This window comes from Brassica rapa, chromosome A02 (assembly GCF_000309985.2).
Source record: "Brassica rapa cultivar Chiifu-401-42 chromosome A02, CAAS_Brap_v3.01, whole genome shotgun sequence".
NCBI classification, from domain to species: domain Eukaryota; kingdom Viridiplantae; phylum Streptophyta; class Magnoliopsida; order Brassicales; family Brassicaceae; genus Brassica; species Brassica rapa.
This window is the reverse complement of record NC_024796.2, coordinates 17,668,735-17,730,819: the sequence shown is the minus strand read 5'-3', so window position 1 is coordinate 17,730,819 and position 62,085 is coordinate 17,668,735. Positions and strand designations below refer to the sequence as shown.

Below are 62,085 nucleotides of genomic sequence, written 5' to 3'. Positions count from 1 at the left end.
TATAAGAAGATGAAGGTTTGTGTTTCTCAACCGTAGCCTTATCTGGCATCCTCACATCCACCACTAGCTTGTCTACGACATTAGCTTCCATATCCATCAAGTCAGCACCAAGCAAATCATCCTCATGATCGTCCGCCACCAGCAAAGCGTCTTTCGACCCGTCCTCCATGCATGGTTCCATTATTTCCATGTCATTTAAAGCTCCTATTATCGGAGCATCACCTGGTAGCACTGTCTCCTTCGGAGAGAAAGTTAGTAACCGAGGAGAGACTCGAGCCCTTTTGGTAACATTATCATCCGGAACCTGACAGGAAGGCGTTACAATCTGACTTGCTATCCTCTTCCCACTGCTCTGGTGTTCTCCTTGTATCATTGTATCGGCTGCCTGCTTACTACACGATTCCCCAGCATGTCCCAGCTGTGGTCGATGAGCATACGACTCACTTTGTCCCACATTAGAAGCGTTACGCATCTCCATCCTTTCCTTAATCCTCCACGACTGTGATTTTTTCTAATCATAAGGAGCATAACGAGAGTCATGGCGTGCAGCTATCGATTTGAGCTTCCTGTCATTATTGTCTTGTCTCCTCCCAAACCTATCATCCTGAAAACGGTGTGCAGCTCTATCATTCATGAAACCTCCCTCAGTTCTTCGTTCTCTCATAGGTGATCTGCTGCGTCGGCCATTCTTATCGTTATCCAACCTTTTGTTTCTTTCATACCTTCCATATTGTCCGTACGGTTCTTGATCTCGCAGCGAGGACTTCCGAGATGCATCATCCTTTGGGAGTTGAACTCGTGAGAAGACACCAGGTCTCTCTCCCTGATTCTCCAAGATAGGAGCTTTTGATGCACAATAAGCCATCTCATGAGTCAACATCCCACAGGCTTTGCAATGCTTAAATAGCTTGTCATAATGGATCTGAATCGATGCTTCATCTCCTTCCGGCGATGCAACTTTCCTATGGAACGTAAGCGGCTTCCTAGAGTCAATATGAATGAGCATATGACCGGCCGTGAGTTCAACCGTATCGATGTGACCAAGCCTACGTCCAATGTTCTCGAGATTTTTGATCATCCACAGATGCAAAGGAATGCCTGTGATCTCAACCCAAAAGGGGATGATCCAAGGGTAATCATCGTGTACCACCGGTTCCCACCGAACAAGCACAAACATGAAAAAATTGTAATGGAATGGTCCCTGACGAAGGACGGATTGGAGATCCTCTTCAGTAGTGAAATTTAAAAGAAACTTCCCATTACCAAGATCATTGGCTGTGATCTTGTCCTGCATCTCCCACTGCGCCGGCATGGTCTGGATCAATTTTTTCACAGTTTGCTTCTTAGGGTTTAGAACTTTTCCAATCAAAGAAAGCTTGAAGTCGCAGATGGTGTGAGAATCTTCTTGATCTGTCAGTTAGATAGGTTCAGTGTTAGAACATGTTTACTGCAAGGTTCTTATCAAGTCTCTAACAATTCAAATACTCCCTCCGTTTTTCAATATAAGTCGTCTTAGAATTGTGCACATAAATTAGAAATTATTAGTTTTTTATATTTTCTAAACAAAAACATCATTAATTATTTACCTAACTACAAATCAACCAATAATAAAATAGAAAATATATTATCTTTGGTCATATAACATTAAGTGTTAATAAATGTTTACATAGAAAACCGAAAATGTCATATAATTTAGAACATAAAAATTTCTCTAAAATGACTTATATAAAAAAACGGAGGGAGTATAAAAAATAATTAAAAGTATGAAAGAGAACTAAGATATGTCTCTTATTTAAGAGATGAAAGAGCATGATTATTGGAGGGTTCTTATCGGCTCTTAACTTTTTAGTTAAAAATTAAGAGACGGTTTCTTATATACCGCTAACCCCCCCCCCCCCCCCCCCAATAATCATGATCTAAGAGACATCTCTTAACTTAATCTTGCATCTTTCCTCCACTTGGCAACTTCTGATTAGTTTAGCTATTTAAATTTTATTAAAATTTAGTTATCTATTTATAATATACTAAAATAATAATATTTTTTTTTAAGAACTCTATTTTAAGAATCCATGCGATAAACATGCTCTTAATTGTTATCGGGGATCAAAGACTTATTTTCACTGTTTTATAATATCTTAAGCTAAAAATAACAAATTCTTGTTATTTGATAACTTAGGCCTGTCAACCAATTTTGTATTTTGATGATTATTTGCTTGTTGTAGCGCTCATATTTATAATATGGAAAATGAAATAAATATGCACATACAGAAAAGTAGGACCAACAAAAAAAAAAACAGGTGATGTGAGTTGCCAACCATAATTATTTTTCTCTCATTTATCCACTATCTTAAAACGATTAAAATGTGGTCTAAACATTCTAGAAAATTATCAAAATCATTCAAAACATAAAAGTAAGATTTCAAACAGAATAGAAGAATAAACTAGACAGAATAGTGAATAACAAGAGAAAAAAAGTTCTAGAAAAAATTGATAAGGATAAATATTATTATCTTTAGTTTATTATTCAAAACATATTAAATATTTATACAACTTGCAATACAAAAAATATTTAATATCCAGATAACAACAAGTTTCAAGATAACAGACAAAAGTCTTCAGTTCCCATAGCATATATTTTTTTTTTCTTGTCAACAATCTCCCTCAAACTTAAACACATGAACATGACAAGTTTGGAGACAATGATAATCTCCTCATTAAAAATTATAGTAAGAAAAATCTACTGGACCAAAACCTCGATAAGTAAAAATAGTGGAGCCTCCAATGTTAAGGGAATCAGCTGCTTGGTAAAAGATCAATAAGCCTAAACCGTGAGGATATGGACTTAATTGTCTTCATTCTTACTGCCTTGGTAAAAACATCTACAATTTGATTTTCACTTCCTGTATAACATGGCAAGAACAACCATTTGTCTTACATTGTGACAATTAACTTTAATGTGCTTTTTACTTTCATGGAACACAGAGTTTGAAGCAATATGAATAGATGCTTGATTATCACAATCCATATCAATTCATTTATCAACTTCCTCGTTTCCCTATATTCAGCTTCATCACGTCAACAAGAGACCACCTTCTACTTCTTACTCTTCTAAGTGACCAAGTTACCTCCAATACATATACAATAGCATGTGGTCGATCTTCTGTCCACTCTATCACTTGCTTAATCAGCATCATAGTAACCAACTACCTTTGGACTCCCATTGCATCTCATCCAAATACATTGACCAGAGGATCCATTCAAGTATCATAAAATCTTGTCCACCATATTCCAATGGTGCAACTTTGGAGCTTGCATATGTTGACTAACTTGATTTACAGCAAAGCAAATATATGGTCTTGTGATCGTTAAGTAGATAAGTTTTCCAGCCATCCTTTTATACAGCTTATCATCTTCAAATTTTTGATTATCTTTAATCTCTACCTTAAGTAAAACCTTGTATGTATCTCCGAGAGGTGTTTTTGAAGATTTTCAGCAAAGCAAATATATTGTCTTGTGATCGTTAAGTAGATAAGTTTTCCAGCCATCCTTTTATACAGCTTATCATCTTCAAATTTTTGATTATCTTTAATCTTTACCTTAAGTAAAACCTTGTATGTATCTCCGAGAGGTGTTTTTGAAGATTTTCCTCCAAGTTTCTTTGCATCTTTTAACAAATCAAGTGTGTACTGCCTTTGGACTAAAATAATCATTCTTTTGATGTACAAATCTCAATCTCGAGGAAGTACTAAAGTTCACCCAAGTCTTTGCTGTCAAACACATATTTAAAAAAGTCTTTAGTAGATTGAATACCAACCTTGTCACTTCATGTTTTGATGATATCATCAACATAAACAAGTAGAACAATGATACACGAGGGACCAGATAATGTAAAGAGAGTATGATCAAGATCAGACTTCCTAAAGCCACATCTATTCAAGGTTGTGCTCAGTTTATTGTACAATGTTCTTGATGATTGCTTAAGACCATAAATTTCCTTCTTCAATAGAACATTGACTTTCTTCATAAGATGTTCAAGGTCAGGTGGAGGGTGCATATATACTTCATCTTCAATTCAAGTTCACCTCGCAAGAAGGCATTCTTCACATTTATTTTCAACAAGTCCAACTGAAGGTTAACAGCAAGAGATAAGACAATTCGGATAGTATGAAGTTTAGCCACATGAGCAAAAGTATCAATGTAGTCTTCTCCATATGTATGAGTGTACCCTCTTGCAACCAGCCTAGTCTTGCGCCTCTCTACCTTTCCATTTTCCAAATACTTGATAGTGAACACCCACTTGCTTGTTACTACCTTCTTGCCTTTTGGAAGCTCAACTTCACACCAAGTGTCATTGACCACCGTAGCATTTGTTTCATTCCCAACAGAGTCTCTCCACTCTTCTTGCTCCCTTGCTTCCTCATAGGACATTGCATTGTTGTTGAAGTATACTTTGGTGTTTACCTGCGGAGATGGTTTCTTCACCCTTCTATTCCTCCTTAATGGTTGAACGTCTTCTTGCATTCCATTTTGATCATGGATAGCTGAATCGTGGATAGATTCTTTGTGGAAAGCTTCTTCTTGGATAGCTTCTTCGTGGACAGTTTATTCATGTATATCTTCTTTGGGGATAGCTTCTTTGTGGACATGTGCTTCAGATTTAGGTTCATTTCCCCCGTCATGATCAAGATGAAATGGTTATACAACAGTATCTTCAGTCACTTGAGAGGGATTAGATGTTCCTCCCCCTCTTTTTTGATCCTGGTATAAATGGATCCCAATTCTCACCAATATAATCCAAAGATTAGTAGTGGCTTTGTCTGATTCTTGAGATAGATCTTTCAAGTCATCCCAACTCTTCTCCTCATAGTAACCTTTTACTTCCATAAATTTAACATCCCTCGGCACAAGAACCATTCTTGTTACATGATTATATCATTTATAGCACTTATGCGTTGGAGAGTAGCTAATGAACATAACTTTAGTGCTCTTTGCTTCAAATTTGCTTCTTTGTTCTCCTGGTATTAACACAAAACAAGAACATCCAAACACATGTAGGTAATCTAAAGATGATTTTTTTTTTGTTAAATAATTTAAATGGAGACAAATCATTAACAATTTTGGTTGGTATCCTGTTGATAAGATAGCAAGCAGACATAACATCATCACTCCAGAATCTCTTTGGTACGTAGGTGTGAAACATTGTTGATCATGCTACTTTCATTAGGTGTTATTTTTCCTCTCAGCTACACCATTTTGTTGAGGAGTATAAGGATAACTTGTTTGATGAATGATTCCATGTTGAATTAGATGTTTCGTGAAAGCATGAATTGTGTATTCTCCACCATTATCCCGAGAATTTTCAGCTTGGCATTGAAATGGTTGGAGACATGGGTCTGGAAATTTTTGAATGCTTCAAGCACTCTGTCCTTATACTTAATCAGTGGTACGCAAGGGTATTTTGACTTCTCATCAATGAATGTGCTAAAGTATTTATGATTTTCTCTGGACACGCAAGGAGCAGTGTATATAACAGAATAATCAAAACACTTATCATAGCTAGTACTAGACCTTGGAAAGACTGTTCTGCAATTCTTCCTGAAATGCACACCTCACAATCATCATTCTCAAGCACCGTACATACCATGTAACATCATGTTTAAAGCTCTAGCATGAGGATAACCTAATCTAGCATGCTGATATACTATAGATTTCACCAGTGTTTAGCCATAATATAAGTAATTTTAGAGTCTTTATATTATATGTTTGGAGTATATTTTAGAGTCTTTTCATGTACATTCATGTTTTGGAGCAATATAGAGATTACAGAGCATTTTAGAGCTTATGGATAAAGAAACTCGTACTTGTTCAAGAAATCAGAAGTCAGAGCCGAGATTTAAAAGAAGCGTCGATCGACACCTCTTCCTTGTGTCGCTCGACACCCATAAGAGTAGACGGACCAAATTTATTCATGACCGACTCAAGCCTAGATGTCCCACATATTACAAGATTTACCCTGGCCGACTTTATACCTAATATATATAGTTTTTAAGCCATTGTTTAGGAAGACACACTATGCAATGCTAGACCCTTTCAACGATTCCATCGGCTCCGAGAGTTTTTCCTTCAGAGAATCTATACCAATATAGATTACCTCTTTTCAAGAACTACCACTGGCGACAATATGGAGAAATTAACCAGGATTTTCCCTTGGATTATTTGGTATATTTGGAAAGCCTGAAATTAAAAATTGTATAATGGATGTTATTTCTCATCTATGGATGCAATCGATCTGGAGACACGAGAATGCAATGCATGGTTCTTGGCCAAAGAGGAGATCGAACCAGGAGAAAGCACTATAGAATGTATACCAAGCATCCCTCCTGAAGTACCTACATTCATATGTCGGGTGAAAGTGTCATGGAAGAATGATGATACCACAAGTGGTTAAGGATGGATCTTACAGCTTCAAGACGGAACAATAGATCTTCTCGGGCTTCAAGGCTGCCATAAACAAATCTCGCCATTACATACTGAACTAAAAAAAATGGATTGGTATATGAAATGTTTATCTCGACACCAGCGGTATTGCGACTATTTTGTTACTGACTCCCAAGAGTTAGTAAAAATGATAGCTACACCTGAAGACTGGCAAGCTTTTGCAGCCGAACTTAATGAGTTTAAAAGTCTATGGGCGTCCTATCAAGACAAACAAGTAGTCTATAAGGAAAGATCCAGTAACACCCAAGCAAATTTTCTTGCAAGACATGCTCAAACAAGAAAGCGTGTTTTCTTATATGTTAACACGTCGGTGCCACACTGGATTGACACTAGCAACTCGACCTTTGCCGATTCGTATTAAGATTAATTTTTTTATTTTCATCGTGATAAAAAAAAGGGCATACACGCTTTAGAAGACATATTTATTTAGTAGCTTTAGTTTGGAGAGGAGATCAAAGACTCCTTCAGATATTTGTATTGGAACTCAAGTATCTCTTACTCTTTTTTTTCAATTCATTAAGTTTATCTTTATGCTTTTTTAATTATGTCTGACAGTCTGAGTAATTATCTTGTTAGATTTAGAGTTTTATTAGGGTTTTGATGAATTATTGATACATAGAACTGCTAGGGTGATTTAATTGGATCCTTTAAAGAATTGATCTAACTGCTTGTGTTCTAAAGTTGCTAACTATAACCCTGAAATTAGGATAATAGACAATCACAAGAGTGAATTCATTGCATGAAACTAATTCTGCTTAGCTAGGTTGTTAGGCGCACACGAGAGCTGGTTTAATTACCTAGTGAACATATCGATCAGATTGTTAATGCTTGTTTAAAGAAGTATCGATTAACACTATGTAGTATCGATCGACACTTGCTCCTTATTTGCTACTTGTTTATTCTATTTACTACTTATTTAATTATTTGCCTAGCTTAATCTTGATTTTTATAGTTTACTGTGTGCCTATGCTCCATGTGGATTTCATCCCCAAGTATTGCAATTGATCTCTTATTTGAGAAAAAAAGTTAGGTCTAGGGTAATTTGAGCTTGCATCACAAGCCATAAAGTGCAATCACCCACAGCTACTACTCAAAGCAAGTAGAGAGAGAGAGGGTTCAAAAGACTTAGTCATGTAAAGATAGTATAGATCACCTTTACTGCTTCCTTTTCCAATTACTTATCATGTCTTAAGTTCTTAAAATCTACATCACCAGGTCGAAAAGTCACTTGACACTTTAAATCCACAGCGGCTTTCTTCACAGAGATCAAGTTAGATGTAAACTGAGGAATATAAAAGGTAGGAGATTCCCCTTCAAACAATTTAAGGTTTATTACCCCTTCAATAGGAATCCTATCTCCATTTGCTATCACAACATACCATGACGCAGTCTTGACATTACTAATCAGGTTCTTATCAGAAATCACGTGATGACTAGTTTCTCAATCTACTATGATAGATTTAGAGGTAAGCGAATGTATACCAGACTTCTACGAAGAGATATTTGCATTAAAAACAGTCAAAAATATATCCTAATCTTTCCTAATAGCAGGACCATCAGCAAAGGATGAATCATACTTGCTTGTCGCTGCACTTCCTTTTTTTTGATCACATATGAATGCAGAACACAAGGATTTTCCTTCAATTATTTGTTGATCAATCTTCTTTGACTTGATGTCTTTCTTTCATGTCGTTTATTGGAGAGAAATCTATAAACATATTTAAGATTTTCCCATAAATCTTTTGCGGTTACACAATGAGCAAAAGCTTCCAAAATATATGGAGACAAAGAGCTTTGAATTAACCCAAGTTCTTGTAGATCATCTTGCACCCACTTATCTTCATGTATCAGACCAATCACATGACTATCTTCTTGAGCTATCATCTTTGAAGCTTAATCTATGATGACATGATTACGCCAAAGTCCATGACTTTCTGAGGTTGCCATAGCACACCTTGACCAAAAATAGTAGTTAACTCTTTTAAGAATTGCCAGAAAGAGAGAATGGCTCTCTATCTTCAAATTAAATTAATAGAAACATAGTTTTGCGGAAGAAACTGTTCGGGTCAAAATCGGTCACAGTGGAATCAATGCCTGAAACTCTTCGGAAAATAATTCTAAACTCTTCTCGGAAAAGTGATTTTCGTAAAGAATCCTTTACGAGAAAATTCACGATAAAACTCTTAAAAAAAGCCTCAATCGAGCCACCAAACACCGATTGTCCGAGAACATCGGACAAGTGTTGGAGTCAAAACCAGTCACGACGAAGTTAACATCCAAATGTCCTTAAAAATCAGCATTGATGTTTTTACGAAAAGTAATTTTTGTAAAGAAATCTCTACGAGAAACTTTGCGGTAAAATCTTGCACTAATCCCGGTTGATCGATCAAAACTAAACACCGATAGTTTGAGAACACGTTCGCAAAACATCAGAACAAGGTCGCTACATAGCGACAGAACCAACACGTTCGGTCGCTACCTAGCGACCAAACTACCTAGCGACCAAACCGACACGTTCGGTCGCTACGTAGCGACCGAACCAGCACGTTCGGTCCCTCCCTACGTAGGCACCGAACTGTCTCGAACGTTGATTAACGGGTACGTCCCAAATCTGTGTGATCTCGTCTATTCCTTATCACTGGCTCCTCCTGTGTGCCACGGCCATATCACTTCCCACATGTTTCCGATCAGAGTTATCGTTGAAACTTTGCGATAAAAACCGCGAGAACTTGTTTTTATCAAAAAGAAAATCTTAACAAACGTTTCATGTCGAAAGACGGCCCAACAAGGTCTAAAACATGATTAGAAGTCCACTTACGATTCTTTAAGAATGAGCTCATAGATACTATGACGGTTTATGTTTTTTATATTATTTTATAAAAAAATTATAAAAGATAAGTTTCTGTAGAAAAATGTTAAGTTTCCGCGGATAAATATGAAGATCAGCAAAAATAGAATATCTCTATTTTTTGCTTAAGACGGCTTAAGGGCAGAAGGGGAAAAGCTTAAACCGACCTTGGAAGAGTATATAAGGAGTCCTAGGCGAGAGGCACAAGATGAGAACTTTTTCAGGGCAAACTTAGCACTTAGAGCAATTAGGCAACTTTTCGTTTTTGTTATTTCGAGCTGCGACTCAACTAGGTTTTACAGTCTTAGGTTGTTAGAACTAGGAATCTCGCCTACAGCTCTCATAGCCGAGGCTTCTACCTTGTTGTAACGCTTACTCGCGAATTCGGAATAAAACTCCTTTTGCTTTCTTTTACGATTTCTTATTTTCGTTTGTATTTTCTTGTGTATTCTGATTGTTTGGCATGTGGTTTAGCAGATATCTGGAACCTCTAGAAAATTAAGATTTTTTTAATTTTTCTTATTTAAACGGAAAACGACAGTGTGAATTTCGATTCCCACATAAACAATGAATTAAGAGAACAAAACTCTGATATCATATAAGATTTTGAACGTAAGAGAATAAACTTGACAGAGTAGTGAAGAACAAGAGAAAGAAAGTTATTGAAAAATTTGATAGAGAGAGAATAATTATTCTCTTTAGTTTATTGTTCATAACATATTATATATTTATAAAACTTGCAATATTAAAAAATATTCGACATGCAGAAAACAACAAGTTCCAAGATAACAAATGCAGAAGTCTTCTGTTTCTGGAGCATGTATTTATTTCTTCTTGTCAACAATAAAATGGTTTGATTTTGTTCACATGAAAAAAAAAAGGTAAGAAATATTCCTATTTTCTAGAAGATTTTTTTCATGTTGAATATACTCGAAGAGAAATTTTTTCATGCTGAATATACTCGACGAGATTTTTTTTTCATGCTAAATATGGTTTGAATTGGAGGAAGTTTCATTTTATTTTCGCCGACCTCGTTCTTAACAGACATTCAATACAATTTTAGATTATAGATCTAATTTCAGATAGTATTTTAAAAGAGATGTGCGATATGTCTCTAAAATTATCTCTCATTTTCCCGCAGCCATGCTGATCACAAATGCAGATCTTCTACGGCGACAAAAATATGAATAATATAAAAATTTAGATATTGTGGTAGACCTATGCACATTTGTTTGATATCATAAAGGTAAATCATATATGAAAAATGATTTTTTTGGTAGACCCACATATGTTTGATATAAGGTTGATTACATATTACACATGCAACGATGGTGATGTTATTAGCATGTATAACGCTGAAAACCTAATTAAAGCTCTGATGTAACGATCCATTATTGCGACATCGATTCAAACCACTATGCCGATATTATATAAAAGATTTTATTACACCACTATTAGTATATACAAACACGATCCTACTATTGGATATTAAACATTTCCTGCTTTTAATAATTTTACTTGTCCTGATCAATCTGATTGTTTTAATAATTTTGAAATACATTTTGGTTCACCGTTTTCTCTCATATATTGCATTTCGATGCTCTTCCATTCAAAATGTTTCAAGGTTTAGAACATTTTACTACTTTATAGGTTTAGTCTACGATTCGATTCGTAATTCTCTATATATAGAAATATATAACATTTTCATGTCGACAACGAGGGACTTTTTTTTTGGCATCAAAACATAACTTTAATTAAGATCGATAGGGTTAGCTTCATGGGCTAGCCAATTAGGGACTTGTCTGTCTACAAAGATAAAGCTTTACTCACGTGAACGGGTTCCTTTTGTAAGGAGATCCGCACGGATATTTGCTAATCTAAGAAACAAAAAGATATCAAAACCCAAAAAAGTTGTTTCAAGGTAGAAATTTCATCAATCCATGTGCTAAGGCTGGCCAGTCTTCCTTTCTTCGGATAATGTTAACCAATTGTTGACAGTCCGACTTGAAGCTCCCATGTTGATACCTGCGGCAGCTTACTTCTGTCATCGCCCACAACAGTCCTCTGCCTCTGCTTGAAGTGGATTTGTCGCTTTTACAAAACATTTCTGACCAATCAGTTTTATCTTGTCTGTCTTTATTAGCACAAATCCCAAACCCGTCCAATCGGTTGTATCAGACCATGACGCATCTACTTGACATGTTATGGGTCTTGTTTGACTCACACGGTTCGTTTTTTGAGCTTGACCTATGGTTTCCGGTTCCTCCATCGCTTCTCCTACCTGGGCCAGCTTCCATGCTTCAGCTTCTTTACGCGCCAATTGCAGGGTGTCCATGGCGGATATGTCCTTTGCATTGAAGCACTTTTCTTTTCTGACCTTCCATATATACCATGGTAGCCAAGGGAACATTGTGATGTCCTCTATATGGTTGTTTCCATCCGCCATTTGATGAAACAAGGACTCAAAGTTAATGTACAGAGAGGAACACAAGAACAAAGACCCAGAGAGAACATAATATTAGATAGCGCCCAGCACCAAAGTGCAGGTGGACACTCAAATAAAATATGATTTACATCTTCCTTGTTTATTCCACAGCGTTGGCACAAAGCGTCGGTTCCACAGTGGCATTCGACAAGTTTGCTTGCTGAAACTACATATCCAGATAGAGCTTGTCATAGGAAATGTTTGATCTTTCTTGATGTCTTCAATTTCCACAACTTTTGTTTCAGGGCTTTTATACTTGGTTCCAACAGAGGCTCTGCCGTACGGCTTCGTCTTTGTTCAACAGCAATGTCATAGCCTGATCGTACCGTATAGTATCCACATTATGAGTGTTTCCAGCAGTATCCACCTCCTCTACCTGTTTTGCTTAAATTGATCTTGGTGATACTCATTAGATCCCCTGCACCAATCACTTCGTAAATCAAGTCCACCTTCCACTCTTTCCTATCAAAGTAGATATGGTGGTGGACACGAAGGTCTGGATCAGTAATATGTTAGCGTTGTGCAGCTGGACGGGGAGGCGAGTCTGGGATCCAAACGTCTTCCCATACCATCGTCTCAGCCCCGTCTCTATCATCCTCTATAGGCCATCACTTAGAACTTGTTTTGCTGCCATCAAGATGTTCTAACCATAGGAAGGATTTTAGACTTTTCCGGTTCTCATCAGACAAAAGTGGCGATAATACTTCCCTTTCAACACACATGCCAGAAACAAGTTTGGGCCAGATCAATTTTAATGGACGTTACAATCTTAGAACCGAAGAGAACTGGAGACTTTGATTTATTCAATTGTTGTCATGAGGCTTCCCCGTATACGTAGATGATTCACATCAATTCCACGCATTGAGGTGTTTCTTCTCTACAAAAGAACATGCCATCGTAGTTCGCGAATAAGAGATGAGAGATGGTTGGGTTTCCTCTAGCGATAATACTCAAATTAACCTTTGAGCACATTTTACTCTCTCAAATAAAATGTTCAGTTGTAGGGATCGAATCCATAAGAAGCGAGGACACACAGTAAGCTCAAAGCAGTCAATGATTAAGCTAAGCAATATATTTAAAAGCAGTAAATCAAACAGAAAAAGCAGAATTGATTGGTTGGTTTTAAGTAATGAGAATATAGCTAGATCTAGAGTTCATGCAATCATGATTATAGAGATATAGAATGCTTAAGGTATGTATGTGATATTCTAGAACTAGAATTCTAAAGTATAGATATCCAGCTTTCGCATGTGAGTAATAAATTTTCTAAGTCCAGTATTCCAGCTTTCGCATGTGAAGCCAGAATGAGTGTCGATCGTTGCTACCTTTCTAGCATCGATCGACACTTCCTTAAACCCGTTTTAAAGTCATATCCGATAGGTTCATTAAACTTCCTAGACTAGCTGTTGTATGTACTTAGCAACCTAGCTCAAAAGAATAAATTTAGGTGAAGAACCTACAGTTGTAGTTGTCTACAATCCTAAGATATAGTTCTAGTTAGATACTCTAGAGCACAAGCATTAATAGCAATTCTAATGATTGATATCTTTATCACATTAGCAATTATATAGTTTTGGCTAATCCTTCATAACCCTAATTAACCCTATATGTAACAAAGAGAACTACTTTGACATAGCAAAGCAGAACATAGCAATAGTCTGAATAAAATGCATAGAATAAGGTTAAAAAATCAATGGAGTTCATATACAAAGCTCTGAACGAATTTTCTCTCCAAATCTACTTAAAACCCTAAAACTGTTTGCTGTGAATAATAGAAAATAAGAAAGCGTGTGTTGCCTAATACAATGGCAGAGCACATAAATATTAGGTACAAGTCTTGTAATTATGTAGATCTTTGCGCTTAACTCGGCCTTGAACAAGTCTTGTAATTATGTGGATAAGTATTACTGCATGTGTTATTGGATTTTCATTGTAATTTCCCTTCCAAATGGACGTCCTACACGATTCTGTCTTTGGAACGCTCATACGCATATTTGGAATAAAAATCTCTTGTTTTTAAATTTTGTTTTTTCTATCGTTACAGCACCTTTTTGTCCTTGGCTATGTATAAAACCCAGACCCCCGTAAAAAGGTTTGCTTTCTTCGTTACAAATTGTTGACGGTGTGAATTTTGGTTCCACATTGCCTATTCTCCATAGAAGTTTAGGACACCCTAACCTTATGATTAGTTTTACCGTATCAGATATCCAAAGCAGCAGAGACAAGAAAAAGGTGACATGGTGAGAGACAAATGCTGACGTGGCGAACAAGGGAGAGGTCGACGGCAAAAAGAAACCTGACGACCGCCGGAAACGATAAAAGTGAGGTAACAAAGCTTGGCTAAGAGGACGGGACAGAGAAACGAAATAATGATTCTCCCTAATCTGTAAAACCTACTTTTTTCCTCCATTTTCGACAAGCTGACATGTTAGTCTAGATATCTGGTTTTCCTGAGTTAGATACGAATATTAATTGGTTTATTATCTGTAAGAGCTGACTTGGGTAATGGCCCTAAATTCAAAAGTATACTTTCCATGTTCACTCCTAATATCTTGAAGTGAAAATTTAATCACTAGAACCAAACGAAATATCCATAAATGCATATTATACAAACTCGAACATTCCCAAACATGTTGGAAATATATTACAAAGCCAAACCCATCGACTACATTATTTTTCTTTCAAAGTCGAATAAGTTGTTTTCCAACTCGATCCCTTCCATTTAGTTCATCTTATTAGGCCATAGACCTTATATCGGTAGAAAACGAGTTCCTTAGAGGGTATGAAGCTCGCATCGCAATACCACAGAAGCCTCTAGGATCAGCAGTGTTGCGAGCCATCTTCATGTAGCCAGCCTCTCCCCAAGTGTTGCCCCACGAGTTTCTCACGATCCAATAGTCACGTCCTTTCTCTGTCCCATACCCGACTACAACAACTCCATGGTTTAGGTTTGTTCCGCACGTTCCATCAAAAACTCCCTTTCAGGTAAGGAAAAAATATTCAATGCATATAATAACACAATTATCTTGCGCTAAACCACTTTTTAAAAGAAACGCGAAGAATTCTCACCGACTCGTAAAGCTGAAACTCCCGGCTGCTGGAATCGATAACTGCAGTTACAGGCTGGTGAGCAACCGCTTTCCTAAGAGCATGTTCGTCGTTTGCAAGCAAATTCTCATACCCATCAATCATAACATTCTTGTTGTTTGCCTACAAAAATAGTTTTTTTTTTTTTAACATCTACTAAAATAGTTTTAACAATAAAATATTTGAATATTGACGTTTCATGTTGTTTACGTAAGTGATATTATCATTTATATATATGCGATTGTAACTATGCCGACCTTAAGGCTGGCGTCACAGACTCCATTAACAGCCTTGTAAGGATAATCGCTGTTGGTACGAAGACCCCCATTTTCAACTATGAACTCATAGGCAGTTTCGACTTTTCCTCCTCCGCAACCATTATTTTCTTTGTTGCAATTGATCAAATCCTGCTCGGACAAAGTAACTAACTCTCCTGTAACGATCTTGTTCAAGCTTTCCACTGCCCCCACAGTCGAGAAAGCCCAACAACTTCCTTCAAAAATAAAAACAAAGCATGCAAGAATGAAACTTCTATACATTTTGACTAGGATATCGGTAATGTTAATGGTTACTAGTGAGTGTCGATTCTTGTTTGTCACTAACACTAACGTTTCCGCATGTGGCGTGGCCCAACCGTGAGAGTGACACATCCAGAAATGATAAGAAATCTTAAAATATAGAAGATAAACTTATTTAAATAAATATATAATTTTCAATCAAACGGATTTATCAAACATAGAATTAAGAGAAAATATATGTTTTAATTAAAAGGACATAACTGATACTAATAAAAAAATATAAAGGAAAAATATGTTTCAGTATTGACAGATGAATCGTAGACGACAAATAAATTTTTTGTCCTTTACATGTGACTATCTTAAAGCTGTTGTGTAAGAAACATACATCTAGTCCAATAAACTACAAACCAAATGTCCAATAAACATGTAAATTGAATTGTGTCAACTTCCTTCATAAATATGTTTTTTTGTAACTTTAACTTCCTTCATAAATAAGAAAGCGAGTATAGAAAAAACAAGAATCAATACTACTAAAGTAATTTTTATTTACTTACAAATAGTATATGTTAGACTATTACATTTAACTAGTTTTCATGTTATTTCTACTTATACTTATTAAATATACATCATGCCTAAAATTAAGAAACTAAATAACTAATCTATTACTTTTTGAAACTAATGAATTCAATTTATATTAAAACTAAATTTAAATAACTAATCAATTATTTTACTAATTAATAATTTAATATAGTAAATAATGATTTATGCCTACTATTTAGTACATATACAATTGTACATTAATCCGAAACAAATTCTTCAAAATCTTCACCAAATACATTAAAATACAATTCTTATAGTTAGAGTATTAAAACTATATATATATATATATATTATAGAATAAATATTAATATTTAGCTACTGTTAATATTTAGTGGTATGATGGAACATGTATTATTGATATTTTTTTATGAGCATAGTTCACAGATTATTCCAACAAAGATGTGAAATATTTATCAAATATAAAACTAACAGAACAAAACATAAAAATCACTTTAAGTTAGGCTTGGGCGTTGTTCATGTACCAAGATACGGGTTGGGTACTTTGAATTTTGGTTTTAATTTATATCACATCGTAGATCTCATTCTGGTAAATTTGTAAATGTGGATTGAGTTCAGATATAACACATTAGTTATAGTTCTAATTTGTATCACATCCTAAAAAGCATAAAAAAAAAACAATATATCATTCAGATTTAGGCTATATTGGTTTGGTTCTGATATATTTTAGGTTAGATCCAAAATTTAAAATCAAACATAAGAAATAAATACTTATTAATATAGAACTGGATATTTAAGGTACTTATTTAAAATTTAAATACTTATTTTTAGATATCATTTCTAAATAAATATAAAATTGAATATCTGAAGTAATTTTTAAATATTTATATTTGTGATTATATGGACATCGGATCGGTTTTTCGGGTTTTCCGGTTTTTGGATTACCCATTCGAGTTTGGCTAATAAATAATTCGGATTCAGATATGTTCCGTACTACAAGACCCATTATGGTATTTACGACCGGGTATAGATCAGGTTTTCGGGTTTGTGTTATGTTCAGACTTTGGGTTACGGATTTTTTGTACATGCCTACTTTAAATAAAGAGAAAATATGATTATATAAAGCTTTCACAAAAAATTATAATGCGCTTTGAATGCGTGGATCAAAATCTAGTATCTTTATATATAAAGGAGAGTTGTCTCTCTCATTAGGCTATCCAGCTCATCAAAGAGATATGGGCAAATTGCACCACGTGTCACAATACTAGAATCCTGCAATTAATCTCTCTAAAACTTTTAAAGCTTCTCTTAAAAAGAATGTGATCTGGGCTTTTATTATAATAGCTAGAGTAAACCCATACATTGAGCCTATTAGACACCCATTAGGTTTGTCTCCCGTCTTCCTCGATGATGAGATTTCACCAAAATTATGAACGCCGTCTAGCTCTTTGTAACGTATCACCTTCCATAACTTTGTTCATTACTCTTGAGTTTTCTTTGATTACTCCACTCAGCCCACTTGCATTCATTCAACTGCTTCGTTTTCCACCATAACCACCGGCTGAAGCCTCCACTATAAACGTCGTACCTTTCTGCGATGTTTAGTTCAACTCAAACAAGATCCAGAATAATACTCTTTCCTAGCAATCGATTTCAATGGCGGGTTATCCCCGATTGATTGATTAGATCTTTCTTATCACTGATGCTTGATTCACCTCCCTTGTGATTATAAATCCTCACTTTTCAGTAAGGCGAATTCGAGTGTAGGTATTCCTTGGGTGAGGTTTCAAGACATTGCGGTCCGTTCGGTTTGGAATATGAAGACTTGAAGTTCTGGTCGTGTTCTGACGACGCTTTAACAAATACCTAGGCCGACTCTCCGAGTTCTTATTCTACGGTGGTAGATTTTAGATTTTCAATTAATTGGGCGTTTATAGGCGTAGGTTTCTAATAAGCAATGCAAGCGAGTAAAATATGATAGGCTCAAGCGACGATTATTGAAGTTTTTTCAAGCACCATGGATGATGTTCAGTTCTAGAACTGGAACTAGGATTGCAGTGGTGGTTTGACAAAAAAAAAGGATTACGGTGGTGATTTCGTCGGAAATGAGATAGTCGAGATCTTTAGATTAGCTTTTTTTTTTTTTTACACGTGTAGATCACTAAAATTGTTATTGGGCTGTAATCTTAATTTGGGCTTCCTCTTTGTATTGTAATATTTATATGCCAGTTTGGGTTTAATGAAATGGTATGGTTGCCGAAAGAAAAAAAATATATATATTATGGAAGCCCAAGATATATTAATGAAAAGCCTCGCTTAATGAAAGGCTTTCGTCGACGACGACTCGCTTGTGGCGTCCATCTGTTCCTCTGAACCACCCCGACGACCCGGTGGTGTAACCGTCAGCAGATGCATTCATTCAAAGGAATTAATGCTGCCTTAAACACCAATGATCCATTTCGCCCACTAGGTTTTATTCAATGCACCCTCTACGTGCTCAATCTCTAGCTCTTGCTCCTTCGATTATCTCTAATTTGATTTTATAAATATTCAATCAAAGAATTCAATCACTCGAACAGCCTCTTTACTATTTTGTTTGTGAGTCACAAAGACAGTAACTAGCGATGAAAACTTCTCAACCTCTTGCTTTTAGACTTGAATCCGGCCATTGTTCTCAGAACGCATAACTTCAAATGGTGGTGAGTTAAAGGGCCTCTAGATACTCATAACTGATGAAAAGGTAGGTTTTGTTTTTATCTTCTCCACTCTCTTACCATCACTCTATTGTAATCTTCTTGACCTGTAATATAATAAAATACCAAAGAAGATACTCCACAATAGTCATAAAAGAACACCAAAGATACTGCCCAAGATTCATAATCTGTCTGATAATAGTTTTTAAAAACATGAATGAACTCTAATCATGAATTCAGGAAGCAATTTTGTTTTTATATCATATGATGGTTGACAAAGACGAGGGTTACGAGTAAAGATCCATTCTTTTTAAAATACCTAGAAACTTCTAGATTGTTGAGAAACAAAGTCATCATTTCTCCTAAAGGATCAAAAGATTAGAATTTGACACAATGCTGAGAATACAAACCTGATAGAAGAACAAGACTGAAGTGACGAATTTTTTTTACGAGCAGTATCCCAAAGACCAATATTTGACAGTTTTGCCATTGACTACATCATTTGCATAGATATTGTCGAACACTGCTGGAACATATATAGTCCTGTAATAACAAGGACAACATTCACCAACAAAAGCCAGTAAAAAGACAGTTCACTAGAGAGAGAGAGATGGATATAGTTGGGGAAGTGTTGCATGAGTACTTGAGTAGGAGATAAGAAGACAAGTTTAGCCCACAACTCCATCGCAAACAGTGACGCACTTTATAGCTGTGTTGTTGCTGATACTGCTGCCGCAGCCAAAGAAGCTGACATTTGATTGAAATATGAGAATGGTACTTTGAGTTAGCTTCGATTTCACTTTTTGTACACATGGTTAAGTATAGAAGGAAACTGAGACTTAGATGAAAAGCTGCAAAATTTTAAATTTTTTTAAAAAAGAGAACTTTAATTTCAGAAGCAAAACTATTTGAATGCATAGACTTTATTTTATCTTAATTGTAATATCATAATAAATCAATTTAAAAAAAAAACGTTATTTCATCTTCTTTGAACAACCGACTTAATTTATTTTATTTTTTTTTTAAATTCTTATATAACAATTTCTTCAATATGACATATAATACTCAAAGGTCCAGCATTTTTCAGAAATATGAGTCGATACACACTCTTTATGGTACGGCCCATAAAAATTAAATAAACTCCATAAACATAATGTCCTAACTCAATTGTTTTCATTCTTATTAACAAAAGCAACAACTCAACTCAACCAGAAGTCCACAAACTAACGTCAAAACCTCAACGATATACGACGCCCAGCTACCTAAATTTGGGGGGCCATAATTCAACATAAATTTTAAAAACACCACTTGCTTGGCAAGCAAAACCATTCTACTTATACAACAAAGTACAAATGACATCATAGTCAGTTGTAAATTCATGTAAAAATAAAACATACAAACCCGGCGCGTAGCGCCGGAATACCACTAGTATTCTTATATGAGAGAGTTTCCAAAATCTATTAATAGGTTAGTGTGCCACATGTTTATTTTTAAGTGGTAAAGTTATTTTGTAAGCTTAAAATTCTATTATTTAATAATTAAACTACTTTAAAATGCTAATATATAAGGGTTAAAAACCCATTTATAGAAAACCAATGAGTAATGATGCTCTACAGATTGTTAGATTGAATTTTAAAATCACAACACTTACTGCAATCGCCTTGATATTTGATTTCAGTCACTGCGCCTTTTTTCCTCCAGTCAACGGACTTGGGCAGAACATCACCAACACTAGTCTTGTATCGGTCGCTGCTAGTCATGATAAAGTGGTTCTTGGGTGGTCCTGGATCAGCTCCGTGACAAACTTCTTTGTACTCACGTAGAGATAAATCAGCAAACCGGGTCAAACCAAGCCGATAACTAAGATTCTCAGCGTTTCGGTTAGTAATGAAACGTAGGTTGTCCTTGAAAATCGTTAAACGCCGTTCCTTCTCAGCAACGGAATTGTATGCTTTCGCATGTTTGACGATCCATGAATCGAAGATCAGCTCAGCCTCACCGTCGAAGATGCTCTGGCGACGACCAGGACCCGCGGTCACGTGGTGATTATCGTCGTAGGACACGACGGACATGTCCATGGCAGTGACACAAGATATGATGACCATTGCTACTAAGAGGATCAGAATGGCTGATTTAGCACTACGCATTCTCATTTTTATGATTAAACTGATGAAAACGTTGATTTGCGTTTTTTTTACTTCTGTGTTGTGTAAATTTGGCTAGCTTATGGCAGTATTTATAGTACTTCTAGCTCAGATTACAATTGTCCTTTGGAGTGAACAAATGGGCAAACCTACTCTTGTAAACATTTGCATGAGGGCCCCAATAAAAACTTCTTTTTTTAACTGGCTTAAGGCCCCAGTAACATCTTTCCGAGATTCTGAAACAAGAAATTGTTTGATAATATTGTATATAAAATTTTACTTTTACGCTTAATATTTACTTAGAAAATCAGTTAAACTGTTTTACATCTTAACAATTAAAAATGATAAATAATTAAGACGTTTATGGATTATAATTTTCATTCAAATTTTTCACATAACCAAAAGACCAGACCTAAAAATCTAGACTAGTCTCTTATATAATATGAAAACTATAGTTTGCAGTAAACATGCGTGATTATTTTTATTTTATATGGGTTAATTTTTTAGTTATATGGATAAATGATTAATTATTATGTACTAAATCTGCTCTTATATATATTGACAAAAGAAATTGCTCTTATATATGAGGGATTTGCCAAAAAAGACTAAAATCTTGATTTTAAATACAAAAGTATACCTCAAATTCAAGCAAATGGAAAAGTAACCTAAAAAGATAGTAAAATCACAATGATTTTTTTATGACGAAACAAAAAATCTGTAATAACTTTTACGATTATAACCATGTGAAATCTTCTCATGTATTTAATCTTAAAAATAATTTATAAAAAACATTTTGATGGAAAATAAATTGAAAACATGTAGATATACTAAAAATTAAATAATATAATATAGATGAGTGAATATAGGTGTAAGTCATGATTGGTTTAAGGTTCGGTAACATATGTTGTAGTATTATTTTTATTTTAAGGTTATATTTTAGAATTTTAATTCTTTTAAGAAAAATAAAGCTGTATGATGCTCCTTTGATGCAGTCTGAACAAGACTCTGGTTTAGTCCCAGGGATGTACATGCTAATGATGAAGATTCTATTGCGAATTTGGCGATTGACTAGTTGTCGAATCCATTGCTAGTCTGTAAACTGGAAGCAAGAGAAGATCGTAACTACGATTGGGTGTGAAGTATCCTTTGAAGCAGAATTGTGCAGAACCAGCATCTAAGCCAATAAGGAAAGAGCAAAAGATTAAAAATAAGGTTTTGAGCTTCATTCTTTCAAGATCTGAACCAAGGCATGGCTTCCTTTTTATCTTGGCCAACAAAAAAGGGCTAGTGTTTAGATGTCTGATGTGTATCCACAAACTCCATAAGCTATTTATTTCTTCAAAATGTAATGACAAATTCTTGACTACAATATTTTTATTTTTTCTAATTATACAAGGGTATCATGGCTCCACAAACTCCATAATTCTAGAAAAAATTATTTTTTGATATAATACGACTTTGTAACATAAAAATGTACAACAATCTCAAAATTTTAACTCCTATAAAAATGTACAACAATCTCAACAATCCAAAAAATATGAAGCGCGAGTCAAAATCTAGTTACATTCTTATACGAAAACAACTAAAACCCTTGATGTATTCAACAAACTATAACTATATTGATGTGAGATTTTCTTCAAGATGAGAAGAGGATTCAAGTAAAAGAGTAAAAATTAATAATAATCCTTCTGATATATTTACAAAGCCATTACAAGAAAAAATTCAAGCATTGTTTAAATTTGCTGAACAAGAATATATATTTTTACATAAATATAAATATAAGATTGGTATATAAACATTAGTTATAGAAAACTGAATATAAAATATATTTCAAATATAATTTAATGTATAAAATATAGTTTAACATATAAATATTTTCAAACAATTCAACTAATAGCTATAATCAATAAATAAATAAAATAAGTAATAATAAAAAATTAATAGCAAATAAAATATATAATACTTAAAATATGTCTACACATCTGCATAAACTGCATGAATACATATACGTGAGAAGGAAGAAGAATAACGAAGGAGTCGCGGGAAACAAATGACGTGGCTAATTCAAATGAGGTTTGATTTGAAGAAACACTCTTGCTCATTTGGAGGGTTTGCAGTTGTGTCAGTTGAGTCTATTAAATAATGAGTCAAGTGTTCGCTTTGTTTCTTAGCTTTGTATAGTGAGTTGAGTCGTTAGACTTGAGGAGAATTCTATTGGGTTAAGCCATCGATTCTCTATACAAAGTGTAATACATTGTTTCGATTGGTTCAATAAAGCGATTGAAGTGTTTGTGAAAAACAAAACTGCGTAATATCCGCGTATAAGATATTATGTGTTCGAACTAAATAAATCCACATACAACACAATATAATATAAACTAGGTGTTTTGCTTGCACATGTGGCATAATTCTTTTATAAAATATTTATTAGTAAATGTACAACTAATTTAAGGATCAACTTTTTAAAAACTCAAACATTAAATTTATGCCCTATTATGTGTTCGAACTAAATAAATCCACATACAACACTATATAATATAAACTAAGTATTTTTCCCGCACATGTTGACATAATTCTTTTATAATATATTTTATTTATTAATAAATGTACAATTAATTTAAATATCAAATTTTTTTAATCAAATATTAAATTTATACTATTTTATGAATCTTTCAATTTCTTAATCTAAAAACATTATTTTTGGATAACAATATTAATATATTTATTTTAAAATATGTTTTTATATTTAACCAGATTTTATTAAATTAATTTATAATCAGTTATCTAATTAAATAAACAAATATATAGTTGTTGATACAAAGTGATGTTAATAAACTAAATTCTTGGAATTACCAATACCTACAAAATCTAAAAATAAATCAAAAGCACAGGAATGTTCAACTACACCCAACTTTACATATCATATTAATCAAAGTAAATAAAATAATTGATATAAGTATAATTATATTGTGAAATACCTTGTATAATAACTGAATAAACACTCAAACAGACCAAACATGTTGACTAACAAAACCTTAATATCTAACGTATAAGATAAGTGTATTATCTATCTATTATTATATTCATTTCTAAATATTCTAATAGAGAATAATATGCTATAGTCATATATTTTTCCATTTAAAATAGAAACTGCTATTTTCTTTTAAATATAAAAATAAATAATATTTATTTATTATAAAATCATAATTTCTTATTTTCAAAATGGTCTTTTAACTTCCAAACTTTAATAATTATAAGGAAAACAAATAATTTTGGAACATACAGTTTTTATAAAAGTAGAATCATATTTTAATAGTTTTTAAAAAAAAATTTAACAAAGTTATAATTCTCTGAAATTCTTGAAAACATAAAAGTAAATACAGATAATTTAATTAATGTTTTGTAAATATTATCTTCTGCCTCCAGGTGTTGTAAAATCACGAATAACAAATAAATATAAATCAAATTTATTGTTATTGCTTATATACCTATTTTTAGAATTTTAATACTAAAATAAATTTAGTAATTTAGAAAAAAATATGTCATGACTTATTACGTTTACAAAATATAGAAATCAATTTTTGTTATTTTGTAAAATATATTTTAATATTTTAGTATAATGATAAATATAATTATTATATGTATATATACTACTAATTATAAAAATCAGTGAATAAGAAAGAAAGATGCCATATGAAACACAAAATAAATACATGAATTATCTTTTCCTTTTATTCAAACACATTTTTCCATTTTCTTTTTAGATAACTTTTATAATATTAATTTGTAATCAATTAAATAGTGAATTATACTTTAATTAGTCTAGTTAAGTTGTTATTTAAAATAATCAAATTCACTGCTCAAATAATAACATGAATTTTTCAAAATTTTACTCACGTTCTTCTACTTTTTATAAACTTTTTTTTTAGGCGGTCAATAAAAAAATTGACTTCTATATGAATTTGAAATTGCAAAAAATAATTGCTCTCTCTCTCTTCTTATATGTTAATTGTTTTGTATTTGATGTTTTGCATATAAATTGACCCAGTAAAATATTAACCTGCTACATAAGAATGAGAGAATAAAACTCTTGATGCTGTGATGGGGGCTCTGTTCTCCTTTTACCAAGGAATAAGAGATAGGTGAAAGCGGGCTCGTAGAAGTAGAGCAAAAACGAGTCTTACAGGTTTTTAAAATCCTCATAAGAGAAAAAAACATTGAGTAAGTTTCATTTAATTCTCGAAAGAACAGACTTTGGCTAAACAGGTGAAAATCCAGAGATCATTTTCATTCCATGCAGACTGGGGACCACAAAAATATTACTCAACGCTGTGCTGGTCTGGGCTTGGAGCTTCCGAACGGAGACCGTCGTTCTTCACCACTTCGCCAAGCATCACCACCACTCGGGCGGTCACTGCCTCTAGGACCAGGGACCCAACGGTCTCCTCCTTCAGCGGGAGGAGGTCCAGCTCTTTCCCTGCCACCGGTCCACCTGTCAGATTTCTGAGACGGTCCTCTGTTGCTTCCCCAGTGGTCATCTGCTGGAGGTGGTCCACGGTTGGCCCAGCGGTCAGCTTCTGCAGCTGGTGTTGGTGCTGCTGGGCCTGAGGCCTCAGCTGTCTGACGCTTGAACCTAGGAACATATTTACCAGCACCTGATGCTGGTGGCCCAGCAGCAGTAGCAACTGCAGGTTCTGCAGGGCGAGCAGGTGGTGCATCAGTTCCCTTCAACACCTCTTCCCGCCTCTTCTTTTCTTTCTCCTCAAGCTCTCTTTCTCTCTGCCTTTGCTTTTCAGCGATTTCATCCATCTTTGCTTTGTGTTCAGCTTCTTGCTTCTTGCGTTTCTCGGCTTCTATATATAAGAAGAGTTAAACCCGAAACAAGGGAGCTTCTATTAGATAACTCCAGTATCAATGTAAAATGATGTGTATTTATCGAAACATATCTCACTCACCTTCAAGCTTGCGAGCTTCCTCTTCTTCCTGCAGCTTTCTTATCCTTTCTTCTTCACTTGTCAAATAATACATCTGCTTCCTCTTGATGTCCCTTTCTTGCTTCCTTGCTCGAATGATTTGGCTTATGCGCTCTTCTCTCTCCGTCCTTATTCTGTCAAACTCTGCTTGTCGACGACTAATCACTTCCCCTTGGAATGTTTCCTGGACACACAAAGATTTGATTTTGAGTAGCTTGGAAACAAATAGTTAAATATACGAAGAAAAGAAACAAGAGAGTATTGAAATGAATCAAAGTGATGTAATTTCAGACATGCCAAAACTGACCTTAAACTCCAACATTCTGGACAACCTGTTCTTCTCCTTCAAGTCACTCTCATGACGCTCTCTACTGAGTTCAACTTCACGCTGAAAAAGAGAAGAGAGATTAAGGACTTCGTATACTTTCAACGCAGAGCCAAGTTGTACGAGAAGAAAAGCTACTGTAATAGTAACATTTTACCTGTTGCTCGCGTTCATAAAACTCTCTTTCCTCAACCAGTCTTCGCTGATATGCAGCTTCAATCAGTGGAGCAGCCTCTTCTCTCTTTGCTCGTTCCAAATAATCCATAGTTTTGGCAAGTTTCTGGAGTTTTTTCTCCATTTCCTGCCTTTCCTTGAGCTGCTCAGTTAAGGCCCTCTCCATCACAGTTTGCTTTGTCACCTTCTCCTACATTTAGTAGTATAAGTCGAGCCATATTAGTAATTGCAAACCAGTGATGAGCTACAATATATCTAACATATTCTGTTGGTAAACTTACTCCATCTAAAAGCGTCTTCTTCTTTCCCTTTTTCATGCGTTTCTCTGTGTCCTCCAGCAATGCCTGAGCTTCTTCAAGTTCCTTCTCCTCTATCTCCCTCAGGATTCTTTGTTTCCTTCTCTCCTGAAGCTCTGCTGCAAGCCTCTTTTGTTCTGCCTCCTCAGTTAGCCTCTGAAGCTTAAGCCGTTTCTGTTCCTCTTCCCGTTCCTTCAAAAACAAACATCAAATCAAGGAATTATCTTTAAGCAGTACAGCGTCATATCAATGGATAAGTATAAAAACCACAATGGAGAAATAGCCTTACCATTTCTAGTTGCTGGCGCTCTTGATCCTCCTTCCTCTTTTCAATGATTGATTTCCGAGCAAGCAGTCTTTTATGCTCCTTCTCAACAGTATCCGCTAGATTTGGTAATATGCCACCTAGCTTTGATGCTTTACTTGGAACAGGATACAGCATAGCTCTTACTTTGCTCAAACACTCAGCAAAAACAGCCAGATGATCCTTCAGTCCATCAGACTCGATACCCTAATAGGAAAAGTACATTTGATTGAATAAAATAAGTATATACCAAAGAGTCAAAAATGAAGAGCTATATCATTCAATGATGGGCATGATGTAAGAAATTTTGAACAAAAAGATCAACAGAAGCTTACCAAATTTCCAAAAATTACAACACCCTTCATGTGATCAACTTTCATGGCCACAAAACTGTTCTTCACAGCATCAACAGAAATCTTCTCTACCACTGAGAATTCGAAGAAGGGTACCAACTGAGATAAACTCTCAATTTTTATAGTCTGATAAATCTTAGACACCTGGAAAAATAAAAAGAGATGTATGAGTTTTGACTACAAAGAAAGAAACTCAAAATGGTTGAATGAATATTAACCCCCCACCTCCACACACACACACAAAGTAGAGAACAAAGAACACTCATTACCTGTTGAAGTAGCCTCAGAGTAGCGAGTTTCTCCAAAGAAGGAACATATTGGGAGAGTTGCACTTCAGGTAAAGAAGGAGCTGACGACAGCTTCCCACCAGATTTGGAAATTTTTTCGAGCAAAGGCTGAATCTTGGAGCCAAGATCAAGTGGGTGAAACTCATGCTCCAAAACATGGAAGAGATCTTTGACCTCCTGAGATGCACAGCTCAAAACACCTCTTGAAACCTAGAAACATGAAAATTAGATGCCAGTAAGGCGGCGATACATATTCCAAACCATAGTAAGAGAATATCAACAGTGTGATGTGGCTGCTAGAGGCTCACCAGCTCTGACAGAAGAGCTGACCTTGAAAGCTGTAAAAGAAATGCACGGGATTAGAAATAACAAATCAGAAAATAAAGGGTGGAATATATACATCAATAAAGTAACATCAGAGCGTATGTTACCATATCTCTGCCCTCAAATTTAGGTTCAAGATTGAATCCTATGAGGTTGGCCATCCTCAAATTGCGTTCTTTCTCATTTTCAAGTTCCATGTGAGATGCACTCTGAGACCTATCAAACGGTGGAACAGATAATGCAGCCAAGACAACAGATGATGCTATTAGCTGCAAATCCTTTTGGCTTAAGTTCTTGTTGAAATTTTTCTGAAGACTAAACAGCTTGAACCATGCATAAGCATGGTACAGATGGCTAGAAGAAATCCAGAAGATCTCGGTCAATTTGGAATAGTAGACCATCAACAAAGATGACTTGGGCGTCTTTTTGACCATGCACATCAATCCATATATATCTTCAACAGAACGAAAAGCTTCCTGGACAACAAATGAACCACTATTACTTATTTCCAGTAAACGGAAGAGAGAGCAGCATCAGAAAAAATTACAAGTGGAAAGAAAAGACACCTGCCAAAGTCCAAGCTCAGTAGCAACTTTCAACTGATCAAATCTTGTGTCCAGGTAGAGCTGCAAGCTCTCTGGGGCTGACAAGTCAGGCCTGTCTCTTTGGTCTCTGTATTTGTTCAGGTTTGCCAAATGGTTTCTAATAATTTCGCAAAGCCTACGGAACTCTGTTGTTCGCTTGTACTGCTTACAGAACTGAAAGGCTTTATGTGCTGTCATCTACACAATGAACAAATCTTAATCAACTAAAGATGAGAGGAAAGGTTAATCAGCATAACCTAGGCCCAAAAAAGAAAAAAAACAAACCGCATAGAGTGCTTCCAACTTTGAGTTGTTGCGCAATATCTCAAGCACAGTTCTGTAAGTCTCCCAAAGAAACTTGAACCAGGGGGTGACCAGCTCACGGTCAGATCTATCTTTCCCCTTCTCCCCACTGACAATACTGAGCTGCAAATCTTCAGGCTTTCTGTCAGCTTCAAGGTCATCGACATCAAGGGCCTCCTCCAGTGCATCAGCCTGGGAACGAGCCTGCTCGGCCTTGTCGGTAGAGAGATGAAGAAAGTGCTTGATTACCTCCTCCAAGGAGCTGACATTGACTTGCTGGCAGACAATGCGGTACTGGATCAAACCGTCCTTGGCGAAACGACCCCTCTTCAAGTCAACACAAAGATCCAGATACTTAAACATGATCTTCTCAAGTGGCTTCTGCCATGCTCTGTACCTCTTGGAGGTGATGAGGTCGTGAAGTGCCTGAAGGGCATCTTGTTTCTGTCCAACATTGATCAACTCTGCAAACACACCAAATGTCATTTCACTAACCCTGTAACCAAATCCATGGGCACTAAATGGAACTTACCATCAGCACGCTTCAATGCGTTCTCCGGTTTGGCAAAATGCGCCATGTTTAAGACGACCGAAATGGGATACACTCAATGCCTGAAAAGGATTGAAATGATCAATACAATATTGGGAAGCTAAGATGATGAAAGTGATGCAAATCCCAATCAGATTAATTCGGTGATAAAGACAAGAGATCCAATCACTATCGACCACGAAACTTATCACTAACCTGGACTTGTCGCCGTGAATAGAGAATGGTGGGAGAAAAGGGACGCACGGACTAGGGTTTCTCGTTTTAATATGTTCTAAGATATATATTATTGGTATTTGCAAATAACACCGCAAGCTTCTAATGTTTTGAAATTATCGTCAATTATCTTTCTGGTTTAAATAAAACCCAACTATGGAAATAAATCAAATAATGGGTTGTTCAATTGGGGAGACTCCATTTTATGGACTTTTTTTGGCTAATCAACACCTTTATATTCACCAAAGTTTGGGTACAATAGATTGAACCTCAACAGACATTAAACCACTAGTACAAAAAGATAATCTAGTATCACCCTAAGTCAGTTTCAAAGACTCAACGCTACCTAATCAATATTCTCCTTGTACATTAAACTCAATAAGAACGAAAAAAATCCTACAATCCAGAATGTTATCGCCTCTTCAACCTCCTAATTAGACCTCATGATACAGAAACACTTACTAATACAATGGGATAAGTCTAGAATTGAGATTCCATAATATACGAAGTTGTTGGATCCAACATATGATGGGCATGAAAAACTTGGCCCTACAGCATCTGCACCATAGGCGCATTCCTAGATTCAAATTCATACCATCATTTTTCGCCGTCATGATCCTCAGCCAAAAAATGGACAAACTCATCTAGAATGAAAAGACGAACCTCAATAGCAGACATTGGTCAGTACAGTATATCCAAGTTTCCGGAGATGCGTATCTCATACCACCGGTTAGAGAAAACATTGCCGCCAACGCTGGGATGTAGAGGCTCTGCCACATACCATTGTAAGTAAGTTCCTCGAGGTGACCATTCCTTCGTTGCAACCTTGATACATGTTGTCCCCGAGGACCGAGAAACGAATCGCGTTTTACTTGCCGTTGAAACCTCTCCTCCAATAGTCTCGCCTCCTCGCAGGAAGGAAGATTCATTGTGGAGGAGTCTTCTCCCCGACCCGAGCCATGCGCCTCCACCGTCGAAGAGTCGCCGAAGATATGTACAAGGGAAATCAGATATGGGTCGCCTCTAGCTCTAAAAACCGACCTTCTCCCCTCTTTTCACGTAAGAGTCTCGCCGCTATTCTAGAAGATGCTGGTAAGAGTCACTGACAAACTCAAGACGAATTGCCGGTAGAAGTCAGCAAACCCAGAATCATCGAGCAATGAGACTAAGGGAGAGACAAAGTGGAAGAGAGCAAAAATAAAATGAGGAAAAGGGGGAATAAGAATACAAACAAGGAGAATCTATTAATATTATTGTTTTCACATAATATATGACCAAATATTTGCAAATATCATATTGTAGAGGATCTAATAATATGTTGAAATTATTATATTGTCTATAAAATAATTGGTGTCATATGGTTACTTTTGAAATTATCATTTTTAAAAACCAAATTAGTATATAAATTCAAGATAGATAAAAAAGTATTGTAAATTTACATATACCATAGATTTTTTTCTAATGATACTATTGATATAAAAAAAATTGTCAACCTTCTGATTTCATTAAAAGGCTTTGTAAGCAATTTTTAGGTATAAACGGATTGAACCTGGCCCAATATTATTTTACAAGCCCAAATCGAATCCCAAGCTAAAAGATAACAACAACGTATAACCTAACACATGTATATGAAGTGTTTGCTTGATCCTTAAACGTGGAAATCATGGGGCAAAGGTGGATGGATCGTGGCTTCAATCACCACTGACACGAGCTCCACCGTATCAAAAGTTTTGGAAACACTGTTGTTTGAAACTTCATCTTCTCCACCACCGTACTGCATCATCCTTGGTTTGTACTCCATGAACTCCATCTTTCACTCAATCCTTTGCTTGTGCTTGAAAACCTCAGACTCCAACGGATGATAATCCGGGGAAAGCTTGGATGACCTACGGGAGATTTTTTCCGGACCATCTTCAGGAAGATGCCGACTCATCTAAATCTCCATAATAATCAGCCAAGATCAAATCCAATACCACAGCTTCCTTTCCTTAAAGATACTCTACTAAAAGCCTATCATTGGCTTCACAAAGGAGAGTAGAAATTGACTCCCATTAGAAAGGATTAAGTGAACATCCATGAAGAAAGAGAAACTCATCACAAAACAAAAGAAATTTGAAATTACTGTGAAAGAAAGGAGATTAAATTTATTTGAATTCAAAACAAATTAGGGAAATATAGAACTTGAAGAACAACACCTTATTGAGTTATTTGTTTTGAAGATACTCAACAAATCGCCCAAAGCGAAACTAATTCCTCAACAGGAAAAGAAAAATCGTCAAAACGAAGCAAAAATTCAATATTTCGACTCAAAGTTATTTTACATAAGAAAACAGGGAAAATCTCATCTTTCTTCTGAAGAATATGAGTCTGATAAGAGGGACAAGAAGAGAGAATCCCCCTCTCTCTAGAGAGGAGAGATAGCCCGAATTTACTTTTTTTGATATGAATAATCCGCATATGAATGAAACATCTGATCGGGGGCACAAAAAAACTAATTCATCTGTAATACCACTAAAATAACCACGAGAGAATGATCCGCGCACCCGCGCATGCATTAGTTCTTACATTTTTATACATTGATATTTGTTTTTCATAATTAGTGTTATATATTTTAGATGTGTCGTAATATAACCAATTATATTCAACAGACCTGGACCAAATCGTGTAATAATGTTATATTTGGTTATTTAGATATTTTCAGGTTCCTATACATCATAACCAAACTCATCCAGATCTAGAAGGACCCAACTCAAAACCCACACATAAATATAAAATATTCAAACGGAGCCTAATTAAAAAAAATGATTCCCGAAAGGAATAACCAGTACCTAAATGGATAGCTAATTTGCATGTCTAACTGATTTTATAAAATAATAAATAAGATTTTTCTATGTGTTTGACTAAATTAAGTGAAATAGAAAGAGTTTTTAATTTAGTAAAATACTTATATGGAGTGAAAAATTAAGTGACAATAAATGTAATACATTTTTATTATTTTGATTTAAGTTATTATTTTATTAACAAAAACATGTCTTTGAATTATGTTTTTCGCTACGTAATTTTCCACTATAAAAAATTATTAATTAAAAAAAAAGTTTTAGTAAAACATACTAAACTGAACGTTTAACCATATGCAAAATCCAATCATTTTACATTTTTATTGTATAATTGACACAAAGTTAATTTTGAAAACTAATAAATAAAAATCTGAACTATTATTATTAAGATAGTATAATTAAAGATGTGATGTATTGTTAATGTAAATATAATTAATGAAATTGATAAACTGAGTGAAATATGGAAAGAAAATTAATCTAATTATATTAATGAAATTATTAAAATAACACTATATCTTTTTATAATGATATCAATTTTTTTACAACATTTCCATATATATTGTTATCCATGTTTCTGAACAATTCTAAAAAGTATTTCAGTTTTAATAATATAGATATTCATCCAACATATTGTTTACGTGTTTATATAGTTACTAGGTGGATGCCCACCATTTTACGGATTTGAATGTTTTGTAACAATATATTTATTATAGTTTGTCAAATTAAGATATTTTTTCATCATAAAAAATTGTATATGTGTTTACTGTTAAATATTTTTAAAGAATAATTATTTTTGAAAAAGATGATTATGACTATTTTAAATATCTGTTGATATTTTTTATTGAAATTTATTACTAAAATTAGTTATATATAATATTTATAATTCAGTTTTTAATAAAAATGAGTTTTGAAGGTATGTAGTTTTGAAACATTTGATTTTTAAATAATTTATAGCTAAAGTCATATGTCTTTATTAATATTAACAGATAAAACAATATGATTGTTACACATTCTCTATATATTCATATTGAAATACATAGGAATATAAAACTACTATATCAATTATATAAATTACTTTTGAAATGTATTATATAGTTTATAAATACTTGAGTAGTAAAATTATTTTATGAGCATTACATATATTTTATATAAATCACATATTTAATTACCATAAATTATATTATGAAATATATTTATATAGTTTGGATACTGATAAAAGTTGGTTCTAGAAGTGATTTTTTTACTCATAAAATAAATAAAATAGAAAATCTATTAACGAATCAAATTATAATAGTTTTTATAAAACTCAAAGACACCTAAGAAAAAAAATAATTAAGTGAGTTCTCATTTAATATAAAATAAATTTTCAAAATACATTTTATAAATTAATATATAAGCTTCTATAAATGACTTAGAACCTCTTATAATAATTTAAAACATCTGATAAGCCAATATAAATAATTTTATAAATTTATTTATAATTTAATAAATGATTTGTAAAGCATGAATGGAATGTATTAGACATTAATAGTTATTATGATACTTTATATACAAATATAAGGCTTTATATACGAATATAAAATCATTATATCAATTCAAATAAACATTATTGTTTCTTATTTTATGTAATTTATAAATATATAAAAAATTAATCACATTATTACTCTTTCATAGTTTCAACAATTAGTTACCATATATAATTATTTCTAAAATTATGTAGATTATTTGGAAAGTGGTAATTGAATTTTCCTTTCCTTTTAGATATAATTATAATAAATAAAATTAAAAATCATCGACCAATCAAATTATAACAATTTGAATAGTTCATTTATGATCGACACGTAATTAATCACTTATGTAATTTCTCAATCAATATATAGTAGGTTTATATTTTATAAATAATTTATAAAATTTTATAAATTATTTTAAAATTCTGATAAATTTATTCTTTAAACAACTAAAAATAATTTAAAAATAATATTAATAAACATGTTTGGATTTTGTAATATTTAAAATAGTTATTATATAGTTATATTCGAATACAATTCATTAAGTAGAGTATATAAGACTATTATAATTATCTTATATAAAATGTCGTTCATTATACTTTATAGTTTATAAATATTAAAAGTAATAAATAAAACATTATTCATCTTTCTATAATTTCGAAAATTAGTTTCCGTAAATTAGTATTTGTAATATTCTTTAGATTATATGGCAAATGATGTTAAATGATTTTAGACTTACTTTAAATTTTTAGATCTAAATTAAATAAATAAAAATTAAGAACAATCGACCAATCAAATTATAACAATTTCTTTCAAACTTCACCTATGAGCGACACGTCACCAGAAATCACTAAAGTGACTTTCCATTTAATATATAGGGGTATAAATATTAAAAGTAATAAATAAAACATTATTAATCTTTCTATAATTTCGAGAATTAGTTTCCATAAATTTTTATTTGTAATATTCTTTAGATTATATGGCAAATGATGTTAAATGATTTTAGACTTACCTTAAATTTTTAGATCTAAATTAAATAAATAAAAATTAAGAACAATCGACCAATCAAATTATAACAATTTCTTGAAATTTTACCTATGAGTGACATGTCACAAAAAATCACTAAAGTGACTTTTCATTTAATATATAGTGGATTAGCAAAAACGTCAATTATTTATTAATACCAAAATGTGTATCCAGTTTAAAGGAAAAAAAACTGAAATTTGGTGGAAGAAGTGTAATAATCCTATTTCATGTACAGGAAAATCTATACTATTATTTGCTAAGTAAATTTTTGAAATCGAGCTCTCACGTTAAAAGTTAGAGTGGTTAATATCATTTATACCATTAATGAATATAATCTATAACTAAATTAAAAAATAATAATTTATTTGATTAGATAATTAATTAAAATTAATAATAGTAAGAATTATCCAAAATCTGAAAATATAATTTTAAAAAGAGATAATTTCTGTAAATATTGTATTGTTATCTGAAAAAGTCTTTTAGTAAAAAGTTAAAAACATGAATTATATAACTAAATATTAATCAAATAAAATTCTTAATTATATAATTAAAAATAGAATATTAAATTATCCAAAATCTAAAAATATAATTAAAAAATAATAATTTCTATATATATATTGTATTGTTATCTGAAAAAGCATTTAGTAAAAAGTTAAAACATAAATTGTATAACTAAATATTAATCAAATTATATTTTAATTATATAATTAAAAATATAATATTAAGTTATTGTAAGATTTATTTTAGTATAATGAATACAGTGTACAAAGAACTTTTCAAAAATTATGAAAATGTTTAAGTACGCATCGAGGGTAAAATACCTAAGTTAAAAGTAAAAAGTGAGAAAGGAAAGCAGGTAAAAGGGTAAAACCCCAGTGGGGAGAACAAGCGGCGCATAAACCCTCTACCTAATTTTCATTTTCAACCCCTTCAATTTATTTTTCCACGCGCGGCTGGATCTTCCCGAGCAACTTGAGATCTCAGAGCTGCTGCTGCTGAAGAACGCTCGCAAGTTTTGCTTCAACTTTTTCTGAATTGGCAGTCTCTTTTAAATTTTAATCCTTTTTTTCTTCTTGAAGCATTCTCGAGAGAACACCAATAATTCCTCCTTTTCTTTTTCTGTTTTGCTCTATTGTTTTGGTATACATACATATAGAGGAACGACCACTGTCATGTAATAGGAAGTTGAAGTTTCATATAGGGACCAGGGAGTCCTTGGAACAAATCCATGTCGTAGCTAAGGCATCTGCAAGTGAGTATTAGCTGAAACTGGAATAAAAAAAAATTGGCTCTTTTTGATTGGTTCTTTAGTTTTTGTGAGAAAAACAAATGGCTTCTGGGAAAGGACCTCGTAAAAAGGGTCAACCTTCGATTAAGCATAGTTGCAACTTCGCTGAGGCTAAGAGGAAGCTGTCAAAGATCAGTGATCATGAACATGTTGAGGATCATCCCCAGAGGCGCACGAGACCAAGAGGATCTTCAAAGTTGAGTCAAATGCTGAGCAGAGATGCGCTGATCTCAGCAGTTGACTTGATGTGGGATCGCTCCGATAGTACAGGTTCCCCTGCTGAACAAAAGGCTAATAAGTCTCAGTTGGTGAGAGTTTCCGAGAAGATGTGCTATAGCCAATCTTCGGAGGCTAGATGGGAGAGAGACAAACTGTACAGCTGGATGGAAGGAGTAGCTCCCACCATTACCAGGCTTCATAAGGGAGATGCTGAGATTGAGAAGCAAGAAAGCTGCTGTGCTGAGGAGGGCCACTCAACTCCAAGGAGTCCTCTTTTAGAATCTATGGATAACCCACACGAAGACAGCTTATCTATACTTGAGGGAGATAGAAAAGACAAAGAGCATGAAGCTTGTTCGTCCTTTGCTAAACATGGGCATGCTTTTGCCGGTGCCTTGGCTGGTGTCAGCGTCAGTCTTTGTCTTCACCCACTTGATACAGTCAAGACAATGATTCAATCATGCCGCTTCCAAGACAAGTCTCTATGCTACACCGGGAGATCAATCATATCTGAAAGAGGTGGGAAACGTTTACTTGGGATGAGTTAATCACTGTGCCTCGTTGCTTAAAACCCTATATGTGCTCAGGTGTTTCTGGACTTTATCGGGGGATTGCTAGCAACATTGCCTCATCAGCTCCTATCTCTGCCCTTTATACATTCACTTATGAATCAGTTAAAGGAGCTCTTCTCCCTGTTTTCCCTAAGGTCTCTTTTTTTACACATGTCTTATTACTCTTGGCATGCTGAGTAGATTGTGAAAGTTCATTATTATAATTCCTTGTAATATTCAGGAATATTGCTCCCTTGCCCACTGTGTAGCCGGGGGTTCCGCAAGCGTTGCAACTTCTTTTATCTTCACGCCAAGTGAGCGTATCAAACAGCAGATGCAAGTTAGTTCACATTATCGCAACTGCTGGTAAACTTTGCAAGCTTTAGTCTAACTTTTGCTTAAGAAAGGATTCATACCTTCTGATCCCAAAAAAAAAAATGGTATGTTAATTAATATAGGACTGCATTAGTTGGAATCATCCAGAAAGGTGGTCTACTTTCTTTATATGCTGGATGGAGTGCAGTGCTTTGTAGAAATATCCCTCACTCGATCATTAAGGTTCTCTTACTGTTATGTGTTCCTGTTTTCTCTCTAACTAGTAGCAGTGCTTGAATACAGTTCTGATGCCAAAGTTACTGGAAATGCAGTTCTATGTTTATGAAAACATGAAGCGAATGGTATTACCATCCATTGGTCCTTGTGGTCAAGCGGCTCAACCCACAACATTGCAAACGGTTTGTACTAAGATTCTCTATTTTCAGCTATCTTTAAATATGGTAACTTGGGATGATCATCTCCTGACAGCTCGTCTGTGGAGGACTAGCGGGATCTGCTGCTGCCTTTTTCACAACCCCGTTTGATGTAGTGAAAACAAGATTACAAACTCAGGTTTGTTTCTCTCTCCAAACTTTTCAAGGAACAGTTGTCGCCAACATTTAAAACTTATCCTGTGGCTGCAGATTCCTGGATCTAAGACCCAACATCCTAGTGTGTATCAAGCTCTTCAATCAATACGGAAACGAGAAGGTCCACGAGGGCTATACAGGTTTGCTCATTTTTTACTAATCTTATCTCCCATGCCCTGGTGCTTGTACCATCCATGCTTCTTCAGTTTTACCAGTATAATCTTCTCTTATTGTTGTATTATGCAGAGGTTTGATCCCCAGACTGGTGATGTACATGTCCCAAGGAGCTATATTCTTTGCTTCATATGAATTTTACAAGAGTATACTCTCTCTAGAAGATCTCTCAGCTCGCTGGCACAAAACAAAAGATGGAGATAACCCTAACCCATTATAGGACAAAGATTGTAATACTTTAAGCATTACCATTTTTGGGCTATCTAACTATTGATTTGATGAAAATTCATTTGTTCAAAGTACTTTTTTTTGACCGGAGAGAGAAAAGAGGAAGATGATCTCATTATTCACTACAAGTTACAAAACTTTTTTCTGAAAGATGTACCAAATCTAAGCTTATAAGAAACTCTAACCAAATTGGGCAACTCCCATTTGCTACTTTATAGTATGAACAATGTAGCTTTTTTTTTTCTTTTGCAAAGATCCTACTCGGAAGAATGAATAAATAACGTGACACATTTCTCAGACCGGAGACCATAGAACATCCCATCTTCAAGTTCTAGCTTGTTTGGGGAACCGCTTCATGGCTGCACTTTTGTCAGGAAGCTGGAGACCAATCTATTCTCTTATCTTCTTACTGCCAATCCTGGACAGCATCACAGACTACACTCGAGAGATTGGCGAGAAAGGAGGGTTTGGCATGTAGGACTGAAGAGCGATCACAGCTTCTTTCACAGGATTAGGAACATTCTTTTCTCCTTCCTCTGTTACTGCTTCAACTAAACACTGAACATCCTCATCAATCAACATTTTCAGCGAGCTGCAGTGTGACAACTGCTGTACATTCTCGCAATTTCTGTAACTATCGGAGACTTCGGTGTTATGTAATATGGCAACACAGGTGGAGAATGCCTGCAAAGTTGATAACTGCGCATGGAAGTGAACATCGTATTGCCCCTCCTCAGCAAACGACATGTACAACGCTGGTATATGCTCTTTAGCACCCTATACATGTAAGAAGTGTGACGATGTGTTAAAAACGTTTTTTGGGAGGGCTTAAAACATTTTTTAAGAACCTTAGTAAACAAAAATTCATAATTATAGGGCAACAGTTACTCATACAAGCCCAAGATCCAAATGTTACCTGGACAAATAGTTGCAAAGGATGCTGATAGTCCACAAGAGGCTGATCATGAGAACATGAGAAAAGAGGATTTCCCAAAACCATAAGAGGACAAGCCATGTCCCAACCACCACAGTCACAACCACCTCCTGACCTCCATCTCTGAATCAAAGGCGAAGGACCGGAGTTTTCGGCATTTGGTAGCCCATGGTTGCCCCTTGGGATTACAACTTTCAACTTTTCAGAACCAAACAACTCCTTTTTCTCCTCTTCTATGGGAGAAAGACCAAGAAGATTCGTTTTCTCCATCAACCTTTTGTCACCTCTTCTGTACTTTAAGCTCTCTCTCTTCTCAATGGTCTCTTGGATAATTATAGCGGCAATCTCAAGGTCAGGATGCAAATCCCCAGCTGACCATGGGCTTGTTCCATTCGAAGCCTCGAGATCACAGCTCTGAGAAGTACGTTTTGGCTGAGATCTCTGCTTCATTGTATCACAACCATCCCTGGACAATGTGCTGCTTCTTGAATCTGAGTCTGGTTTAGCAAGAGGTAGTAGTGATTGATCTTCCTTTGTGGAGACAGAGACACTCCGTCTCGCTTGTGCAATATCATACAAAACAAACTCGTTAACCACCAAAGTCTCTGGATCTTGTCCCTTTTTTCTTACTTCTGAGCACATGTTACATGAAACTTGCATCTGAGCCACAAGCAAAGGCTCTTTGCTAACATCGTTCAAACCCCTCACGCTAGCACTGCTTCTCTTTCTGATCCCAGCAGATGAGAATGTATACACCCAACTGGAACCGTTCTCTGACTTCCACGTCTTTGCAGTGTAAACATCCTCTGGAGAATCAGACACAAACTGAAAAACAGGCAACCCATGTTTGCTTTCTACCTTTAGACGGCAATGTAGATGAACCGGGGATGATGCCAGCACCGAAGTGTAATCCTTATTGACAACTGGAGGAAGACTTTTATGAATGTTTGAGTAGTCACTCAACATAGACTTGCAACGCTCATTGTGCTTCTCTGCTTCTCCTAAATAGCCAAGAGGACTTCTCAGAGACTTTGACTTAACAAATGGATCAAACATTTTCCTAACCCTTGAGCTTTCCTTATTGCAACCGGCTTCTAATGAAGAGGAATGTGGCTTAGGCAATCGAGTTTCATGGTCAGCATCCTCTTCTGAATCCAACACCACTCCTCTATCTTTAATACCTGATTTCAAACAAATGTCAATGAAGTTGCCAGAGGTGTAAGGCTCAGCTGATGACTTCTGTCCATCTGAAACCTTCTTTGTGTCTGGTCTTTTCTCTGTACTCCCCTTTCTTGAAGAATCAACAACTCTAAAGGAGAAAGAAGCGTCGCTAGTACGAGACAGCTCGAGTTTTGCATCCGAGTCTTTACGTCCCTGAGGATCTCTAAGCTCTTTAAAAAACTTATTGGAGCTTTGATAGACAGAACCTCGCCTTTGCTCGGTTTTATTATCCGGCTTGGAAGAAAAGTTCTTACAGGATGTGCTGCGGTAGCGCCTGAAGCTTATCTCGGTGAAGCCTTCTTTGACTCTCAGTATCTCATCCCTGCGAGGCGGCTTCAGCCTTGTACTCCTCTTCTCTGATTCAGTAAGAACACTGTTGGGGCTTTGTTCCATATCAATTCCTTTACCAAATTTCATTTCCATTACAATCACCTCATCAAAACATCTGAAAAAACATAAATACACAAGGCATAAGTTTAGTCCTCCTTACTCAAGAATGTAACATGTTGGCATGGATGAAGGAAAGCTAAATTCAATCTCAAACATTTTACCAAACAACTGATAATAATAGGTGAAGTTGTTGCCAAGAGCATCATCACATACTAGAACATTAGTCAGTGTCCAAAGAATGAAATTACTTAAGCTCCAAAATACAAAGTAAACATGCAAAAATCAATGATCTTTCTATACCTCATTGTAGATCTCAGATAGAGTATGAAAAAAAAAAATCCAATTATAGTATGAAAATGAACATAACTAAAAACTACCAAAATAGCGGTCAAAGAAGAACACCAAAACAAAAGAATCAGATAGTACCAAAACTAGCATCTAGCAGAAGAAGCAAAAAGAGGTGAACTTAACAGATAGAGGGAGAATAATAAAAAAGGGATCTAAGAAACAAAGCATGCCTGAGTTAGAGTGAGAAAGAGAGTGTGTGAATCTTGAACATTTCTTCATAGTTTCACTCGTAGACATGGAGAAGAAGAGAAGAAGAAGAAGAAAGACAAGGAGAGATCGCAAAATAGTGAGGGCAATAGGATGGATAGATCATGTTCTTTGTAATGTAAACAAAAAGAAAAGCAATCGATTTGTTTTCTCCCTCAAGGCATCATTTTGTTTCTTTTTCTCTCCCTCTTCGTAGCACTCTTTGGTGTGCAAAAATCACTTTCAGTCTCTATCTCTCTATGACTCTATGTGTACTTTTGCTTTTAGCTTTAGTTGCTGTCGGCTTCTTTTTTCACTTCATTTATCAAACACAGGTTTATTTTTCCTCTTCAATGAAGTGAGTGACGTAAGACAATCTTGCCCCTTTGTCAGATACTGTCGCTAAAATACATTAAAGGATGGTTTCGTCATTTGATATTATTAATCGGTGAGAGATTTGAGGAAAACTTTCATTAAACTAACCAAACTATAATAAAGTACCATTACTTGTTTCTCGGGAAGTTCATGTGGATTCCTATCCCTAATTAAAATCTTTAGACTATGTGTTTCCTCCACTTCAAATTAAAAAGATATTTTAATTATTTATTTTCAGAAGGAGTATTAAATAATGTGTGATTTATATGGGTGGTACGTAGATTTAAAATTGAAGGAGATATTTAAATATATGCTAATAGTTGCTCCTAACTATAATGGGCTGCATCGTAATTGGAACACCCACTTTTGACCAACCTTTCAACTTTTTGGTCCAAATAGGTAGAAGACAAAAATAATTTATTGGCATTTAGAATTAGAAACTTATAATATAACCAACCAGGTGGCATCTATTATAATGGGCCGTCAGGACACATACACATGTAAGGCGAGTTTAATGGGTCAAGCCCAGTTTCATTCGGGACAAAAAAACAGATTGGACTGCTTGAATAGTTTCAATAGTAAAAGGCCTATATGGATTCCTTTTTGGGGAAATTTGGGAAACTACACTGCAAATATACTTTATTTTCAAAATTGCGCTGTATTTTTTTTCTTTAAACTACACTTTTCTTATGTAAGAGAAGGAATTGAAAATGAGATATGATTAAAAACAATGATTGCTAGTCACACGAACAATACACCACCACATGTCACACATTTGAACAAAAATAATATATTGAAAACTATATGAACTATATGAATCACATGAAAACATCCATTAACTAATATATGTTTAACACCATAAAAATGAAAGGTTTTGGAACTTGGCATAACGCAATAAGCATTTATTTGAAAAAAAGATCATAACACATATTCAAATGACCAAAAACAAAATGAACACACATAGACCAATATTCAAAATTAAATTTTATACATCAAATAACATGTTAAAATATTTTAAACATCATCGTAAATTGTCTTGTTACAAGTCCAATACACTTCTAAATCCGGCACAATTTTCTAATACAAAACTATATGTATGGTGTTAATAACATAATACATATTAGTTCAAGGATGTTGTCATATGATTCATATAGTGCATGTAATTTTAATACATTAGTTTAGTCTAGATGTTTAGTGATGTGGTGGCATATTATTTGTGTAGCTACCAATCGACTTTTCTTCTAATAATTAATAAAATCAAAACTGGAATAAATATAAAATTATAAATCATATTTCACCTAAAAATAAACTATGTCAATTTTTTGAAAACATTATTCGAAAAACATAAGAAAATAATAACTAAAAATAAAAAATTTAACATATTTTTCTCTAACTTACCAAAATATTACATTCAACGTGACATAATAGAACTTCTATATCTATATATTGTTGAATTCTATTGATTTCAGTTTCGAGTAGTGATTTTTTTGTCTATTTAATTTGTTAATAATTATATATTGTTGATGAGATTTGAATGAACAAAAAAAAACCTGAGCAACGTTAGCTATTGGTATGTAAGCCAACGATAGTCCTCCAAAGATGTTGACAATAAGATTAAGCAACAAAAGCAGCATCAGATAAAAGCAAATGACAAAAGTTTCAGTCGTGGAAACGCATGATCTCACAAGATGATGTTCATTTACCTTAAAATCAATTTGTATTTAGGTTTATGTCAAATTATCAAGTAGCGTACAGTTGGTAATGCGTTGTGGTTGATAATTCAGCAGGTCGAAGATTCGGACAACTGTTTTGTAACTTTGTTACTGAAAACTTAAATCAAACGACGTAAGATCATCTATATTATTAAAAAAGAAATATATATTTAGAGTACTTATCCTCAAACTTGCAAAATACTTACAACTTAATGCTACTGAAAATTAAATAAACCTACTATTAAATAATACTTATATTTTTCAATTATTACATTATTTTCTTAAATAATTATAACTAACAAAGATTTCGGCATCAAGAGAATAAAATCTTTACTTTCATTATTCGTAGGTTTCAAGGCAATCACAATAAGCAAATATTCTAAAAACTAAAGCCAAAAATGTTGTGGCTAAAATCATGTCTTTTATTATTTTATATATACTCTATTATAAATAATAAGCCAGTGTATATTCAATCTGATAAATGTTAAATAGTATAAAGTATATAACACCAGTTTTGAAATAGCATATAAAATAATTTTATTATAAAATTTTGATCCATAAAAAATAAAAAATATATTTGTGCTGGTATACGGGTCATATTCTAAAAATATCGGTGATACATTTAACGAATTACAAAACAATGTATAATACTCAATATAAATTAGAAAATTATTATTTTTAGAAATGTCATATTAAAAAAAAAATTTATAGGGATAAATTTTAAAAATATAGATTATCACTTACATAAAATAAACATTTATTTATAAAAGTTAAAAACAAAACTCGCGCACGATAAATTTAAAAAATATAGATTATCACTTACACAAAATAAATATTTATCTATAAAAAGTAAAAACAAAACCCGTGCATGGCACGGGTTAAGCTCTAGTGTCTTATTAAAGTTATACACAGTCAGATACATGGTTATATTAAAATTTGACTAAAATTTGATGGTTTGACCGGTGGATTTTTTATATTGCGGATAAAATTGTAAAAAGAAAAACATATTGAATATATTTTCAATCATATGTTTCTTTGTTTTATTTTCTCGTTTTAGTATTATGCTTTGTGTTTAAGTGGCTGGTCTAACCGTTCAGATATATATTTACCTAAAAGTTTTTGTTTAGAAAAACTTTTTTTGACTTTTTTTTTCAAAATCATTTGCTTGATAAGATTCAAATCTTTTTTCTTCCAATTCTATTTTAAAACAATTTTTAAACAGGTATTTAAAAGATATTCCCTAATGTGTAAGATATCCTTCTGAATTTGAGTTATATGCAAGTTTAGAAAAATCTTCATCAACAAGCATAATATCTTTCTAAGTTTAGGAAGATATTGTGTATACGTAATAATTTTCAATGTTTGGTTACCTCATTATACTATAAATATATTTCAACAGTCTCCCAAGTTTTCAAGCCTATCAATAATAAATACACAAATAACTAAAGTTTTTTGATAAAAAAGAGAAGCAAGTATGGCTAAATCAACTTCTTCACTTGTTGTTGCCATCATCTATCTGATGATGTTTTCTTTAGGTAAACATTTATTTTAAAATTTATTCAAAAAGTATACTTGGTTATGGTATATGCTACCTTTCTACTTTCTCATGCAACATTCAAAGATGTTCATGTAACTATATTAAAACTTAGTTTTATATTTATTTATTTGCAGAATATCAAATATGTTGTGTTTAGTCTATTATATCTCCTAACTCTTAAAATAGTTTGTTATCTTAATTCAAAAGAAAACGATTTTGTTTTATATAGTTGAAGAAAATATGGGATGTGAAGTGGATTATGGCTCATGCAAGGATATAGGAAACTGTGAAGTTATGTGTATGGTTAAATTTGGATCAGCTGCAACGGGTTACTGTGTCGGAGGCAATGAAACTGGAAGATGTTATTGTGATTTTCCGGGCCCTTGTATCGGTTGATAATATTCATGTGTGATTCAAGCTGTATTTTGATTTTTTTAATGAATTAAGAAAAAAAAACTTAAGTTGAATGTCAACTTGACAATATATTGTTTGTTTTTACTGTTTTATTTTAAAAACATAATATAACTTAACAGTATATTTTTTTCTTTTTAAAAAGATATTGTATATTAAATATCAGAATGCTATTGGTTGCTGAACCCAAAAATAACTCATGATCTTATAACTCTCAGTTTGGATTGGTTGACAATTTAGTTGTTATAATAATTTAAAATATTTTAAATAAGGCAGTGATATTTGTTGGATCCAGTTTCGGTCAGTACATTAATGGGCCGCGATCAAAGATATGAACCGTAAGGAACTGAAGTCCATAGCAAGCAATCGAACTCGAAAAAAAAAACTTCAAGGTCCCGGAGATCGCGGAGCAGTCACGAAAATTGCGGAGCAGACACGAAGATCGCAGAGCAGTTACGAAGATCACAAGGTCGACTCACTATAAATGAAGGAGAACAGACATGAAGAAGGGGACATTGAAAACCCTAGAGAGAGCCACATACATACATCGACCTTGTTTTCTTCCCAATCTTAGATCCTTTCTTTACCAATCTCATTTGTATCATTCGATCTAGTTCAACTCATTGTATTCGATCTTATTCATCAATAAAGTCCATTTTTACCTACTGGAAATTGTTTACGTCGTTGTGTTCTAAAGATATTGTTGCCTACATCATTTGTCTTCCCTAGATCAAACTCCCGATCACTATCAAATACTTAGTGTACATTTTAGGTTATACATTTTGGCGCCGACTCTTGGGAAGATAAACAAAAAATATCTTTGCTAAGAAACCGATCTAAGTTTCCTAAGCGCGGCTATGGATCCCACCCCAATTCGATCCAACTGCATCGAATCAATCGATTGAAGCTGCTCATAGAAACGATATAGAACTCTCGAAGGCACTATTTTCTTCCATTTGATTATTTTTTTTTGGGTCTGATGACAGTAACTAACGTCTCAGATTTTTTTTAATCTAAATGTTCAGGGGCGTGTGAAGGTTCTCTAGCGTGTTCGACGTGCCATGTGATCGTTGGTAAAGCTAACAGTCTTTTTCTTGCAATAAATTGATCATCAAGTGTGATTTCACCAAACTGTGATTGGAAATTACGACACTGAATACTACAACAAACCTGAAAGAGCCAACATATGAAGAGAATGATATGCTGGATCTTGCTTTCGGGTTAACAGAAAGGTGAGTTCTGTCTCTCTTATGCTTTAACTCGGATTTAGTTATATTATGGTTGTTTTACCTTCTTGGTCTCAGTCTCAGTCAATTCTTGCTCAAGCACTTGTAGCCTGAAGTTTCTCCTCCTTTTCAGAATCGACATTAGCGGGTTTCAAATCAAGGAACATGCACTCCTCTTTCAGCTCATCCATGCGTTTCACCATCAACATATACTCAGAGCTTTAGAGTTGAGACTGGTGCTGCAAATTGAGCATTGTTTTGCTTGGAAATAGATTCCTTATAACAACGTCCTCATAACCATTGCAAAAAATTTTCAGACTTCAAGTCCTAAGTAGAGGGGGTAAAATCACTATTCAAGCTTTGTATGATCCCATTCGTGTTAGTAAACAACTAGAAACTGTTGTCTTCTTTAAGCACTTAGATTCTATCTTGGTTACTCTATGGTTTCTGATACAGATGAAAGAAGAACAGTGTGTTGTTTGCTATTGAAATTGGCCTAATTTTTTCTGAACGAGCATAATTTGAATTGTTGATATGAAATTGGCCAAACTTCATTTATATAACGTTCGGGTGATTGATTTTAGAAACAAATTGAACAATTTTTAAATGATTGAATGATATTTTTTAAAACCAAAATACTACTCCCTCTGTTTCTTAAAGAGTGTCACTTTAAGGGTTTTTTCTTGTTACATAAAAAATGTCGTTTTAGATTTCCAATGCAATTTTTACTTACTTTTAGCTGAATATTAATAGTAAAATGCATTGATTTAATAAATAAATTTATTTATTTTAAATACTATTGGTCAATTAAATGTAATTAATGAAAATACAAATATATTTCAGTCATTTTCTTAATATGTGTAAAAATGTCTAAGTGACACTTATAATGAAACGGAAGGAGTATTTGTCAGTGTAGTTGATTTACTGTCTTCTTGGAATATGTTTTTGATAACTACACTAAAAGGAAACTCATATTTCTTTAATAAAGCTACAACCAGATAAGAGAAGACATATTAATGCATGATTACGTTAGGTGTTTAGAATATAATATTTGTGCTAAGAAAGTGACGAAATTTTGCAGATAATTAGATGAATTTAGGTAATTGCATTGTATAACCGTCGAACAATTAAAAATTTATTGGATAACTGAAAAAATTAATCGTGATATTCAACATATTTTGTGTCTTATATACTAAAACACTTTTTACATCTACGGGCTCAACCTCTTCAACTTTTATTTTTCTGTTTTTATTTTATTTTCAAAAATCTTTTCATCAACAAATTTGTTGACAAATTTCTTGATCCATAATTTCCTTTACTATATGGTTATTGTCGCTACCAATAGGATTCTCCAAAAACAGAAAAGCTAAGATCTAGGTGAGAAACATTAAAAACAAAAAAAAAACTGGATTAAACCGGAGGAAACCAACGATAACACCGAAAGGAAGGTGTATCACCGGAAAACCAAGCCGGCGAAGACAGTGCTATGGGAGTCACCGTTTTCCAGAGTCAAAAGCCGGCGAAACTGGTGCTAGGATAGCTAGCCACCGTTTCCCAGAAACCGAAAGCCCAACTAACGGGATTCTAAGCCGGAAAAAAACTGGCGTTAGAAAACAAAATTCATAACTTTTTTCTTGTAAAAGATATTGATGAAAGAACAAGGAAAGAGAGAAACCTTCTCTCTAAAAGCAGAGATAGGCAAAGAAAAACTGTTTGTTACTAGCTAACGGTTGTCTTTTTATCTTTCAATGATTGTAATTTTTATTTTTTATTTTGCAAAAATAGTTAGTTCTATGATTCTATCATATTATATTTCTCTAAACTAATTATTATATGTATCATGTATGTATATATTTAATTTAAAATAAATAAAACCTAATAACAACAAAGAATTAGGGAAACCACCCACAAGTAACCGTAAAATTATAGGATTTTTTTTGGTCAAATTTTTTATGAGCCGAGAAGAGAAGAAGGTTATGAGGACGGTCGTACTCTTATAGAAAAGCTTGGCTTAGAGCACAAGATGTGAAGCTTATGAGGAAAGAGAGACAAGAAGTCAACAATAATACAGTGGGCACTTGCGGCTAAAGTCGTCTTGTGCCACCAACTTGTATTTCTATCCATCTACTTCCCTAGGCTACTGGGCTCTTTCGGTGATGGACAAACATAAGAGACACTTGTTAACAAAGACGCAAAAAGGAGATGGTGCACCAGAGAAATCTATTGACAATTGATATAGCAAAGATGTTAACTTGAAACCCTGTTCCATTCCATACCCGAAACCTTAAACATACGGTTGAAAGTTTCCAACCTTTAGACATCTATTTTTACTCTGGTTTCTTGGTGGTCTCAGGATTGTTGTTAACGTTTGAGTCATTAGTCGTCTTCAAGGATTCGTCTTGTTTCGCTTTCTTCTCAGCTTCACGAGGACTGGTCAAATTCTTCTCAACGTCCTCACTCTCTGTGCCTTGTGCAGGTTTTTCAGAGTCTATAGTCAGAGTTGATACCTCATCCCTTGATGCATACCAGGAATGGCCACAGGCAATACACTCCAGCTAGATCCATAAAACAGAAATCAGAATGTGATTATTAATATTAATGGATATGCACAGTAAGAGAAGAAGATCATGATGTATATATCCGAGAATAGGTACGGAGGTAATATGGAAAAGCATAAGAACCTGATAGCGATCTCCATGCCCAGCTTGGATGATATCCCTCAGGCCAACTTTAATTTGACTGCATCTTGAGCATCTTGCATCAGTCATCTACATCCAAAACCAACACATGATATGGTCAAACACATTCCCCCAACTGAAATCCAACAAGCTAGTCAGAAATGAGAAAAACCTGCATTTTTTCCGCATCATCAGGCTCATTCTTCTCCGTTTCCTCAGCAGTTAGACCCTCCTGAATCCCATAAATACCAAATCTTTATTCGTTTTAACATGTAAGACTCACTAGTCATTGCTTATTATGACACAGAATAAGATTTAAGTAATGGAGAGTGAACGAAAACAGGGAGGGTATCTGTGTGCAAATATGTAACATAACAAGTCCCTAACCTTTAACTCAGTGGGTGACATGCTCAAAATCTTGGCTGGTTCTAACTCGCCATTGAGCAGTCGTCTAGCCAGCAGTGCAGTGTTCTGCAGATAAAACAAAATGAAATTTACCGTTAAACACTTAGAATAAATGCTAAAGTGATGTCTACGGCAAACTGAGGACCTACACAGTCTCTCTAAACTCATAGACCAATTGTTATGAATAAGACAATCACGTATGTATTGTATTGGTCAGGGAGCCAAGAGCAAAAAAAAATAAGGAAAACAAGTAATGAATGTGGAACCTTGAGATTGAAAACCAGTGCCCTCATCCTTTGATTGTATTTGTGGTAATCCGATGCAAGAGAAACATGTAAAGCCAGCTCAAGAGCACACACCGGAGGAACAGCAGCATCTGGCCAGAGAAAGCTCTCATCCTGTCAAAGAAAAGGGTTTATTCCAGTAACTACTGAACTCTGTATGAAAGATCAAAAAGTTAGAAACGTCTAGTTAAGAGTTAAGACCTTTAATGGATTATCGTGAGCTCCATTTTCAGTCTTTGCATCTTTCTCACCCTGTTCAAGATCTGAAGCCACCTTTGTTTCATCGGCAGCGGTGTAGCAAATGTTCTGGACTGCTTCCAGAAGCTTTGCCAAACACTTGTCACGATGAGCATCACCTGTTAGTGAGTTAAACTTCTGTAAGATGGAATGATACTCGGAGGAAATAGCGCTTCCAGGGGTCTCAGGTTTAAGAAAGGCATCTTCCTCCTTTCTAACGTCAACAGGAGGTATGTTAACTTTGCGGGAAGATCTCTTAGCCTTCAAGAGAGACTCAAGATCAGGATGCAGTACCTCAGGTTCAAGGTCAGGAAGATCACCCAATCGCGACATAGACTTGTCAACAAGGAGGTCAATTTCATGTTGTTTAGTATCCTCGTAATCCTTATCGGTCAGCTTCCAGAGCTTCTTTTCGACAGTATCATAGACCTTGCGGACGACAAAACCAGGGTTAACTTTGCGTTTAGGAAGCTGCTTATGGGCGGGGACAAAGTAGACAACGCATCTGTGCATAACTGACTCAGCTGGGACCTCATCACGATGGAAACTGTAGAAAAGTTCTCGGGTATCACTAGATAGCCAGTTGCCACCACCCTTTTTCTCCGCTTCTTCAGGGCGATAAAACCACTGTCCCAGAATCATCATGCTTCCATCTTTTGTTTGAGTAATATCCTTGATAATGGCAACATATGGCTTTTGGCTTTTGTCTTCTGGGACCAACAGCACCGGATCCTCCTGTCAGACAGAGTGGAAACAAACAAATGGTCTCAAGCAAGCACGGAGACTAAACAGAACCAAAGTTGACAACTTTCAACTGACCAGATTGTATGTGTTGCCGTCGTAATCGAATTGCAAGAAATGGGTTCTTCTCCCTTTGCCTTTACCCGTAATCTTAACGGATTCACCAACCGGGCTCGCGTCATCGGGCTTCTCCTCCTCTTCTTCTTCTTCTTCTTCCTCCGTTTCCTTGTCGTCTTCGAAATCTTCGTACAGCTTCACCGTCTTACGCTTCCTCCGCTTCCCCTCCTCAGGGCTCCTCGGCTTCCCTCCCTTGGACCTTGTTGCCGCTACTTCCTCTTCTTCTTCGTCACTCGACACTTGTGCGAATCGCCGTGACAACACCATCTCTCTCTCTCTCGATCAATTTTGCTCCTCCAAACTATTCTTTTACTGATAAATGATAATAATAATAATAATAATAATAATAATATACGTACTCTCTCTCCTCTTTTTTTAGTCGGCAATCAAGAAAGTCCAATGGGCGCATAGACAAGTACAAGAAGATATATGGACTGCTTTATTAGCCCAATAATCCATTTCACTACAAATTAAGATATGATGGATGAGATTGGTCATGCAATTCTTGTCCCATATATCAGCGGCTCTACCGGTATTACATCACGAGTATCCGGTTTGAGATGGGTTAGTCCGTAATATAGACGCGGTTAGCGGGTGACCTGCAACAATTGAGATCAGCCATACAAATGAAGATTGGTTCATTTTCTTCTTTTTGGATGTTATCATTGATCTTCTTTTTTGTTTAGATAATTAATTTCATGTGTTTTCTTTGTCTTTATTGTTTATCAAATTTCTTTCTTATCATGTCAACTTTCTGAAAGTGGTTCTCTTTTGTTTTCAATCATTCCATTTGTGATTCTCTTTACGGTTTCACTTACTATTCTCTTTCTTTTTCTTCTCCTGTTCACGCTAGATCAGTCATGCATTAAAAATTATATTCTTCTTCTCCTGTGAAGAAATGTCTCTAATGTCTGATTACCGTGAAAACTTCTCTAAACCATGTTTAATGCAGCTGTTTTTGAGCTTAAGAGTTGATTTTGAATCGTTCAAAGTCAAATTAGCCTTCCATGTTCTTCGACGTGGAATCTTTGAAAGTTACCTAGCTTCACATCTTCCATGTATTGTCATAAATCATTCTAAAAAAGTATCATTCTACAAAAGCATCCTACGATCTTTTATATCTTGAAATCTTTTCATCGCTGTTTCATTAGTAACATTCTGAAATGCATCTTTCTCAATATAATAAACTAAACAATCATTAAGAAACTCATCGCTGATCCGATTTCGTCGATCTGTCTTCACAATCTTCATTGCTGAAAAACATCTTTCAACAGTTGCAGTCGCGACTGGCAAAATCAAAGCTAACTTCAAAAGCTTATAAACCAAAGGAAGTGATAGATGTTTTCGTGTATCCACCAACATACGAGCAAGATCTCCTAGATTCTTCAAATGACTAAATTTTTCATCATGTTGAAGATTGTCAATGTATATAAACAACTGCTGCTCAAGAGATATGCACTCTGTATGACTAAAGTCGTAAGGATAGAACTTGGCTACATCAACTTTGATTGGTCAAACTCTGAAAATGAACCAATAGGAGATAAAGAAGCAACACATGTAAGCAACTCGGTGTTTACCTCAGTAAAGCGATCATTAAATTTTTGAAGTTGCAAATCCAAAACAGCATATAAACAATTGACCTTGTAGTGATGCATGTTTTGTACTCCTGTTTTTTTCCTTGGTCTCTTTGGGTGAATAAACTCATCTTCCATATCAACCTTCTCAATGCCATACTTCTCACAAAAAGAAAAGAACTTATCCATCAAAGAATGCCACCCATTATCTCTGAAATCTTGGAGTTGTCTCTTTGTTGATTTCACCAGTGACATAGCATTCAAAATGTCTTGATCCCTTTGTTGCAAAGCTTTGGATAAGCTATCTGTAAGTCCTAAAAGGTGAACCATCATTTGCAGATAAAACACAAAATCAAAATCCTGGAAGTATACAAGAAGACCATATGCTTGTCGCCTTTTCGAGTCTTCCAAGCCCTCATTCTGAATATGTTTAAGCACATTGATGAAGGGAGAAAATAACTCAATCAAACACAACAAAGTTTTGTAGTGAGAACCCCAACGTGTCTGCCTTGGTCTCTGAATAGCAACCTATTGATTCAACCATTTTCCTGTGTTGATTTTACCATCAAGAATATCTTCCTCAATCATTTTTCTGTGATCTTCTTTAATCTTATACTTTCTCTTACATGAAGCTCCAACCACATTCAACAATAGAGAAATCATATCAAAGAATCCTCCAACCTCAAAATGCTTTTTTGCAACAGCCACAACAACCAATTGAAGTTGATGAGCAAAACAATGGACATAATAAGCTGAGGTGTTTTCCCGTAAAATCAGTGACCTTAATCCATTATATTCACCTTTCATATTACTTGCGCCATCGTAACCTTGTCCTCTCAACTTTTTTATGCTCAACCCAAGCTTAGCAAGCAAAGAATCAATAGCAGATTTCGATATACTGAAGATGTCTCAGCCACATGTATAATGCTAATGAATCTTTCTTTGACAATCCCACTTTTATCAACAAACTGAAATACTACTGCCATTTGTTCTTTATCGGAAACGTCAGCAGATTCATCAACCAGCAAACCAAAAACGTCATGATCAATTTCGTCAATAATAGATTTGATTACCTCTTCTGCAAAGCAATGCGCAATATCTTTCTGAATCTTCGAAGACACCATCTGATTATTTCCTGGAGCATTTTGTAAGACAACCTTAATCACCGCTTCATTTTGCTCAGCAGTGTATTTCAGAAGCTCCATAAAATTTCCTTTATTAGCAGATGTTTCTGACTCATCATGACCACGAAAAGAAAGACCTTGTCGCAACAAATATCTGGAAACATCAATTGAAGCATTTAACCGAATTCGATACTCATTATTGGTAATATCATCCTGCTTATGCAAAGCATGCTCAATAGACTGACCTTGTCTCTCATAACTGCATTATTATGAAAGCTATTAACTTTCCCCACATGCTCTGCAAGCCTACTAAACTTATTCCAGCTAGAAAAACCTTCGTTAGTCCATGCATCTGTTTTTCCACCTTTTCCATTACTATCTCTAAACAAGTAACAACATAGGCAATATGCAGCGTCTTTCTTAATACTATACTCTAACCAGTTCTTATACTGATCAAACCAAGCATGATTAAATCGCCTCATTGCACCTGATATCATTTTCTGTTTAAAGATATGACCATGAGGTTGGCGAGGACCTCTAATCAAATACTCCCTCTGTTTTTTATTGTAAGTAGTTTAAGCAAAATTTGTTTGTTTCAAAATATAAGTAGTTTTCATAATTTTAAGTAACTTTTACTTTTATTGGGTATAGTGTTACCAATCAAATAATATATGCTTATTTATGATTGGTTTAACTACACCTAATTTATATATCAAATGCTACTTTTGAAAAAAATAATAACTTTCTTAATATTTGTGCATTCATCTAAAACTACTTACAATAAAAAACAGAGGGAGTATCTATGAATTACCTCATCTCTTTTATTTGAAGGGTATTCAGATATTTTTTTTCCGATCAGCAGATCCCATGGTAAATCATCTAAATCACAAGACGGGGATGGCTCTTTTCTTTTTAAATTCACAAACTTTTCCATTGATTCTGCTGAAAAAATATAAAATATATTATTAAAAAGATATAATATAAACAAAAGCGATAATTTCTCATCTGTAAACTATGAACAAAAAAAAGTTCAATTGAGTTTGTTAAAAAATTAACAATTACGTAAAACTAAATTGTTGTAACATACATATATAATTGATATAAAGTTAGTAAAAGACAATAATATAAAAGCTTAATTGTAAAATCTGAACTTACATAGAATGCACGATGGATTTGGAAAAGAGAAGTAAGTTGAAAAGACAATAAAAAATCTATTCTAGAAACAGAGAAAAAAATAGGTTAAATATGTTAAAAGGGTTTAGGAAACAAATTATTTAAATTTTTTTTTTCTAATTGTTAGATCCATCGCCAAATATGTTGGGCTTTAGCCTGTGGGTCCAAACATTTTTTTGTGGGTTCAGAGAATCAAAAGTTTGTGGGTTCAATTTATTTTATTCATGCTATTAATAAGGAATTTTATTTTTTGTGGTGTCACCACCTTCAACGTGGGAGCGAGCCGAAAGTGAAATGTCAGAAGATGATGAAGTTGCTCAACCTATGGTATCTCAGAGGGATAAGTGGATGATCAAATGAAATCATTGGTGAATGATTATAAGGTAATGGAAACATTAAAATAACACTTTCTTCAAACTAAAGAAACCATCAATGTTTATGAGTTACTTGTCTTAATAAGCATGGTGAGTACAATAGTGGTTTTGATGATGATGTCTTGTAGTTAAATAATGATCTCTCCAATTCAGATCTCTCCAATTCATATACATATTTCTATGTGTCTTGCATTCAGATCAACAATAGTAATTTTCAGAAGGTTCACTTGCCAAAAATAATTTGTTTCGGGTCCTATTTAAAGTTAGTACATATTATCTTAACAATTAATATGCTTTTTTAGATTGTCAGTATGCATGAATGTTAGGTGATCAGTAAAGTTGTCAATCTAAATTGGTGAGTGATGTTTGAATTGGTTTGTTATATGTTGAATTGGTGATATTGATACAATGTTTTCTTGTAATTTTAAATTTGAACTACTAATAGCTCCAATGTCTTAGATGATGTTTTGACTGGAGTACAAATCTCGTATACTTGAAGTCTTATTTTGGCATGACGACCCGCTATACGGTAAATATATGATGGAGTGGAATTGGTCATGTATTACAGGACTGCGTCCGGTGGCAGATAAATCTTACACAAACAAAATGAAATGGATACCGTGTCGGGGCTAAACATTTTGCCGCGAAAAAATCCAAATTGACAAAAGATAAGTCTTTTTTCCACTATAGAATTGTCTTTTCATAGACATTTCAATTATTTGACATGTAGAGATTCACTGTACAATAAAATAAATAAATAAACATATGGATTAACGGAAGGGGGTTATTGGGAGATTGATTTGTGTAGAATTTGAAAATTTGAAAATTGATAGATTTTAAAAGTTACGTGGATTATGCAAATATATGTACTCTTGATTTGTATATCTTTATCTTACTTTTGTAGAGATTGTTAGATATTTTCTTTGATTGTATTACCTTCTTTCTATCATTCTTTTTGTAAACAAATATGTGATGTATGTTGTTCTAAAGATTTTCCAAAATATTTTATTTGAATATAATATGCCCATTTTTCCTTTTGAAAAAATATTTATTTGTTAAAAAATAATAATATATAATAATGTTAATATAATACGATGAATACTATATATTAACAATTTTAACTATCCATGGAAAACACAAATTGCTCCACATGGCTTGATAAAGCCTCAAGATAGTAGCATGTGGATGGAAGCGTGGATATAAATCGCTTCTCTTCATGGGTTTTTTTTTTTGTGTGACCTTTATAACCAATATCAGTTGTAATTGTCCATTGGGCTTCCATTAACAGAATATGTTTGACAAAAAAATATAAAACAAGATGAATTAATCTTTGTTAACAATAGTTATTTTGTATCTTAAACTTTTTTATTATATATATATATATATTTGAAATCTTATAGACTTATATGATATTTTGAAAATTGTCTCATCGATTAAAATATTTGGAATTGATCTCCGAAAAACACTAGAATTAGTTAGAGTTAGAAAATCAATCATACTTAACGTTTTGAATAACAAGATATTTGAATAGCTTTTAAAAATAATCAAACCAATGGATTTTATTAAAATTAATTCATATACAATTTGCAATTGAATATTTCAAAAGTTTCAAACTTTATAAGAATTTGTCTATCTCGTAAGTGTTTTTATGCAAATTATTACGATCATCAACATAAAATTAATTTTTTTTAAATATATCTTTTATACTATAAAACAGAAGTCATTTGACAAATTTTGGAGTGATACGTGTCTTTTATCATTTTTTAACTACAATTCTTTTTAGTTTTTAAAAACTGTTTTATTAACTAAAGAAAAAACAATTATTAATAAGAAATAACTGTTGGGTGGTTACACTCCCACTATTTACGTTCTATCTTTTGATCTTCAACTTTCGGTATCTGGGTCTTGTAAGGTTTTAGGGGTAAGCTATTGATTAGGTTTGGATTGTATTTGGGTTTGATAATTGTATAGATCGGTAGAGAATGGGAATTAGATTAGACGAATCACGTGTCTCAGTTATTCTCGGCTTTCGAGGTTCTTGATTTTGTAAACATGTCAGATGCTATTGGTGCTGTGTTTCTTGACGAATCATGTGTCTCAATACATGAAACAAAATCTAAAAATCATTATGTATACCTGTTGGTTAAATCACATACCTACAAAAACTTTTTCATCATGCTTCTGAGAAAGCAGGTCATCAAAAGATATGCAATGAAAACGAAGTGAATCATTTGGAATCTCCTCGAAATTCTTCTTAACGTGTTTTAACCAAACGAAAAATATTTTGAAAGGATGTGGTGTTCCTCTGTAATTCCCTAGATTAGGAGACAACTTAAAGTTCATCAAAATACAACATTTTCCTTCTAATGCAAGCTTGTATACGTTCTCCCTGTTAGAACATGATAAAACCATTATCAAAAGCATATAAACATAAACAACTCAGAATTCTATTGTAAACCTTATCATCCAAAAGGATTAAATCAATTCCACCAACATCTCCAGGCTTAATGACATTCTGAAATTTCCACATACGGACTACTCGGACCTTAATTTTCTAGATTTCGTTTTCAGAATATAGCTTTAACTGAGCAACAGGAGTGAAAGCAAGCTTCATCTTGCTCATAGCTAGAATAATACCTGGGAAAAAATTAAGATTAGAGTCGACAATTTGATATTGGAAAAAAAGGGGAAAGAAATTCAAGAGTTGCAGATTACAAACTCAAAAAATCCAAAAAATCACTATACCTTTTGCTAAGACGATACTGGATTTTTTTCATGCGATAGGTTTTCATATTTGTATATATAAGAGAGGTCGTTGATGATAGAGTATCAAATCGTAAAGTTGATGGTTGGATTTACGGGATAGTGGAGAAGAAAATGGAAGATACTGTGCTTGAAGAAAAATTAAATCAAATTAAGAAATAGTTATAGTGCAAAATTGATGGAGAAAAAAATTATATCTTATTGGGCTTAAGAAAATTTAGTTGTGTCTAATTGGGTTTAAGACAAAACCAAAGTTGTATACGGTTACATATTTTTCAATAAAAAAGATGCTTTTGGGAAAACCTTTTTGTTTTTAAATAATTTTTTTTTCAAAAAAGAAAATATTAAATTTGTACTTTTCTGCTTTGTAGATGAAGGTTTTCCACAATCATCTTTAGTCACATGCGCAACTTTTGGTTTTGATTTCGTTGATGAAAGTTGTCCATCTTCTTCAGCTAAAAGTGAAACATCTCCTTTAAGTTTCTTTGAAGAAAGTTGTGGCACACAATCCTCAATCGCTAACGTACTTTCTCGCTTTTCGGTTGGAGTTGATGTTGATTATGTGGAAGCACTTATCGAATTGGTAGACTCTTTGAAAACATCATTGACCGGAAAAATATCAATAAAAAACATTTATTCACATCTGAGGGTATACTATGAAAATCCTACAGAACAAAAAAGAACAAATTTTATTGCAAGTGTTCCCTAGTTATGTATCCAGAGATGGAGTTTTATTTTTTTCATACTTTGATAACTGTAAAAACATTTGTTTCTAAAAAGGTTAAAAGCATAATATAAGTTCAAGTGGAATAAGAATACCAAGTTCATAGTGGTTTCGGTGAAGTTTGAGAAATGAGGACCAATCTCAGGAATGTCAGTCTACATAGAAAATTCGTAAAACTACTAATAATAACAACAACAAATTCTGAGAACTATTTCAAAACATGATAATATAGAGTTTTTATCATTTTTACCGCATTGGCATCATCACTATGAAATCGTAAAATTTTAGCAGGGTCATCCATCATTCATGTTAACTTCTTTAAAAGTAGATGGTGTGTGATTCTTGGATGTTTCAGGTTTGTTAACTATGAAGACGAACTCCCGACACTCTAAAGCTAGAAGTTCTCCAGGGAATTCATTCCCACTGTTGAACTGTGAAAATGCATAAAAAATAAATAAGTTTAGATATTGAGATGGATAAAAGATCTATTTTACCTGAACTTGTTGCTCCAACAACTCATATGCCGATTTGTGAATTTGTTGAATGACTTCCCCGTCAAACATTACAAAAGAAGTGGTTCATGTATGATCCAAGACTTTACAATGAACCTTATATCTGTGAAAATAAATTATAGTTTAGCATAGTGACAAAAATAAATAGATGATATATTGCTTAATGACAAACCTTGTTTTTTTAGAACAAACAATTGTTTCGCATCCGTCACATTAGAACTTATCCATTTCTTTTTTTTTTTTGAACAAAACTTATCCATTTTGATTTCTTCAGTTTTGGGGTTTAAGTATGGGGTTACTTTCTTGGCACATCCTCGACAGCCAAGATACCACCAAGGAGCCTCAGTTTTAAGTGCACATATTGTTGCATATATACAATACATTGTTTCCTACAAATAAAGAGAAAATTTAAATAAAATGGCTGCATATGTAACTGATTTAAAAATTTGATGAAAGAGTACAAAATACCACTTACCTCATACGATGTTAACAGCTGAGAAACTGTTTTGCGATTCTCAAATGGAATCTGATCCGAAGAAACTTGGGTATAGGTTGACAAAGTCAAAAGGGAGCCACATGATGTTGTAGACGTAACATCTTTTGACATTCTAGTATAGTAAAGTAATATCATTAATCATAAATAGAAAATTATAATAGAATATGAAGTGAAAAATAAACCGAACTACTTACTTTTCTTTGAAATCATTTATCTCAGCAATGTCAGAATTAATGAACAACTTTATCGAAGATTTTCCACTTTGGATTGCGTTTCTCCCTTTTTTCCTATATCAAATTGCCGACTCCAATCTTAATTTTTCCAGGTATTGTTCTAGCTATGAGAAAGATGAAGCTTGCCTTCACTCCTGTTGCTCAGTTAAAGCCAGATTCTGAAAACGAAATCTGGAAAATTAAGTTCTAATAGTCCGTATGTGGCGATTTCAAAATGGCGTTAAGCCTGGAGATGTTGGTGGAATCGATTTAATACTTTTGGATGATACAATACATAATAGAATTCTTAGTTGTTTATGTTTACATGCTTTTGATAATGGATCTATCATGTTCTAACCGGAAGATAGTATACAAGCTTGCATTAGAGGAAAACTTATATCCGAGTTCGAAAACGATTTGGGAGAAGGAAAATGTTGTATTCTGATGAACTTTAAGTTGTCTCCTGATCTCGGGAATTACAGAGGAACACCACATCCTTTCAAGATATTTTTCACTTGGTCAACACACGTTAAGAAGAATTGTGAGGAGATTCCAAACGATTCATTTTGTTTTAATTGCATATATTTTGATGACCTTCTTTCTCAGAAGCATGATGAAATTTTTTTTGTAGGTATGTGATTTAACCAACATGTATATATAATGGTTTTTAGATTTTTTTTTCATGTATTGAGACACTTGATTCGTCTAATCCAATTCCAAAAATATTGTCCATAAAAAATGGGTGTAATAGGAGGTTGTTGTTGTTGCTCTTTCCTTTTTCATATGATTCTTGCTTGTTCAGATCGAATAAACTCATGTATATTATTATCATCGATAGAGCTTAAACTCGTTAGTAATATTTTATTTTCCTCCTCCATTTTTGTTAGAGCTAATTTTTGGCTTGATTTTGTATATGCAATTGAGTCATCTTGTAACTTTTTTCTCTAGTTGTTGCACTTTCTTTTAAGAAACTAAGGATTTGCTCATTTGATTAAACCAAGGTAGCCATAGATGAGTTATTACGTTCATCAAGTTTTCTTTTGAGTTTTGCTTTATTTGATCCAATATATATGACCTTGTGATGAGTTTTTCTTTGTTTGTTTTTCCATGTTTTTACTAGAGAAAGATATTGGTTGAAATATGATCTTTTCATTGGGTTGAACCTATTATTTATACACAACCAAATGAATGGCCATAAATTTATTTCAGAGATTTTCTATATTATCTATGTATATTATACTTATACATATAAAGATAGGATAATAACAACAAACAAATTTCAATCCAACGGTTGATCTCAAATAAAATCTAGTGTATGGTATAGATTCAATTTGATTATTATGTAAATTATATTAAAGTTTAGGACTAAAATGCAAAGTACATAAAGTTTTGTAGATAAATTTGTGTTTGTTCTTCATCAGACCCTCAAACCTCCAACCCTTAGATTTCGAAAGTAGTGAAAACTCAAATGTTGGAATAAAGAGTTTACTTTTGGACGGATTTCTAAATATTCGAGGGATTTCAAAAAAAAAGTTGAAATTTTGGAAGTATTTCTAAAAGTAAAATCTCTCTCTCTCTCTCTCTCTCTCTCTCTCTCTCTCTCTCTCTCTCTCTCTCTCTCTCTCTTTCTCTCTCTCTCTCTCTCTCTCTCTATCTCTCTCTCTCTCTCTCTCTCTCTCTCTCTCTCTCTCTCTCTCTCTCTCTCTCTCTCTCTCTAAAATGTTGGATCCTTACTACATCGTGATGAAGCAACACAAAAGGAAATGTGATTGGCTTTATGCAGTGGCAGACGCAAACTATGGCATACCAAACAAGTGTGCTTGTGGTCAATCTATCGTAGTGGAGATTGGCGAAAAAGGAAGGCGGTACTATGTATGCAAATTTTTTTCAGACTATGAATCGGTCATTCTTCCATTGTCTTTGTCCTAAGAGTTAGTGGTTCTGTTTGTATACTTTTAAACCTTGTGGTTAGCCAGCAAAAAATGTTCTTTATGGTTCTATTTGTATACATTTAAACCTTGTGGATATCGAGCAAAACTGTTCTTTAAACCTTGGGGTTCATAGTCTTTGTCTTGAGA

At 34.0% G+C, this 62,085-nt stretch overlaps 5 protein-coding genes and 3 long non-coding RNA genes across 8 annotated transcripts; 3 read left to right on the top strand and 5 right to left on the bottom strand.

The window, feature by feature from the left end:
* Positions 1 to 14,403: 14,403 nt before the first annotated feature.
* Positions 14,404 to 20,901, bottom strand: LOC103853525 (probable cysteine protease RDL4). The gene is made up of 4 exons (XM_009130427.3): positions 20,339 to 20,901; positions 15,176 to 15,411; positions 14,901 to 15,041; positions 14,404 to 14,809 (listed from the first exon to the last, which is right to left on the bottom strand). The coding sequence occupies exons 1-4, from the start codon at positions 20,838 to 20,840 to the stop codon at positions 14,567 to 14,569; spliced, it is 1,122 nt and encodes a 373-aa protein (XP_009128675.1). The 5' UTR covers positions 20,841 to 20,901; the 3' UTR covers positions 14,404 to 14,566.
* Positions 18,982 to 20,331, bottom strand: LOC117131787. Its single transcript, XR_004455142.1, has 2 exons — positions 19,331 to 20,331; positions 18,982 to 19,230 (listed from the first exon to the last, which is right to left on the bottom strand). It is a non-coding gene; the product is annotated as an uncharacterized LOC117131787 (long non-coding RNA).
* Positions 20,902 to 24,970: 4,069 nt separating the features above from the next.
* On the bottom strand, positions 24,971 to 29,623 carry LOC103853524 (eukaryotic translation initiation factor 3 subunit A). The gene is made up of 14 exons (XM_009130426.2): positions 29,500 to 29,623; positions 29,287 to 29,366; positions 28,737 to 29,218; positions 28,434 to 28,649; positions 27,975 to 28,343; positions 27,852 to 27,881; positions 27,526 to 27,753; positions 27,239 to 27,400; positions 26,889 to 27,110; positions 26,585 to 26,791; positions 26,287 to 26,493; positions 26,112 to 26,192; positions 25,787 to 25,988; positions 24,971 to 25,684 (listed from the first exon to the last, which is right to left on the bottom strand). The coding sequence occupies exons 2-14, from the start codon at positions 29,330 to 29,332 to the stop codon at positions 25,155 to 25,157; spliced, it is 2,982 nt and encodes a 993-aa protein (XP_009128674.2). The 5' UTR covers positions 29,333 to 29,366; positions 29,500 to 29,623; the 3' UTR covers positions 24,971 to 25,154.
* A 251-nt stretch (positions 29,624 to 29,874) lies between these two features.
* Positions 29,875 to 34,248, top strand: LOC117131788. Its single transcript, XR_004455143.1, has 2 exons — positions 29,875 to 30,206; positions 30,252 to 34,248. It is a non-coding gene; the product is annotated as an uncharacterized LOC117131788 (long non-coding RNA).
* Positions 34,249 to 35,649: 1,401 nt separating this feature from the next.
* Positions 35,650 to 38,371, top strand: LOC103853522 (S-adenosylmethionine mitochondrial carrier protein). The gene is given in 9 exon segments (XM_009130423.3): positions 35,650 to 36,914; positions 36,983 to 37,101; positions 37,188 to 37,312; positions 37,405 to 37,504; positions 37,594 to 37,680; positions 37,751 to 37,834; positions 37,906 to 37,991; positions 38,098 to 38,184; positions 38,186 to 38,371. Coding segments are annotated over 9 exon segments (1,467 nt in total). The 5' UTR covers positions 35,650 to 36,217; the 3' UTR covers positions 38,268 to 38,371.
* On the bottom strand, positions 38,352 to 44,563 carry LOC103853523. The gene is made up of 3 exons (XM_009130425.3): positions 41,317 to 44,563; positions 39,170 to 40,853; positions 38,352 to 39,030 (listed from the first exon to the last, which is right to left on the bottom strand). Exons 2-3 carry the CDS (start codon positions 40,829 to 40,831, stop codon positions 38,689 to 38,691), a joined length of 2,004 nt encoding a protein of 667 aa, XP_009128673.1. The 5' UTR covers positions 40,832 to 40,853; positions 41,317 to 44,563; the 3' UTR covers positions 38,352 to 38,688.
* Positions 44,564 to 44,800: 237 nt separating this feature from the next.
* On the top strand, positions 44,801 to 45,439 carry LOC103853521. Its single transcript, XR_630271.2, has 2 exons — positions 44,801 to 44,954; positions 45,186 to 45,439. It is a non-coding gene; the product is annotated as an uncharacterized LOC103853521 (long non-coding RNA).
* A 3,311-nt stretch (positions 45,440 to 48,750) lies between these two features.
* On the bottom strand, positions 48,751 to 51,386 carry LOC103853520. The gene is made up of 7 exons (XM_009130422.3): positions 51,017 to 51,386; positions 50,162 to 50,932; positions 49,943 to 50,074; positions 49,659 to 49,742; positions 49,444 to 49,503; positions 49,275 to 49,361; positions 48,751 to 49,148 (listed from the first exon to the last, which is right to left on the bottom strand). The coding sequence occupies exons 1-7, from the start codon at positions 51,320 to 51,322 to the stop codon at positions 48,921 to 48,923; spliced, it is 1,668 nt and encodes a 555-aa protein (XP_009128670.1). The 5' UTR covers positions 51,323 to 51,386; the 3' UTR covers positions 48,751 to 48,920.
* Positions 51,387 to 62,085: the final 10,699 nt, after the last annotated feature.

Coding starts and splice junctions, on each gene's coding strand:
- LOC103853525 (XM_009130427.3), bottom strand. CDS start 20,840: ATGAGAATGCGTAGTGCTAAATCAGCCATTCTGATCCTCTTAGTAGCA. Junction 15,042..15,175: donor TCTGTGACGCCAGCCTTAAG/GTCGGCATAGTT, acceptor CTATTTTTGTAG/GCAAACAACAAGAATGTTAT. Junction 14,810..14,900: donor AGTTTCAGCTTTACGAGTCG/GTGAGAATTCTT, acceptor CTTACCTGAAAG/GGAGTTTTTGATGGAACGTG.
- LOC103853524 (XM_009130426.2), bottom strand. CDS start 29,332: ATGGCGCATTTTGCCAAACCGGAGAACGCATTGAAGCGTGCTGATG. Junction 28,650..28,736: donor AGTTGGAAGCACTCTATGCG/GTTTGTTTTTTT, acceptor TTCATTGTGTAG/ATGACAGCACATAAAGCCTT. Junction 27,401..27,525: donor CTCTGAGGCTACTTCAACAG/GTAATGAGTGTT, acceptor TTATTTTTCCAG/GTGTCTAAGATTTATCAGAC.
- LOC103853523 (XM_009130425.3), bottom strand. CDS start 40,831: ATGGAAATGAAATTTGGTAAAGGAATTGATATGGAACAAAGCCCCAAC. Junction 39,031..39,169: donor CTTTGCAACTATTTGTCCAG/GTAACATTTGGA, acceptor TTACATGTATAG/GGTGCTAAAGAGCATATACC.
- LOC103853520 (XM_009130422.3), bottom strand. CDS start 51,322: ATGGTGTTGTCACGGCGATTCGCACAAGTGTCGAGTGACGAAGAAGAA. Junction 49,504..49,658: donor TGTCACCCACTGAGTTAAAG/GTTAGGGACTTG, acceptor TATGGGATTCAG/GAGGGTCTAACTGCTGAGGA. Junction 49,149..49,274: donor GGCATGGAGATCGCTATCAG/GTTCTTATGCTT, acceptor TTATGGATCTAG/CTGGAGTGTATTGCCTGTGG.